This window comes from Ostrinia nubilalis, chromosome W (genome assembly GCF_963855985.1).
Source record: "Ostrinia nubilalis chromosome W, ilOstNubi1.1, whole genome shotgun sequence".
Lineage (NCBI taxonomy): Eukaryota > Metazoa > Arthropoda > Insecta > Lepidoptera > Crambidae > Ostrinia > Ostrinia nubilalis.
Genome location: NC_087118.1, coordinates 5,696,573 through 5,768,661, shown reverse-complemented (window position 1 = coordinate 5,768,661; position 72,089 = coordinate 5,696,573). Strand labels below are relative to the sequence as shown.

General features: G+C 37.6%; 3 long non-coding RNA genes across 3 annotated transcripts; 2 read left to right on the top strand and 1 right to left on the bottom strand.

Annotated features, from left to right (window-relative positions):
* Positions 1 to 31,872: 31,872 nt before the first annotated feature.
* LOC135086330 (uncharacterized) lies at positions 31,873 to 32,665 on the bottom strand. Its single transcript, XR_010260408.1, has 2 exons — positions 32,383 to 32,665; positions 31,873 to 32,046 (listed from the first exon to the last, which is right to left on the bottom strand). It is a non-coding gene; the product is annotated as an uncharacterized LOC135086330 (long non-coding RNA).
* A 13,714-nt stretch (positions 32,666 to 46,379) lies between these two features.
* LOC135086362 (uncharacterized) lies at positions 46,380 to 67,161 on the top strand. Its single transcript, XR_010260440.1, has 3 exons — positions 46,380 to 46,448; positions 46,752 to 46,807; positions 66,818 to 67,161. It is a non-coding gene; the product is annotated as an uncharacterized LOC135086362 (long non-coding RNA).
* A 680-nt stretch (positions 67,162 to 67,841) lies between these two features.
* On the top strand, positions 67,842 to 69,608 carry LOC135086377 (uncharacterized). Its single transcript, XR_010260456.1, has 4 exons — positions 67,842 to 68,011; positions 68,116 to 68,239; positions 68,474 to 68,678; positions 69,434 to 69,608. It is a non-coding gene; the product is annotated as an uncharacterized LOC135086377 (long non-coding RNA).
* Positions 69,609 to 72,089: the final 2,481 nt, after the last annotated feature.

Below are 72,089 nucleotides of genomic sequence, written 5' to 3'. Positions count from 1 at the left end.
TGTTTGTCGTAGTCCAGGTCTAAACGATGAGTAAATACGCGCGCGATATTGTTTTTCTGAGACAGACAAAATTCCACGCGGGCGAAGCCGCGGGCGGAAAGCTAGTTTTAGATATAAGGAGCTTTATTATTCTTCATAAAGACATGATATCGTAATTAGATACTAATTTCTGCAAAAAAATTCAAATATAGCTCATGGCCCTAACCTAGAACTCTGTCAAAACCTGAATTTTGGGGGTAGTAGCATCTTAAAATTGAACATGAGCTTTCGTTTTTAGTAATAACTTATTTTTTTTTTGAATCCCAGATGTCGAGGCTATTATTCAATAACATGGGGTTAGATATTTTCATAAAAGGGATCATTTTGGTTCATCTATTGGTACTAGAATCCTGGTATCTTCTCGATATTTTCACTGGTGGCTGTATTTTCTACAGCGGATTTGTACTATTTGGTGGTTATGTGTGTCGGAGACAATCTTGAGTTTATTCTAGAGTAAATCTGATGTTCAGGCCTTTAAAAGATTCGAAAGGTTTCCATTACTTACATTACCAAAAATTCAAACATCGTCCCGACATGCACGCTCGTGTTGTAGAACTTTAGGAGTACCTGGTACTCGGCTTCATCTAACTTTTTATAAAATTAAAGCGAATTATATTTTTTAAGGATATAATTTAAATTAATACGCACAAAATTCATTGAAATCCACAAAAGAAGTAATTTAAATAAATTAATACTTTTAACGCCTCCCGTAGTCAGGTACACGTCCATCTTTGTCACTCAACACAGCACCGACTGAACGCCATTGAAAGTTTTTGTATGAAAAATAGCAAATATATCGAACCGTACGATCGATCGGAAGCGTCTTGGCGCGGTAAAATTGATTTACCAATTCACTAGATTTTTTCAAAGTCGAACGCACTTTCGTATTATTCTGTGCTGAAAGAGATAAAATGTTTGTTCCAATAATTCCTTAAAAATTTCAAACACAAATGACCACAGTTCAACGTTCCAAAGGCCTGATGTCGTACATAATTATAGTTTATAGGTAAGTTACGAAAATATTTGACTAATTCTAATGGTGGTTTTAAATTACCAAAACTGTCATAATATTCAACGTAATCATATTGCTTTACAAAGGCTACCCAATGTGTACCAGGATTTTTGTTACTATCCAAATTCATGATTGCACATTCTATCTTCTTAGGCTTCGCAGGTAATATATCTCTCATGAATACACCACGAAAGAATGGAATATCACTAGCATGCTCTAATATATCCAGGTTAGTGAGCGCACGTCTAGGTAGCCGCTTAATTAGTTTTTTGTCGGATTGAGATATAAACCAGCTCCTTTTTTATGAGGTTTTATATACAGTCCTTTTCCAAGGGCTACCGCTTCCATCATTCTGTTGTGCCTTTCTGATTCCATTAGACTCTTTTGTGCGGCTTTAGAATCATTAACAGCTTTTGCTATACCAGCTGCACCTCCCGCAAGGGAACCTAAAGCCGATAACCCCGCAAATATAGGAATAAGTGGTAAAAGTCCTCCACATTTTGGAAGAGGAATACATCGAGGTAATCGTATTCCTTTTTTGTTGCTGAAAAGTTTTTTTGCAGCTGCAGCTGCGTATTTTATAGCAGAGTGATTATCTTTAGTTTTAAGTTTTTTTAATCCTAATTTTATTTTCTTAATCCCTTTCTTAAATGATGTTGTGCCTCGACCGGCTCTGATTTTGGCTTTCATCGCATTTTTAACTATCCATGAAGCAATTTTTTCTCCTTTTCCAACATCTTTTGATTTTAGCCTTTTCTTAGCCATATTTAACAATTCTAAGTCAGCCTTTTGTCGAGTACCAGAGTCTTTATTCAAGTAAGCAATATCGTGGTGCATACAAGCCTCGTCCAATTTGTTAATCCCACGGTCGCCTTGAAGTAATCGTTTATGAAGTTTAGTTCCAGGACCACAATATTGATACCCAGGTAAATGTAACTCAAACGGTAAATGATCTATCAAGGTATTAATTATACCACTGCCTTCCGTCATCGATAATCATAAAGTGAGTTTAAGGAGAAATAAGTATGATATTTATATACCTACACCACAATTTCACTTTTGTCAACCCAACTGTTTTCCTTAGCACTTAAACCCAGCCATTTTACAAAAAGTTTGTTGCCGTTCCTTTTTATAACTTTTTCGATAAGATAAAGGTCCGTCAATTTAGTTTTTTGTAATTCATATCCATAAAAAGAACCAAGAATAATTTGATTGTGTTTGTCTTCAATTTGATACGTTTGAGGTACTGTTTGATTGACTTTTACGATACGGAAAATTTCTGTAGACCAATTGGGCGTATAACCTTTATAAAAATCTCCTTTGAATTTACTTATACGAACAAAGTTGCCGACTTGAAAATTTGATCGTTGACGCATTTGTGGCTTGTGGCTTTTAATAATATTAGATCTAACAACAATCTCATTAGAATGGTTGACATCTATTGGTTTGAATTTTGTAACGTGATGCAAAGTGTGGTTATATTGCTTTACAACGGTATCTAAATTATTTTTAAACCATTGATATCGACCGCATAAACTAAATACTTTGTAGAGATGAGATTTTAATGTTCTTATTACTCGTTCCACAATGGCTGCCTTTTTAATCGAGAACGTAGAATAATGATTTATGATAAATCTTTTAGTTAACTGTTTGAAAGAATCGTTATAAAACTCAGTACCCGAATCTGTTTGCAAATTTTTAGGTTTTCGATTTGATTCGATAAATATACTATGTAATGCATTAGTAACATTTTGTTTGGACTTCGACTTCAATGGTTTAACCCATACATATTTTGACAAAGCATCAATTACAACTAAAACATATTTATATCCTTTATTAAATGTCGAGTACTTCTGAAAATCTATGAGGTCAGCTTGCCATAAGTCATCAATTCCTCTAATAATCGTATGTCGACGGATGAAATTTCTTCTTGCTGGTTTGTGAAGCTCATTCACCAGATCTTGTTTACTCATTCTTGATAGATTTTGCAGCAATCATCTGATCAATTTCTTTTTTTGTGTAATAATGTGCAGTTAAATTATTAGTAGTTATTTTTTCCAAATTATTAAGATACTTTTTTATATTACTATGAATGGTTTTCAATTCATTTTTTACATCTTGGACACATTTATCCACATACTCTTTATTAACAGCCTCGTCATCTTTTTCTGGAGTTAGTAGTCCTTTTAGTCTCGATGATTTTAAGTCAAAGTCACCTGCATCTGACTTTACTATCGTGTCAGTAAGAATATTCGCAAATTCAGACAGTCGTAAACGCTTATGAACGTGGTGACCAAATTTATCTATATTCATTGCCGTCTGCTCGGCTTCTGTAGTGTAATGGTACTGCCAAACCCTCCCGTTGGAAGCTTTATATATTTAATATCTTTTATAATACCAGCTTCATGCATTTCCTCTATTATTGCATAAATTTCATTATATACTCCAGTGTTACCAGCTGCCCATGATCCAAGTAGTAATTTTAACCTTTCCACTAATTCATTCGGATCATCCCAATAAACCACATCAGTATTCTGCTTAACTTCTTTTAATATATCAATTCCTTCACCTTGTGCGAGACTTTCTACACTACTTGTATGACTTCTTGAGAACTTAAACAAAGGTTTGATCACGTTCATATATTTAAATCCTTTGTTACTGTTTATAGGTTTAGATGGATCGTAGTTACGTTTGTGTGCATTGGTATCCATAAGTACTAATTTGTAATTTTGTAAGTCCTCATTTGTAATATTTTTTAAATTTGGTGTCTTTTCGTACAATAATTCTTGTAAGCCTTGAGTTTTTTTAAGGTTACGATTTCCAATTTTTAAAATGCGGTCATCATCATAAACACGCGTATTGCCAAGCATCAATTTTCCCTTTACATTTCTAATACCATAAGGCACATCTTTCATCACTTCAGATGACACCGACCAGGATAAAGAATCGTTATTGATACTTGGTGATGATTGAAGTGATTTAAATGAGTTTTCATGAACATCGTGATCCACTGAGGGTGATGTAGTCAAGGTTTTGTCAGATGATTTGTAATTGTCTTTATCGATGTTATATTCATCGTCATCAGGTTCTTCATAATCTTCAGTAGACGTATTTGATGCTTCGGTTTCGCTGTGTTTAGTTCTTTTAGCTTCAGCTATTGGATAATGCTCTGATCCTTCATTTATAGGACGTTTATCACCAGTTTGATTTGTTAACAGTTTTAGTGGGTTAACGATAGGTTTAAATATCGCATTTAGAGTCATGTCATTTGAATTTTGTACATCCTTTATCATTTTTACCTTTCTTTTTACAGCTGCAGCAGATTTTACTATTTGTTCCTTGAGGTTTCGTTCCATTGTTAAGAATTCCGCTCTGTTTGACTTCTCTAATGAAACTGAATGGTTGGTAACGTTACAGCTATATAAAAAGTTTAGTCCATTACTATGAATGTATCAAACTTCATGCGATAACAGCCTTTGTTTCGTTCACAATCCTTATTGATGACCACATAACTATAAGGTTTACTCCACACAGTTGAACACATTTCACGAAACTGCATCCATGACATATCAGACCCAACATGTTCATCGTAAACGTGTCTTAGATTTACATCATCTTGCTTGAACAATATAATAAGATTAGCATTATCTCTTACTAGTTGTTTGGGTATTTTAGTGTAAGTTTGATTCACATAAAAACAATCAATGTTCTTATGTCGACCCATAGCGAAATAATCGCGTATATTGTTTTGGTTTTCACAAGCAACATCGTCAAATATGATAATTGAGTCAGGCAACGCTTCGTGGGGACTTAAAATTTCACTGTTATGATTATACTTGTAATACGATGTGCCGGCAACATTTTCCAATACTTTTTCTAAAAATACGTATTTGGGTTGGTATAGTGACTTTGAGTATACATAAAGATTACGAAAACGTGGTCCATCCTTATGTAACAAAAGACTAATAACTAAATTAGTCTTCCCACAGTTCGATGGACCACACACGATACTGCGTATAGTATTTGGCAATAAATTCCCATGACGCCTAGTTTTATTCGATTCTGCAGGACAGATGCATTCTAATTTGAGTGATTCTTTTTGTTTCAGAAATCTCATTACAGTTTTACTCGACCGTTCTGGTTGATGGATTTAAACGAAATGATGGAAAATCAGACACATCAATAAATTAAAACTAGGTAATGGCTGTCCACCGATATTGTAGGTATTAGTTACCATATTGTATAGAATGAACAGAACATAACAACGAAAGTATGTAGAAACTTATTATGTTAGTTGAAGGAGTGAACGCAAAATCCATGAACGTCTTGTATAATAATGGACAGGATGGATCAGCGGAAGGTTGTGTAGGCAAACGAGTTTTTGAAATAATTAGTGTATGTGTGTACGTGTGTGATATTTTTCAATTGTGCATCGTTTTTATCATCAGTCGTTGAAAGCATTTTATCATGTCATTAACCTAAATTGGGGAGGCTAAATCGCGACGCCGTTTTTAAAGGCGTACGCCGTTTTTAAAGGCGTCGTGAGCTAGCCTTCCCAATTTATTTACTACTCATACCGTAGGCGTTTTTCCTTCGAGGATGACGGAATTGAACAGCTTCTGAAGAGCCTTCAGCCCCTCGGTCAAAAACCCAACTGCGTAAAAATGAACAGAAAAAAGATAGAAACAAGACAACTTAGTGTTCATAAGTGTAGTAGGAGTGGGAGGCATTAAATGCATATCACCACCAAAAAAAGTAATTGATATCCTATATGCATATTAACGTAAGGGCCTAATTATGATAAATCAAAAAGTTTAAAATGAAGTAAGGTTCAATGAGTTCAAAAGTTAAAACCAACAGTTTAGGGTAAGGGCTGAATTGTATTATTAAAAGGAATTTACGTCCTTTAAATCATTTTTTTTCCCAAAAGTCGTATTCAGACGACTAAAAATGTTTAAGGTAAGGGACATTTTTTTAAAGATATCAACATTTCAAGTATACCAATCGATAGAGCCGAAAATTCTGAATGCGTTGGTATATATAACTCATTTTGGCCAAAATGTCCCTTACATTAATTGATACTTCCACCATCGATAAAATGAACCAACACGTGTATCTTATTGTTTTAGCATATCATATTGCAAATCGTAATTTTATTATCTTTGTAGCTGTCATTATTGTTATTCGGGTGACTTCAATGCACAATTATATTCTGTTTTACCATCCTCATTTATCAAACCAAAAAGTTATTAGTACCAATAATAATGGATAACCAAAGTTTATTCGACGAAATAGATAAATCCTGTTCCAATCTATGTAAACTTATCGAAGACCCTAAATTCCTTGAATCAGATATCAATTCTACACCAACAAATGCAAACAAACTTAACATTATTTCCATTAACATAAGGAGTGTAAACAAAAATTTGGATAGCTTTCTTGTATATGTCAACGTGAAATTGTGAACTCTGTCAGTTTATAATATAACGTGTTAGATTGTAAACTAACAGTGGGTTAGGTTAGGTTAGATTGTAATTTAACTACGTCAGATTATAATCTGACAGAATTCACAATTTTACGGTGACATATACATTACTACACTATAAATATCCAAATAATAGTACTTTCTGAATGTTGGTGTGACGGTAACTCAGTTCCTCCAATAATTAATGGTTTCAACATTTACTATAGCCAAAGAACTTTTAATCAGAACGATGGAGTAATCATGTATATCATGAATCTATAAAAGCTACTGTCTATGAACTCGAATTAACCGAGGCTAATTGTCTTGCTGCTCAAATTTTAAACATGACTGTTTTGGGTATTTATCGACCCTTTTGTTTCAAAAATCCAACTGCTTTTCTTGATTCCTTAGATTTCCATCTAACTCATATTAAAACACGTAACGTTGTCATCACAGGCGATATTAATGTGAATACACTTGATACTTCTAATTCTTATGTCAGAGACTATCTTGAGGTAGTGGGGTCACATGGATTGCAAAATACTATTGATATCCCAACTCATGGACGTACATGTCTGGACCATATCATGTGTAAATTGGACGACTCATTTCAATCCTATGTTTTAATGTCAGATATAACTGATCATTACCCCTTGCTGCTATCCATCTTATCACCACCCACTAAAAATTCTAAAGTTCCCACTTTAACTACCAGAACAAGAATAAATTATGAATCGCTTGCTAATGAAATAAAAACAGTAGACTGGAATCCTTTTCTGGCTATTGCGGATCCTGATCTTGCTGCTGTTACATTAGTAGACTCACTCCAGGAATTGGTGGCCCGTCATTCTAATACGTTTAACATAACCAAAAGAAAAAGACCACTGAAACCATGGATTACAATGGGGGTCGTTAAGTGTTTCCAAAGGAGGAACCGTATGCATTTATTGGTGAGAAAAAATCCAGATAATATTAGCCTTAAAAATACTTTTATAAAATATCGTAATGTTTGCAATAAACTAGCAAAAGACCTAAAAGCTAATTATTAAAGGAACAAGCTCAATCTAAATCACAAAAACAATAAACGAACTTGGACAGTAGTTAAGGAGTTGTGCAACATCAGAAGAAAACCTTCGCCGGATACTGCTTTGCTTACTTTGTTGCCATCGCCAAGTGAGTCTCTTGATCTTGTTAACTCCTACTTCACTTCCATTGGTGAAGAGCTCGCAACCGACATTATGACCAAACTAAAGACGAATGAGGCTTCGCTTGTGACGCGCCCCGCGACGCATCGACAGCCCTAGCACCGAGCGCAGAGATTTTGACAACCCTACGGCTGCGCGGCCGCACGCCGCACGGACCGAGCTAATATAAGAGACGGCGGCGACCGCGGGCGCCTAGCTCCCTCTCCTCCCCCCGCCCCATAAGAGCCGGAGTCCCCCAGGGCTCCGTGCTCTCGCCCATCCTCTTTTCATTGTACGTCAATGACATCCCCAAATATCCGAATACGGATTTAGCCCTCTTTGCGGACGACACCGTACTCCACAAGTCCGGACGTAATCGGAATTACGTCATCTTGGCGCTCCAACGCGCAGTCACACAATTAGGCGAATGGTTCAGGAAGTGGCGTATCGAGGTAAATCCCGAAAAAAGTGCAGCAGTGTACTTTTCTAGGGCTTTGTCTGCGAAACGTCCTCCGGTTCGCACTCGTCCTAATGTCCCCACCCATCTCACCTTATTTGACCAAACTATTCCTTGGAAAAGTGAGGCCAAGTATTTAGGTGTCACTCTCGACCAGAGATTATCGTTCGCTCCGCACCTCAGACGCGTCTTGAGCCGTGCGAACCACTACATCCACCGACTCTACCACCTAGTTGGAAGGAAAAGTAAATTGTCACTTAGAAATAAGTTGACAATTTACAAAACCTGCATCCGTCCAGTGTTGACTTACGCCAGTCCGGTGTTTGCTCACACTTCCTGCACAGACCTTAAGAAATTCCAGACCCTCCAAAACAAATTCTTACGCCGAGCCGCGGATGCCCCGTGGTTCGTGCGTAACACGAATCTCCATAGAGATTTCGAGATCCCATCGATTGATCACTTTATGAAAGAAGCCTCTCGCCGCTACTTTGATAAAGCGATCAACCACAAGAACCCTCTTATCGTTAGCGCCGCCACGTATACACCCCAGAAAGATGTCGCTGCCCAATACCGACGACCTAGGCATGTCCTAGACGACCCGGACGATCCTATTACCGAATTTCTGAACACAGACATCACTGCCTTAAGCACGCCAACTACTCCACAACACAGTAGCTCGTTACACCGTACTCGCCGGCGAGTACGAGGCCCTGCTTTCCATTTCGGACGGTACAGACATGTACCGGGCCGGTTCTCCCCTATCCGTCCCCCGGACACGGCCTGAGCCGAGGTCCGAGCCTACCGTGGCGCCCTCAGGCCGCGTCCGTAGTCCCCTCGATCGGGCCCACTAGAGTGAGCCCGCCGTAGGCTGGACTTTGGTCCAACACCGCGGTGGGCAACCCTCTAGTTGGGTTCGCCACTGATCGGGCGCCTTATGCGCTCGATACGGCCCGATCGCGAACGTCGGTCTGCGACCGACGCGGACGAGCCTGGGCTTCGCTACGCGAAGCCCACACTCGGCCTCGTCGGCACGCGCACCGACGATCGCCAAACGGCTAGAGTACCTTCTGTAGGTACTCGCCACTCTGCCCGGTGAAGCTGGAAAAGCTCCTCAAGCTACCAGCGCGCGTCCCTTCAAAAAAAAAAAAAAAAAAGGGCGCCTAGCATTCGCTCGGGAGCCATTGCAACAACCAGACGTTCGCGCGCGCGTCTATTGTTCCCTCGGTTGCATTGCACAGAGTCCCTAGCGAATTGCTACCCACACTGTTCCCACTAACTTGGCTTGACTCGATACCTCGTTTACCTCCGCGGAGCCATAAAGCTTCGTGTTGCTGTTGAAACGTTCTATCGTTGATAGCTACCTATTCTCGTCCTTACCGAGTAGTGCATGTGATACTCATCCCGAACCTGCGGTAGCAATCCTGCTGCCACCCTTCCTGAACTTCACACCCCCTCGCCCCGTAGGTCCAACGCCTTTCCCCAGTGGTCGCGCTCACTATCGAGGCTTCGGTCCCTGGCTCGAGCTAATCGGACCACATCCTACCCCCCTAGTTATAAGTATCCAAACTAACACTCGCTAAACCTCGCACAGGGCGCCGCCCCTCTCGCGGATACGTAAACTAGTTTCGGGACGCGAACCGGGCGCGTCGCTATTCCTCTCATTGCCATTAATTTATAATTGTAAAGTACTCGCTCGTAGTAATAATAAACTTAGAGTCAGTGAAGTTAGAATAAGGAACCATTGTGGAACTAGAAATACAAAGTGTCATTGTGTTATTGATTGTGCGTTTCCTTGGTCGAATATCCCTGTAGGCATCCTGGATAGGTACACATCCCTCATCGCAGAAGGCGAACTGGGACTTAGTACTAAACAGCGGGGTGTCAGACTGAGCTAGCTTAGACGCCCCGTTGCAATGGCGCCCAACTAAATAACCCACGGAACCTACAGGGACCACCAGATCACTAGACACAAGCGAAAGACCAAAAGGAAAGCAAAACTTCGCACCAAATTGATAATCACACATGTCAGAACCGACATCTTGGATATACAAACTGAAGAAGACAGAACTTGAGAACGAGTGCAAAAGAAGAAACATAAAAACAGAGAACAGAACCGTACAAGAACTGAGACAGAACCTCACAGAAGTACTCAGAACCAAGCAGTCCCGTCAACCCGTCCAGTCCGCCAGTAAATCCTCCGAAGAACAGTCAGTCAGAAACCGATTTTGAAGACACAGAGATGCACCAAGAACTAGACAACGACAAACCAACCATGTCGTACATCATGGATCAGACTGAAAGCATAACATCCAGATGGAACCTGAGTTTTGACACATACAACGACCCAGTGGAGTTTTTAGAGCAACTGGACGAACTCATGTCGTCGGGCGAGGCCAAGCCAGATAAAGTGCTCAAAGTGCTCCCCAGATTCCTGAAAGGAAAGGCCGTACTGTGGTATAGAAATAATAAAAACTCGTTCACTACATGGAACGAATTCATAGAACTCTTCACGTTGACATTTGTGAGCCGTGACAATGACCTATTAGCTAAAATAGTGAACTATAGGCAACGTTACCGCCAAAAATTCACAGACTACCTGATTGAAATTCAAACACTCATGCGCAGATACGCAAAAATGTCAAAAGAAGAAGAACTAAATAGAATCTACGAAAACATGAACGCAAAATACAAGTACTATATCAAGAAATCAGAAGTCGACTCGATAAGCAAATTAATTCAACTGGCAAACGACTATGAAAATGTCACAGCAGAACGTCAAACTAGCTTCACAGAACGAGAACCACGAAATAACTACCACGAAACAAGCCCAAATCAAGTACAGAAGGAGACGGCATCATACATACACAATTACAACACAAATACTTGCTGCTGGAGCTGTGGAAAACAAGGTCACTCAATGAAAGATTGCAGAAGTAAGAAAATACTATTTTGTAACGGTTGTGGCAAGATCGGCAAAATGAGTAAACAGTGTTGTAAGAAAACAAGTGAGTACACACAGTCCATGACAATAAACACAAGTCCGCAACTTAAAGATAACCGTCCATTCGTAGATGTATCGATACTAGGCGAAAAATATCAAACACTCGTAGACACCGGCGCCACAAGATCATACATCAACGACCAAGTATACAAGAAATTCGTAAAAATAAACCTGAAACCAAAAACAGTAAGCATAACAGCTAGCATGACAGATGGACACACAACTCGAATAAAAGAAGCACTAGACTTGGAAATAAAGATAAAAGGAAAAACAATTAACCACCAAGTGTTATATCATCCACAAATCACGAGTATACTGATCGGCATGGACATATTAAATAGAATAGGAGCCAAAATTGAATGGCCCAAAGATAGTACCAATCAAGGGGAACAAGTGGGAACAACGTCAAGAAAAACTACAGAAGCCAACATCGTACCTACATACGAAATGGCCGAAACACCGACAAATAAGAAAAAACACAAGATCAAACTCGCACACGAAAAACCAATCAAGAAAAAGGACTGAATAGTCCTTGAATATGGAACCCTAAAAATCAAGAAGTAATAAATAAACACGTAACACGAATAATCCATGAATAGTAACTGAATAGTCCATGAAATATGGAACCCTAAAAATCAAGAAGTAATAAATAAACACGTAACACGCATAACACAAGAAACAAAAGAAGACTGGATCCAAAAGAAAACTCAAGAAATACAAAAAACCGGAAACAAGGACTATAAAATGTCAAACAACAGATTATATAGGAAAATAATAAATCACGCATACGGACCAAGAACAGAAACATCACCAGACTGGAAATTATGCATAAACAATAATGAAAAAGACCAGATCCTGAAAGAAAACCACGATACAACGACCACAGGCCATCTAGGAACAGCAAAAACACTGAACAAAATATCACAGAGATATTATTGGCCCGGTATGTACAGAGATGTGTCAACGTACGTCAAGAACTGCAAAACCTGCCAAGTTAACAACGCACGCAAACCCTGGAGTGCAGTGTCTATATACCCAAATAGACCACTACCCAGATCATCAAACCGGCCCACAGAGTGGACCGAAATCCTCGATGTCGACACCATCGACTACCCACAAGACCTGGACTGGCGCGAGTCCAGCCCTGGAGAGGAGCCGACCCGAGCTGAGGACCAGACCAGGAGGCGGCCGGGGAGAAAGAAGAGGCGCGGCCAAATCCAGGACCAGCTAAACAAGGCCAGTAACATTTACTCGTAGCTTAACTTTATACCTAAGTTAGGTTTCTAATAGATAGATACAAAGTACTTAGTAATTGTCTAGTCAGTTCTCGTTAAAGTAAATTCATCAATATTAAAAACAAGTCAATAATGTATAAGTATTAATTAACATTACATAGTAACCCTGTATAATCTGGGGTGCAGTCCTGTTGTCCCCCCTGCTTGGCCCCCCTGGGGGAGCCAACAGGATTTCGAAATCCTGTTGTCCCCCCTGGCTAGGGGAGACAACAGGACTAGATTTTTAATCAATGATTCGAGGACTGTTGTCCCCCCTGGCAAAAAATATTTTAAAAGCCATACATTTCTATACCATAATATTTATGAAAAACCGAAGTATTTGACTGAATGCCAAATTGCCAAACTGAATACCTAAACGTTTGTCAAGTAGGTAATAATTACAATTTTGATAGGTATTGGTGCCGCCCGGTATTAACTAACACCTACAAACTTGAAATTTGGCCCGGTACTATTTTAGACTATTTCAAAATCTGCTTTACTTGCTTTTAACAGATGGTTTTGAATTATCCCTACTAAATAATATTATAAATGCGAAAGTAACTTTATCTGTCTGTTTGTTACGATTCACGCCTAAATCATTGAACCGATTTTGATATTTAGATAGTTTTGAGTCCTGGGAAAAGTCGTTGGACAGTTTTTATCCCGGTTTTTGAAACAGTGATGCGCTCTTTATTTTTTCTGTGACAGACAAAATTTTACACGGACAAAGCCGTAGGCAAAAGCTAAGTAGGTACCTCTATTATGCTATTCTCATGTATAAAAAATATTATCTACTGTAAAGTTTATCAAGTGTAAGTAAAAATCCGTTTAGTAGTATTTACGTGAAAGAGTATCAAACATCTATACTCACAAACTTCCGTATTTACTTACAACATTAGTAGGTAGGATGCTAAAACTGAATAATTTTAAATTAATCATAATATTCAACAAATTACTTGGTCAGTGACAGTGATTCAACTAGCGGCCGCCCGCGATTTTGTCATATTATTTTCTATCCTTTAATAAATAAATTCCGTTCTTAGTGGATGTCTACACTCTATAAGGAACCTACCTGCCAAATTTCAAGTTTGTAGGTGTTAGTTAATACCGGCCGGCACCAATACCAAATACCTATCAAAATTGTAATTATTACCTACTTGACAAACGTTTAGGTATTCAGTTTGGCAATTTGGCATTCGGTCAAATACTTCAGTTTTTCATAAATATTTTGGTATAGAAATGTATGGCTTTTAAATAATTTTTGCCAGGGGGGACAACAGTCCTCAAATCATTGATTAAAAATCTAGTCCTGTTGTCTCCCCTAGCCAGGGGGGACAACAGGATTTCGAAATCCTGTTGGCTCCCCCAGGGGGGCCAAGCAGGGGGGACAACAGGACTGCACCTAATCTGGATCATTCAGTTCTTGCATTTAATCTCGTTAAATATCATATATCAATAACCTATAAGTATTAATTAACATTACATAGCAACCCTGTGTAATCTAGATAATTCAGTTCTCGAATTTAATCTCGTCAAATATCATTATATCAATAACCTACAAGTATTAATTAACATTACATAACAACCCTGTATGATCTAGATAATTCAGTTCTCGAATTTAATCTCGTTAAATATCACATATCAATAAACTATAAGTGTTAATTATCATTAGATAATAACCCTGTATAATGTAAATCATTCAATTGTTCTATTTAATCTCGTTAAATAACTATTGACGCAAACCTCACTATTAATTACTCGTAACTCACAACCTAAACTCACATAAATAACAAACCGGTTTGCTACGCGTCAATAGTACTACCAGTTTCTCGATAACTTTTAAATACTCGTAGTAAACAAACATTGTAAGAACGATTCACCGAGCGAACTCATTTGCATATTATCAGTGGAACGCATTTTTTCTATACGCCACGGGCGATCAACAGCACTCGCTTACTAAATGAATCATAACTAGATTTTACCTGCCTAATGTTTGCGCGCCGCGCCAGGCTGCATTCCATTTACGTTAAGAAATAATATTATTGTAATTAAAACTTAACCCCTTAACTGCCATTGTCTCGTATAACTTTTAATAATTATAGAAATTATTAACATTAACCAGATGCCTATTCTGAGTATGGTAATTTAAATAATTAAACTAGTAAACTAGAAATAATAATAACAAGTGCCATGCATACTATTATTGTATTAAATAAATATTTTAAGTAATAATTGAATACTCGTAATAACAAAGTAAACAACAGACTCGTTTAACCCTCGCTGTACGAGGTGGGGTGTGACACACCCCAGTCCTTTAAAAATAGCCACAATTTTTAAAATTTGCAAGAGCTGAATTTGAAATTCTCAGTAGCTGGAATTATGACACTGCTGCTTCGATCAGCGTTACAAAATCAGTCCAGCGGTGACTACCAACTGAGTTACATGCCTTTAAAGTGCGTGTGGGTGTCACACACCCCACCTGGTACGGGAAGTTGTTAAAAAGTTTAAAAAAAAATCTAACAGTTTTGGTGCAATTTATATATTTTTAGTTTTGTCAATTGAATAAAATTCAATACAAATATTATTTTTCGTGATTTTTACGGTATCTGAAATTTTCAAGCACTTTTAGTCAAATGAGACGACTTTTAGTGCGAATCTGGAAGTTTAGTACTGAGATCCGAAGATGTATGTGAACATACACTTATGGGCTACAATTTATACTTGGTGATACAATGTATGGGCTACTGAAATGGAATAACATATTTTATAAATAAATAAAATTGTTACGCTCCCATTTTATGCATTGAGCATACTCATTTTCTTTCATCAGAATTGTGGTAAATTGAAAACCGATGATCAAAACAAATTTATATCCTTCCAGTTTTAAATTTACTTTTAAATTATAAGTAAATACTTGTACCTTGTTAAATAAAAACGGTTGTCATAATTAAAGGCACTAATTAAAAATTATACATAGGAAACTGATTCCTAAATTACAAGAATAACGGAAATTGTGTCTTTTTGTTTTTTTATGATAAAAATGTTATAATACATATTTTCAGCTCAGAGCATTTCTTAAACCTAATTAGCATACGTAAATAATAAATATTAAATATTCGATTCGGTCGAGCATACTCGGAGTGGAAGGACCTTGCTACCGGCGTACCTCAAGGGGGCATACTCTCACCTATCCTTTTTTCCGTCTTCATCAACATTCTTACTTCTCACCTTTCTTCATCCTTTCATCTCTACGCTGACGACCTCCAACTCTACGTGCAGGCTGACCCTTCTGAGATATCTGATGCGGTTTCGCGGCTAAATGCTGATCTACACAATATCGCCGATTGGTCCGGGAAGTTCGGTGTGAAGGTCAATCCTGGCAAGTGTCAGGCGATAGTGCTGGGGAGCTCCAGGCAACTGGCTAAACTGGATCTGGGATCGGTCCCTAGTGTTGTCTTTGACGGAGTTGTCGTTAACTTCTCTCCATACGTAAAAAATCTCGGACTCTTCATTGACAGCACTCTGAGTTGGTCCCAGCATGTCAGGGAAGTCAGTAGGAAGGTGATCGGCTCAATGCGGGCACTCTACCGCTTTAAAAATTTCCTCCCTTCCAGCACTAAGACCTTACTTGCTCAGTCTCTGATCCTGCCTATCCTCGACTATGGTGATGTATGCTGTACGGACATCTCACAGGAACTTTTAAACAAGCTGGACCGCCTCTTGAACAACTGCATCAGATTTATCTTCGGTCTCCGCAAGTTTGACCACATCTCACCTTTTCGCTCGCAGCTTGGTTGGCTTCCCATCAGACAGCGTAGATATCTTCGTTCACTTTGTATGCTTCATTCAATTCTTTTCAATCCTGACTCTCCATCTTATTTAAAAGATAAATTTCAGTACCTCCACTCCACTCACAATAGAAATCTTCGCTCTAGTCAGTCTCTTCAGCTTGCCACCCCTCATCATAGCACTGGCTTCATGTCCAACTCTTTCTTAGTCTCCGCTGTACGGCTCTGGAACGGCCTTCCGGCCAAATTACGCAAACCTTCTTCCAAATTTACTTTCAAAAAGGCTCTGCGCAAACATTTCAAGGAATGACCTTTTTTTCTCAATTTTCTCGCTATCTCAGACATGAGTGATGTGTACATCTATAATATTATTATGTTTATGTATTTATGTGTATGTCTATTATATTTATTTGTATTATTTGTATTATTTTATTTATTTTATTTAATCTTATGTAAGTAGGTTTATTATCAAAAATGTAAATTTTTTGCACCGCCTTACTCTTTCTGCATGACCCGTGGTTGACTGGCAGAGAATGCCATCCGGCATTAAGTCCGCCACAGTGCATTTGTTACTTTGTGTGCTGAAGTATAAATAAATAAATAAATATTAAATTCCACCTAAAAAAATTTTGAATGAAAATTTTATCACTTTGTATATTGGGGTGTGTCATACCCCACCTGGTACGGGACGTAACTTTTAGTCACCTCGTACACGGAGGGTTAATTAGTTCATTGTAAGCAAAACAAAAATTAAAGGTATCTTAATAACATTGTTTCAAAACTAAGTTAGCTAAAATTAGCGGTTAATTAGTTCATTGTAAGCAAAAAAAAATTAAATGTATCTTAATAACATTGTTTCAAAACTAAGTTAGCTAAAATTAGCGTTTAATTAGTTCATTGTAAGCAAAAAAATTAAGGGTACCTTAATAGCATTGTTTCAAGACCAAGTTTATAGCTAATATTGTTATAAGTAAATAAATGTACTGTCATGTTTTAAATAAAGAGTTATTATTGGGCTAATGATCAAGTACAAGTTCAGTCATGTTTTATATTTTAATTCTTACTCGTTATGAAGTTACCCAAGAATAACTTATTATGAACATGAATTGTAGTTGTTCTTATAGAACCTTTATGTACCAGACTTGTGATTTTTCCAGGTAAAAATCTCCAAAACAAGGGAGGATGTGATGCGCCCCGCGACGCATCGACAGCCCTAGCACCGAGCGCAGAGATTTTGACAACCCTACGGCTGCGCGGCCGCACGCCGCACGGACCGAGCTAATATAAGAGACGGCGGCGACCGCGGGCGCCTACCCACCCATCTCACCTTATTTGACCAAACTATTCCTTGGAAAAGTGAGGCCAAGTACTTAGGTGTCACCCTTATCGTTCGCTCCGCACCTCAGACGCGTCTTGAGCCGTGCGATCCTAACCTAACCTAACCTAACCTAACCTAGTTGGAAGGAAAAGTAAATTGTCACTTAGAAATAAGTTGACAATTTACAAAACCTGCATCCGTCCAGTGTTGACTTACGCCAGTCCGGTGTTTGCTCACACTTCCTGCACAGACCTTAAGAAATTCCAGACCCTCCAAAACAAATTCTTACGCCGAGCCGCGGATGCCCCGTGGTTCGTGCGTAACACGAATCTCCATAGAGATTTCGAGATCCCATCGATTGATCACTTTATGAAAGAAGCCTCTCGCCGCTACTTTGATAAAGCGATCAACCACAAGAACCCTCTTATCGTTAGCGCCGCCACGTATACACCCCAGAAAGATGTCGCTGCCCAATACCGACGACCTAGGCATGTCCTAGACGACCCGGACGATCCTATTACCGAATTTCTTAACACAGACATCACTGCCTTAAGCACGCCAACTACTCCACAACACAGTAGCTCGTTACACCGTACTCGCCGGCGAGTACGAGGCCCTGCTTTCCATTTCGGACGGTACAGACATGTACCGGGCCGGTTCTCCCCTATCCGTCCCCCGGACACGGCCTGAGCCGAGGTCCGAGCCTACCGTGGCGCCCTCAGGCCGCGTCCGTAGTCCCCTCGATCGGGCCCACTTAGAGTGAGCCCGCCGTAGGCTGGACTTTGGTCCAACACCGCGGTGGGCAACCCTCTAATTGGGTTCGCCACTGATCGGGCGCCTTATGCGCTCGATACGGCCCGATCGCGAACGTCGGTCTGCGACCGACGATCGCCAAACGGCTAGAGTACCTTCTGTACTCGCCACTCTGTCCGGTGAAGCTGGAAAAGCTCCTCAAGCTACCAGCGCTTAAAAAAAAAAAAAAAAGCGGGTGCCTAGCATTCGCTCGGGAGCCATTGCAACAACCAGACGTTCGCGCGCGCGTCTATTGTTCCCTCGGTTGCATTGCACAGAGTCCCTAGCGAATTGCTACCCACACTGTTCCCACTAACTTGGCTTGACTCGATACCTCGTTTACCTCCGCGGAGCCATAAAGCTTCGTGTTGCTGTTGAAACGTTCTATCGTTGATAGCTACCTATTCTCGTCCTTACCGAGTAGTGCATGTGATACTCATCCCGAACCTGCGGTAGCAATCCTGCTGCCACCCTTCCTGAACTTCACACCCCCTCGCCCCGTAGGTCCAACGCCTTTCCCCAGTGGTCGCGCTCACTATCGAGGCTTCGGTCCCTGGCTCGAGCTAATCGGACCACATCCTACCCCCCTAGTTATAAGTATCCAAACTAACACTCGCTAAACCTCGCACAGGGCGCCGCCCCTCTCGCGGATACTTATTTATTTTATTTTATTTTTTATTTTATTTGTTTAACAATGTTTCAACAGCATTAAATTGTACATAAATGTGCAGGAAGATACAACTTGAACATAAGCCAATTAAAGAAACACATTCTATTACTAAAACATTTTTAAATAAGTTAACGTGGGTAGGTAGGTGAACACTAAAACAATTCAAAACTAAGTAAGCAAATTACATGTGAACTGGGTGTGAAATTCCGAGTCACTAATCAAATAATAATTATGTATTTACATAAACTTTATAAATGTGAAAAGAAATATTATAAATTAAATTAGACTAAATTAGATTAAAGTAAATTAAACAAGCATTATCGCATGGTCAGTGTATTGCAAGTGTGTAGTGTATGGTAAAGTGTCATAGTGTGTGTGATGAGGTGTTACGGTTGGTTTACATGGACGCTCGTAATGGTGGTAAAAAGATGCTAAGTTTAACACGATAAGTTTTATGACTTTTTCATTATTTATTTATTACTATCGGCATTTTAGAGCTTGTTCGTAAGCTGCTTCTTATACGTAGGCTGGAGAGTATCGGATTCCGTGGATCTGCTCTTTCCCTTCTCAGCAGTTATCTTCAAAACAGAAAGCAGGGTGTAAAAATCGTCAACTTTCTGAGTGACGAAGAGAATGTTACGTTTGGTGTCCCTCAGGGCAGTGTTCTCGGCCCGACGCTCTTTTTGATATACAGGGTGGAAACGATAAGTGATCTCATTCGATTATTTCTAAACTATACAAGATATCGAAAAACTGATTACTGATCCTGAAAGTACTTCACGAGCTCTTTCAAACGATATCAGTAATAGGTTACTGAATTAACTGGATCTATCCGAAAATTCAATGTTTTCAGCCTCCATACTAAATGTATGCCACTTTGCCCGGCACACAATATAAGAAGTGTTATTTTTTTATTTTAAATCATAAACACTTTAAAATTAACTCCTAAATTGCATTCTTATTTAAAATTATTCACTGATCAGGGGTATTTTTGGGGTGTTTAGAGGGGAGAGGGGTAAAATTGTTAGTGTTTGTTTTTAACTAGATTTTTTGACTGACAGCTTTACCACATTTTTTGAACCAAAAAACAAAATGGCGGCACTTTTTGAAACACAAACTTTTCTGTCTTTGGTCCTGATTTTTTTCTTTTTTAGTGGTTTGTTGGGGTTGCCAAGGTGTGCTAAAAAATGTGAGAAAAAAATGGAAAAACAAAATGGCCGCGCCGCCATCTTGGATTGAAAACGCGATTTCAGGGGTGTTTTTGGGGAGTCGTAACTTTTTGATGCGCAATTGTTTTTGAAAATTTCTTTTGAGTTTTTGTGACATGTATAGTCTTCTTAAGAGACCCATTCACAGATTATCGAAAAACAAGATGGCGGCTGAGCCGTCGGCCATTTTGTTGCGATAAAAAAATTCCCAAATTTTGGTAGCAATTTTCCGGCAGATGGCGACACCGGAGTGGGGTACAATGTTCCGGGCGATTGTTGGTCTGTTATTCGAGTGTTGCCATGAATCGGAAAAAACTACCATTTTGTTAGAAAATTTTCCACCACGGCCCCGGATAGTAGAAAATGGAAATTTCCAAATATTCCAAAAACTTGGTATGCAGTTTGGTGACGTTTGGGGACCCGAATGACATTTCACCATTTTTATGAAAAAATTCTGGCAACACTGAAAGTTATGGGGAAAAGTTTTTTTTGCGACATGGGTGACTTTAAAGTTAAGGACAGACAGAAGGAGTCATGGCAGAAAAAAAATAAAAATGACGTTTGGTTGGATATACGACCCAGATTATGGGAAAAATCCGAAATGTCAAAAAATCAAGATGGCGGCGGCGTGGGCGGCCATTTTGTAAAAAGTTGAAAATTTCGAAATTTTGGAATTCATTTTTCGAGTAGTTGGCAACATTTTGGAAAGTCGAGTTGTATGAGGCGGTTATGTATCCTGTCGAGAGGTTTCACTTGGGTGAAGAAATTTCTCCAGTGTTGCCACACTTTGGGAGATTTGGTCCAAAAATGTCGAAAGTAGAAATAACGACTTCCGGTCAAAAATTTGGATGACGCCTCCTGCAAAGGGGTCGTGCAAATGACATTTGACCATTTTCATCTCGATCACCTGGCAACACTGGGAGCTACGGGGAAAAGTATTTTTTTCGACATGGGTGTCTTTAAAGTTAAGGACGGACAGAAGGAGATATGGCAGAAAAAATCTAAAAATGGGGTTTGGTCGGTTATACGACCCAGATTATGGGAAAAATCCGAAATGTCAGAAAATCAAGATGGCGACCGAGTGAGCGGCCATTTTGTAAAAAGTTTCAGATTTCTGATTTTTCAAATGCATTTTTCGGGCAGTTGGCAACATTTGGGAAAGTCGAGTTGTATGGGGCGATTACGTAGTTTGTCAAGGAGTATCGTTTGGGAAAACAAAAATTTCCAGTGTTGCCGTACTTTGGAAGATTTGGTCCAAAAATGTAAAAAATGGAAATAACGACTTCCGGTCAGAAATTTGGATGACGCCTCCTGCAAATAGGTCAAACTAATGACATTTGACCATTTTCAACTCGATCACCTGGCAACACTGAGAGTTACAGGATTTCAAAATTTCAGGACATGGCTGGTTAGAAGGAATTGTAGAAACAAATGAATTCGGGATTGGGTGAAGTTAGAAAAAAAGTAAAAATGGGGTTCGGCGCGGAAAATAGTCCAGATTAAGGCAAAAATGCAAAATTTTGGAAATCCAAGATGGCCGCCAAGCGTTCACCCGTTTTCCTAAAGGAACTAAATTCTCCATACAAATTGTATGCAGGGGGGCTCAGCTAACGTAGAAAAAGGCGAGGCCGAAGGCCGAGCGATATTTTAAAGCCTGTGAGTCGCCACAGATCTATTTTTAATGCGTCAAAAAAGGGCTAGAGCCCAGTGACAGACAGAAAGGCGAGGCCGAAGGCCGAGCGATGGTTCAAATCCCGACAGTCGCCATAGATTTACTCGTGTTCCGTCAAAAAAGCACAAGAGCACCGCGACAGACAATAAACGCCCCCTGTAATTTTTGCGAGGCCGAAGGCCGAGCTCCGAATGCGAGGCCGCAGGCCGAGCGCCGCGTAGGGCGAAGCCCGGAGCGGCCAGCATCGCAGATCTAGCTTTTGTAGCCCGCGTAGCGGGCGACCAAAGCTAGTCTATCTATCTATCTATCTATCTATCTATCTATCTATCTATCTATATATCTATATTATCTATATATATCTATAATATATATATATATATATTATATAAAGCTCGATTCCTACTCACTGACTCACTGACTGACTGATCAGGGGTATTTTTGGGGTATTTAGGAGGGAGGGGGGTAAAATTGTTAGTGTTTGTTTTAAACTAGATTTTTCGACTGCCAGCTTTACTAGATTTTTTGAACCAAAAAACAAAATGGCGGCACTTTTTGAAACTCCAACTTTTTTGTTTTTCATCCTGAATTTTTTCCTTTTTGGGAGTTTCTTAGGGTTGCCAAGGTGTGTTCAAAAATGTGAGAAAAAAATGGAAAAACAAAATGGCCGCGCCGCCATCTTGGATTGAAAACGCGATTTCAGGGGTGTTTTTGGGGAGGTGTCATTCAGAGATGCGCCATTTTTTTTGGAAAATTCTTTTGAGTTTTTTTGACGTATATAGTCTGCTTTCGAGCCTCATTGACAGATTATCAAAAAACAAGATGGCGGCTGGGCCGTCGGCCATTTTGTTGCGAGCATAAAAATTGTCAAAGTTTGACAGCAATTTTCCGGTAGATGGCGACACCGGAGTGGGGTACAATGTTCCGGGCGATTGTTGGTCTGTTATTCGAGTGTTGCCATGAATCGGAAAAAACTACCATTTTGGTAGAAAATTTTCCACCACGGCCCCCGATAGTAGAAAATGGAAATTTCCAAAAATTCCAAAAACTTGGTATGCAGTTTGGTGACTTTTGGGGACCCAAATGACATTTCACCATTTTTATGAAAAAAGTCTGGCAACACTGAAAGTTATGGGGAAAAGTTTTTTTTGCGACATGGGTGACTTTAAAGTTAGTGACAGACAGAAAGAATTATGGCAGAAAAAAAATAAAAATGACGTTTGGTTGGATATACGACCCAGACTATGGGAAAAATCCGAAATGTCAAAAAATCAAGATGGCGGCGGCGTGGGCGGCCATTTTGTAAAAAGTTGAAAATTTCGAAATTTTGGAATTCATTTTTCGAGTAGTTGGCAACATTTGGGAAAGTCGACTTGTATGAGGCGGTTGTGTGTCTTGTCGAGAGGTTTCACTTGGGTGAAGAAATTTCTCCAGTGTTGCCATACTTTAGGAGATTTGGTCCAAAAATGTCGAAAGTAGAAATAACGACTTCCGGTCAGAAATTTAGATGACACCTCCTGCAAAGGGGTCGTGCAAATGACATTTGACCATTTCCGTATCGATCACCTGGCAACACTGGGAGCTACGGGGAAAAGTATTTTTTTCGACATGGGTGTCTTTAAAGTTAAGGACGGACAGAAGGAGATATGGCAGAAAAAATCCAAAAATGTGGTTTGGTCGGTTATACGATCCAGATTATGGGAAAAATCCGAAATCATGGAAAATCAAGATGGCGGCTGAGCGGGCGGCCATTTTGTAAAAAGTTTCAGTTTTCTGATTTTTCAAATGCATTTTTCAGGTAGTTGGCAACATTTGGGAAAGTCGGGATGTATGGGGCGATTATGTAGTTTGTCAAGGAGTATCGTTTGGGAAAACTAAAATTTCCAGTGTTGCCATACTTTGAGAGTTTTGGTCCAAAAATGTAAAAAATGGAAATAACGACTTCCGGTCAAAAATTTGGATGACGCCTCCTGCAAATAGGTCAAACTAATGACATTTGACCATTTTCATCTCGATCACCTGGCAACACTGGGAATTACGGGAACACAAAATTTTGTGACATGGGTGTATTTAAGGCGTTGCTCCTCGGGACTGGGTGAGGATAGAAAAAAAGTAAAAATGGGGTTCGGCGCGGAAAATGGTCCAGATGAAGGAAAAAATGCAAAATTTTAGAAATCCAAGATGGCCGCCATATTTTCAGCCGATTTCGTAATTGAACCAATCTCTCCATACAAATTGTATGCTTAGCACGATTACCACTCAATGACTGACTCACTGATCATGGCCATTTTTGGGGGGTTTAGAGAGGAGGAGGGACGAGTAACAGCACTTGTTTCGAACTAGATTTTTCAACACGCAGCTTATCAGATTTTTTGTACTAAAAAACAAAATGGCGGCCTTTTTTGACACACCAACTTTTTCGTTTTTCGTCCTGATTTTTTTATTTTTTGGGGGCCGGTTGAAGTTGTCATTTGGTGTTCGAAAATGTGAGAAAAAAACGGAAAAACAAAATGGCCGCGCCGCCATCTTGGATTGAAAATTAGATTTCAGGGGTGTGTTTAGGGAGTTGTCATTCTGAGTTGCGCAATGGTTTTTGAAAATTTCTTTTGAATATTTGTGACATGTATAGTCTTCTTAAGAGCCACATTCACAGATTATCAAAAAACAAGATGGCGGCTGAGCCGTCGGCCATTTTGTTGCGATTATGAAATTCCCTAAAGTTTGACACCAATTTTCCGGTAGATGGCGACACCGGAGTAGGGTACAATGTTCCGAGCGATTGTTGGTCTGTGCCTCGAGTGTTGCTATGAATCAGAAAAAACTACCATTTTGGTAGAAATTTTTCCACCACGGCCTCGGATAGTAGAAAATGGAAATTTCTAGAAATTCCAAAAAGTTGGTATGCAGTTTGGTGACGATTGGGGACCTGAATGACATTTCACTATTTTTATCAAAAAAGTCTGGCAACACTGAAAGTTACGGGGAAAACAAATTTTCGCGACATGTCTGACTTTAAAGTTAAGGACAGACAGAAGGAGTTGTGGCAGAAAAAAACTAAAAATGAGGTTTTGTCGGATATATGATCTAAATTATGGGAAAAACCCGCAATGTCAAAAAATCAAGATGGCGGCTGAGCGGGCGGCCATTTTGTAAAAAAGTTGAAAATTTCGAAATTTTGGAATTAATTTTTCGAGTAGTTGGCAACATTTTGGAAAGCCGAGTTGTATGAGGCGGTTGTGTGTCTTGTCAAGAGGTGTCGCTTGGGTGACAAAATTTCCCCAGTGTGTTGTCATACTTTGAGAGATTTGGTCCAAAAAACTGGTAGAAATAACGACTTCCGGTCAAAAATTTGGATGACGCCTCCTGCAAAGGGGTCGTGCAAATGACATTTGACCATTTTCATCTCGATCACCTGGCAACACTGGAAGTTATGGGGAAAAGTATTTTTTGCGACATGGGTGTCTTTAAAGTTAAGGACGGACAGAAGGAGTTATGGCAGAAAAAGTCTGAAAATGGAGTTTAGTCGGTTATACGACCCACATTATAGGAAAAATCCGAAATGTCAGAAAATCAAAATGGCGACCGAGTGCGCGGCCATTTTGTAAAAAGTTTCAGATTTTTTATTTTTCCAATGCTTTTTTCGGGTAGTTGGTAACATCTGGGAAAGTCGAATTGTATGTGTGTTTTGTCAAGAGGTGTCGCTTGGGTAAAGAAGTTTCACCAGTGTTGCCATATTTTGGGAGATTTGGTCAAAAAAAATTAAAAAATGTAAATAATGAGTTCCGGTCAAAAATTTGAATGTGAACTCGTGCAAAGTAATCCTAAAAAGGTTATTTGACCATTTTCGTCTCGATCACCTGGCAACACTGGAAGCTATGAGAAAGAGTATTTTTTGCGACATGGGTAGGTATCTTTATAGTTAAGGAACGGACAGATGGAGATATGGCAGAAAAAATCTAAAAATGGTGTTTGGTCAGTTATATGACCCTAATTATAAGAAAAATAAAAAATCATGGCAAATCAAGATGGCGGCGGAGCAAGCGGCCAAGTGGTAAAAAGTTTCATTTTTCTGATTTTTAAAATGCATTATTAGGGTAGTTGGCAATATTCGCGAACATTGGGTTGTATGAGGCGTTCATGTGTCTTGTCAAGAGGTATCGTTTGGGTAAAGAAATTTTTGCAATGTTGCCATATTGTTGGAGATTTGGTCCTTATATTTTATGAAAGAAATGGAAATAATGACTTCCGGTGATGATTTTTTTTACTGAAACGTGTGCAAATAAGTGAAACTAATGACATTTGACCATTTTTATCTCGATGACCTGGCAACACTTGGAGTTACAGGATTACACCATTTTTGGACATGAGGTTTTTAAGGCATTGCTGTTCGGAACTCGGTAAACTTAGAGAAAAAGTAAAAATGGGGTTCGGTGCGGAAAGTAGTCCAGATCAAAGAAAAAATACAAAATTTTGAAAATCCAAGATGGCCGCCAAGCTGTCAATCGCTTTCGTAACCGAACTAAATTCTCGATACAAATTGTATACAGGAACTTACTAAGGCGAGACCCAAGGCCGAACGATAGTTCAAAGAACGAAAATCGCCACACTGAAAACCAGCGTCGTGGCCTCCCTCACCGGGGGCCACGGCATATGCTGAGTGGGGTCCCATTGCGATAGACATTCCTATACTTTTTGCAGATGACGTATCAATCTTAATTAAGTGCGAACAAAACTCGAACCCCGACATCCTTATAAGTGACACATTAGCAAATATTACACATTGGCTGGAACTACATAACTTAGAAATTAATCTTAAAAAAACAAAAGTAATACAATTCCGACCATATACAAAAGCCCCCTTAGACATCAATATAACACTTGGAAAAAATGTACAATTAGAATCAGTAGAAACTTTTAATTTACTAGGACTACACATAGACGCAAACATTAATTGGAAAACGCACATAGATCAAATAAGAACCAAAATATCAAAATTTACATACGCCCTATTTGAAATAAAACACAGCACAAACACAGAAACAGCACTAACAGCGTATTACGCCTATGCATACTCCTGGCTTAAATATGGAATAATGCTATGGGGCAACAGCGTTAATGCCAATGATTTATTTCTATTGCAGAAAAAGTGTATAAGAATCATAGCCCAAATAGATAACACACAGAGTTGCAAACCTTATTTCATAAAATACAAAATAATGACCCTAACAGCAATATACAGTCGTGGTCAACTAATTAGGGACGTTATATGACTAAAACACAAGACCGTCTCTCCAGTCCGAAAAAAAAATCTTCACGAGGCTTTGTAGCTTGTGCCTATTAATAACAAGTAATTTGGCTAGTATTCTAAATATTTAAAGGCCAGAAAAGAAACTAGCTAGTTGCGATCAATATTTTTAAAATAAATAAATCATTGCCACCTACACACTTATTGACCTAGGGATGGATAACTAATTAGGGACACGTAACACTTTCACTGTAAATGTAAATAAATTGGAAATTATTTAAGTGTTTCTTACATAAAAAGTTTTCATTAATAAATATAGAATACAAAACAAAATCATCAAACGTATTTTTATAACCAATATGGTTGGTTTTGTTGGTTATAACCATTTGACATCGGCGCGGCATGGATGCAATCAAATCATTACAGGTTTCTAAAGAAATATTATTCCAAACACCATGAAATGCCACGAAAAGCTGATTTTTAGTGCCAGTACGTTGAGCTGCAACTTTTTCCTTCGTTTCATACCATAAGTTCTATAGGGCTTAAGTCTGAGTTGTTTTCGGGTCAATCTAGTACCGTCACTGACTGTTGCGCTAGGAACGATTAAACAGAGTACGCGGTATGTTTTGGGTCGTTATCGTGTTGAAATGTTCATAAGACTGGTAAGACTTCTTCAGCATACGATAGCATCGTTTTCTCCAATATTTGTTTGTATTGGAATTGCTCAAGTTTAACTTCAGTTCTTTTTATAGGTTACACTCTATGTCCAAAAAAATATCCCCAGATTTTTATATTGCCGCCTGTATGTTTCACCTGCTTCTTCGTTTACTTTGGTATCATTTCGGACTTTACAGGTCGTCGCACGTATTGTCTGTCATCGGATGAAATAAGATTTATCTTGATCTCATCAGAAAACAGCACATTTATCCATTGAGCAAAAGCCTAATGTCCATACTTTCTTGCAAACGCCAATCTTGCTTCTTTGTGTTCCATCTTCAGTAGTGGAACTTTTCGAGGAACTCTTCCTACAAGCTTTGCCTCCACCAGTCGCCATCTGACGGTCTCGCAGATACTCCAGCAGTCGGTTCTGGTCCAAAAATCTCGCTCTTGATCAGAACGAAACCCTTAAAGGGGTCTCTCTTTGCGAGAGTGACCATTCTGCGATCATCTTGTGGGGTTGTTTTTATTGGCCTCTTCCTTCTAGGCATACTTTCTATGGTTTCATGATTTTGAAATAAGCCACTGCATCGTAGATTCATGTTTTTGAACATTTCAGATGATCTGCAATTTACCGGTATGGCCATCCACACTGATAAAGATTGATTATAACTTAGCGCATTGTTGCTTTTCTTTCAGCCCATTACCTTTAATAATTTGATGAGTTTTTAACTCGCAAGATAAGAATATCGCTTTTCAAATTGACGCCGAAATTACAAATAAACAGAATAAAAGTTATTACTTTTTATTTTTTTTAATTTAGAAGGAAAAACTTAAGCGTCCCTAATTAGGTGGCCAGACCGTCCGTACCATAATTACCGATTCATGTGATTTGATTTAGATTTTTTATTAAGTTAGTAAGATTTTTTTGTTGTTATTGTATTCTGTTAAATAGAGTACTTGATAGTCAATATGTTTACAAAGTAACAGCCAGTAATATCGAATGAAGCTCACAATAATAGGATATGAACACTTAGTATTGCTTAGTATTCTATCTGTCCCAAATTAGTTGACCACGACTGTATATCCATGACCTATGCTCATTTGTTTATAGAAATACACATTTATTCAAAAAAATGCAAGACACACATAACGTTAATACTCGACACAAAGAAAAACTATGCCTCCCATACTCCAGAATAAAAATGTTAAATACCAGCCCATATTACATGGCCATCAAGTTATTTAATAAACTACCACAAGAAATAAAAAATGAAGAAAAGTACACAACATTCAATAAAAAGTTGAAACAATACTTAATGAATAAATGTTACTATAAATTAGATGAATATTTAAATAATAAATAAAATAATAATACAGGACTAATTTTGTGATACAACTAATACACTAACGTAAACTGAATAACTTTTAATAAATAAATACTTAGAATATAATATTATACTTACCTACAAAATAAATAATTATATAGCATGCATGCAGCCCTCAAAAAAATTTGCAATACCTAAACTAGGTTACTAAGTTGTTTTAAGCACTGTATTTAGTTATAAGACCTTATGTACCTACACTTAGTGAGCAAATAAATGAATATGAATATGAATATGACATCGCTGTGCGACAGGGTGGCACTGCTCAGTTTACTTTCACTTTCATTGTATGTTTTATGTCACCTATGTCTTATTTACTTTTTTTTCTATTATTTACATCTTTTGTCTTCTGTGATGTCCATGGCAATAAATGTTTCTTTCTTTCCATAAATTTAATTTTAATATTTAAGACAGGACTGCAGCCCAGTGTTATAAGAATATTACTTGCGCATATAGCAGATATTTCCACAAAGTTTTATTGCTATCTAAAAAGAAATATCAGTTAGGAGAAAAATTTCGAATGGAAAATGTCCACAGGAAATTAAATCGATTTCTTAAAAAATTGTAGTATTGTTAGTTAGGAGGTATTGCCACTTTACCATTGGTATGTATTCTAATCATGCCGACAAAGTAATAAAACAAAATTTAAAAAAATATTTTTTAGGGTAGCTTCCCTATATAAAGTGGGGTTTTTTTTTTATCTTCTACCCCATCTGTGGGGTATCGTTGGATAGGTCTTTTATAATGGCTTAGGGGTTTCTAAGACTATTTTTTTATTTAAACGGATCCCGTTTGCAAAATATTAAAGTAGCACTTTATTGAAGCCAATTTTTGTTCGAGTAACTTAGGGCGTCCCCCCATTAAAAGTGTTAAGATGAAGTACTAATTGCTTGCTTCAGAAATATATTGCGGTAACGACGGGCAACTACGAAACCCTACACTGCGCGTGGCACGACACTGACGACACGCACTTGGTTAACTGGTTTATATCTATAGATTAGAGGGCAGTGCGTTTAATTACACTAAGGGTAGTTTCACAGGACGGCTCCGGAGGTACCAGTGGCGAGTGGTGGAGGCTGTCTAGGCATAGTGACTGCGACATTGGGTAGCATGGTCATTTGCCAACCGGATGACACTAGCATTGACGGGCTACGGGTCATAATACCGCTCCAGAAAGCCCACTTAGGTAGGTAACGACCATTTTCTGCCGGCTGTAGTCTTCCACATGACCAAATGTCCCGCGTTCTCAACTCATATAGTCCTACCCATCTGGCAGGGTGATAAGCCCCACCACATGGGAGCAGCCCTTGTGGGTAGTTATATTCTACACATTTTTATAGATTTTAATTCTTATTATTTCTAAAGCAATAATCAGTAACTTGTACATAGGTTATATAGGTACTTGTGCGAGGCAACGAGCGCGCATTATGAAATAACTAGCGGCCTCCCGCGACTTCGTACGCGTGGATCCCGTTTTACCCCCTTTACCGAAATTTCTTTCAGTCATCTCACTAACTTTTGTGTGTTATAAATTGTAGTTATTAATTAAATAAATAAAAATTATTGGATATACAGGGTGGAATTTTGTAATGCCACCTAGAGGGAAAGTTTTTTTTTATGCTAGACAAGGCAGGTATTTGACCGCAATCGCACCTGGTGTTAAGTGAGATGCAGTCTAGGATGGTACATATCAGTAAGTACTCATAATACTATAGATAGAAAATTTTACTGAAAGAAAACATTTCTTCGTTTTTGAAAAGAAAGAGAACTGCATTGAAAGATTTTCGAAAATTGTCTACCATACCATACAATGTATTCTGTACATAAATAAAATAATTTAAGATTTCATGGTTTTCATTTCATTTGATTTATCAAGTTTGTTAAAGAGATTTCATCCTTATACTTAACCCTAACAATTGATGCAATAAAAATACAGGTTGTAATTTTTAATAGATTTCAGTTGGTTTGATTCTGGGTGTGGCAAGAAAATGTTTGTAAATCTTTGAATGTAGTTCTATTTCTTTTCAAAAATAAAGGAATGTTTTCTTTGAGAAAAAAGTTCTATCTACAATATTAAAAGTACTTTCCCTCCAGGTGGCATTATAAAATTCCACCCTGTATTGCGCCATCCAGTCCCAAAATAATTTTTAAAAATATAAAGAACAGGACTTACTGAAGTACTTACTCGTATTATTATGACATTTGTTGAAACTAAATGTGGTAAGTATTGCCTACTTACTACTAAATGAAGTTAGTGTTATAGTACTTCATTACACAAAGAAAACATCTCTAAGAATAAATCTGGATATGAAAAACAAAATTCTAACAGTAAGAAGGATAAAAGTATTTACTTAATAATTTATTTGATGCATTTAGCTGCATACCATGCCTGTAAAAGTAAGATTTTATGCACAAGAGCCAAACAAACAAGTTTAAGCTTGTAAAGAACTTCCAAACCTATTATTATGTAGAATAAGTTCTTAAAAGTGACATAGTATTTAAAAGTTTTCATCTATTTTTATTTATGAAAATAGCCTTGTCTCCGTCTGTATCATTACCATAAAAATATTACTATTATCTTGAACTCCATTAACATTGATGATTGATTGATACACTTTATTATATATTTACTTAGTTCAGTTGATAACATTCCTATATCATTTTTATCTCAACTTATTAGATATTTAATATTAATTAAAACCCAATGAATTTTAAAACACTCATTTATTAAGAAGGCTTATTTAAAGATAATAATCAATTTATGTTCAATTAAATATTTTGGAATTATGAACAGTTTACTTTGGTTTGTTAAGATTTTATTAATTTTCATTAAATATTGGTTTTCCGGGACAAGTTGTACATCATTATTGATCACTTTAACATCTGAAAAGTAAAATATATAACTTTAATTAAATTGATAGATATTGTGCTTACATTTTGTTGTAAACATTAAGGCTCAGTTGCATTACCTAACTTTGACTGTAACTTTAACGATAACTGGTGTTTTCTGAATGAAGTTTGATAGATTTTTGATGTTTGTTAAAGTAAGATGGTGCAACCCAGCCTTATAGTTAAACAATTTCATCAAAACTGTACAATACTTTTAGAGTGCAAGAGTAAAAAACATTCATCCTCAAAAACTTTGACCTCTTAAATATTATTGAATAATTAATAGTGCCATCAATTATCAAACGTTTCATAGTTATCATCAAGCATTACCTTACGCTGCAATCACCATTCTCTTTATTTTACACAGGCAAAATATGTATAGAGTTAACGTAACAGTATCACATTGAAAACTCAGATATTGTTGCAATATTGTACAAGGCTTCTGTTACTATTATTTTTAAGATCACTTGTTTCAGCTATAGATTATTTCTTTGAGATATGTATGTAAGTAACTATTCTTATTAATTTCATTCGAACAAAACAACACCAACCAAATCAAAACAAACTTTTGTTTGACAGTTTGTCAAGAGGGGGGGTGTAGGGACCATAGATTAGAGAGTGATAGGATGTTTCGTTCGGAAATTTAATCAAAAGATTTTGAAACGTCAAAGGACAAAAATGTGAAACCCGTGTAGCGCCCTTTTTAACCGACTTCAAAAAAGGAGGAGGTTATATGTTCGACTGTATGTATGTTTTTTTTTTTTCTATGTATGTTCACCGATTACTCCGTCAATTGTGGACCGATTTTCAAAATTATTTTTTTGTTTGATAGGGTACACTTCTGAGGTGGTCCCATTGTCACCAAGTCAGGATCTGATTATGGGATCCTAGGGAAATCGAGGGCAACTCCCAAATTTTATAGGGACGTATATCGTTTTTCAAACGTTTTCTTAAGTTATTCAAGTATTTGCTCCTGGAAATCATCATATCATATTGATGAGCTGATGATAGAAGGTAAAACTCTTTAATGTTTAGGAGTTGGAGGATAATTCTTTTAATTTTATAGATAAGTATAGTTTCTAAAGTTATTCAAATGTTAGCATTAGATAGTCATCATCTCATCATGATGAACTGGTCATGGTACGTACAACTCCTTAACGCTTAGGAGTTGGAGGATAATTCTTTAAATATTATAGGTACAAATAGACCAATAGTTGTATTTTTTCATGTTTTTAAGGTGGGCTGACGGTTTAAGGTCTTTTTAGGTTGCCGATATGGTAACCTGTATTTTGTAGGGAATATTATTTTACACTTGACATGAAGAATATAGTCTCAATGTACTGCTTACCTTCAGTGGTAATACGTGGTATAATAATAAGTTAACTAAAAAGCAAGAAATAAGTTAATTTTTATAAAAAAAAAAACCGACTCCAAAAAACATACACTAAAAAGTAGAAAAATAATTACTAATTACTTATTTATTAGGACGAATTAATATTTATGTATACCATGATTGATACTTTTGGAGTCGGTGCAGGCAAACTTCACACGTTTCATAATCTTGGCACCGACTCCAAAAGTATCAATCATGGTATAACGGGTGTAAAAAAACCTATCCCGAAGCCGAAGACTACTTATTCTCCACATCATGGGGATCATTTTTTTCTTTGGGACCATACCTGGGAAACTTGTGGTTTAGGAGATATTGAAGGTCAAAGTCAGAATATTTTTTTCAAGATTTTTACATTATCAATTTCAATTCGTTGTTTAAAATTTTTTTTTCTAAGAAACCTTATTAAAATTTTGAGTATTTTCGTCACAATAAGGCTTTTGTCTTTACAATAAGAAATGGACAGCAGCGCGCGCACACACGCTCAAGCGCTGCCCCCACGCCCCGAACCGCAACCCGCGCTCGCCCATGAGTCATTCAACTCTACTGTGAGTTCAACGACTACGACTGGACCAACTGAACTGAGCTTAATCCAAATCTACCTAGTTTGTAAAAATGAAATGAGTACTTAAATTAGTTACTTACACCTTAATATCACCTTACCAGTTTAGTTTTTATTCTAAAAAATAATAAATTACATTTTAATTAATAAAAACCCTTTACACGAATTTGTTTCTTTCCGCAAATTAAATAATCTTACAGAACCTAGGTTGTTAACTAAACCGTGCTTTTACGCATAACCGTTATTCTATCACAATGTAGTATCACAGGTCTTATTAGCTACGCAAGTGTGATAAGCGTAAGTAGGTATCATTAAAAAGTACCGTAAACAGATGAATAATGATCTTTTGAATGAGGCCTGTCATTCTTTACATTAATAACTCTCTACTTCAATAACTTAAGTCTTTACGATAGTAATAAAATTCATAAAGTAAAACTCAAATTATTGCTTACACCACACCGCTCTAAACGCCTAGAGTAAACACCTGGCAATGTTACTCCTATCGTTGATTAAGGCATTCACTTTCGATAGGAGTGATGATTGTGTGTTCTTAAACTTAATTGATTTCAGCAACTAAATAAAAAGGTCTCTTTTTTCAGTCTTCCTTCCATACTCATTACTTCCTTTCTTCATAATTTACTTGAAATAAATAATGGTTATGCACGTGATTCTAAATAAACGTAATTTTAATCGTTAATCACAGGCAGTAAGCAGATGTGATAAACTTGTATCATTAAAAAGTACTGTAAACAAATGACAAATGCTCTTACACACAGGTTCATTATTTCTAGCTCTCTAACTTAATAAATTTTACGTCTTTACGATAGTAATTAATAAAATAAAACTTAACTTACTTATTACTGCAATCTGAACGCCTAGAAATAACACACTGGCAAACTCTTGCTCCTTCACTTTCGATGGGAGATTAAAAGATAAGATTTTATTTTTAAACTCGATTGATTTTAGAAAATAAACAAAATTTCATATCTTTTAGCACTTCTTTCATACCAATTACTTCCATTCTTCAACATAAAAAGATTCATCGTCTTGTTCGTGATTATTTTAAATGAACGTAACTTTATTACACGGAATAACTATCAAAATGTATTGATATTCTTATTGTTTTATTAATAACGATTGCGCATCTACAATTCATTCAAATTTGAGTATTTTGGAAGCTTGCTTAAAGCATTAATCTATACTTATAATAAATCTGTAGAGAGGTCAATTCTGTACATGAAATATATTTTCAAAATAACTATCAGGGGGTGATTAGTGATCGATACTGATGCCAAAAATGCAATCAGTAAAATTTTTGTCTGTCTGTCTGTCTGTCTGTCTGTCTGTATGTTCCTTATAGAAACAAAAACTACTGGACGGATTTTAACGAAACTTGGTACAATTATTCTTCATACTCCTGGGCAGGTTATAGGATACTTAGGAATTCCCACGGGAACGGGCATTAGCGGGAAAATCCTTTTGTATGAAAAATCTAAACCGCTTAAGTTAGACGCTTGAAATTTGGCAAGCAGGTACCTTAGTAAACTTAAAGCTTAGTTATAACAGGATATTGCAAAATTCCTACGGGAACGGGAATTAGCGAGAAAAAACATTAATATGAAAAAATCTAAGCCACGTAAGATAGACGCTTGAAATTTGGCATGCAGGTACCTTAGTAAATTTAAAGCTTAGTTACAACAGGATATTGCAAAATTCTCACGGGAACGGGAGTTAGCGGGAAAAAACATTTGTATGAAAAAATCTAAACCGCGTAAGTTAGACGCTTAAAATTTGGCATGCAGGTACCTTAGTAAACTTAAAGCTTAGTTACAACAGGATATTGCAAAATTCCCACGGGAACTGGAATTAGCGGGAAATTCCTTTTGTATGACTGACTCACTGACATACCCACGCACAGCCTAAACGGCTAAACGTAGGCACTTGAAATTTAAGCTTAGGTACCGTAGAGGTGCACTAAGAAAGGAATTCCCGAAATTCCCACAGGAACAGGAATTACCGGGAAAATCCTTTGTTATGAAAAATCTAAACCGATTAAGTTAGACGCTTGAAATTTGGCATGCAGGTCCTTTAGTAAACTTAAAGCTTAGTTACAACAGGATATTGCGAAATTCCAACGGAAACGGGAGTTAGCGGGAAAAAACATTTGTATGAAAAAATCTAAACCGCGTAAGATAGATGAAGGGGGTAAAACGGGATCCACGCGTACGAAGTCGCGGGCGGCCGCTAGTTATTATTAAGCATGCTAGGACGGATCTTTAGTTAACAAAGATTAATCAAAGTATTTTTGACGACGCTTTTACAATCTCATTCGTTGATAGACTTGCCTGTACTAAAGTGATGAAATTACATTTTTGTTAAGTTAAAAATTACGTAAATTTGTAGTTGAAAATAGCAGCGTTTTACCTGAAATAAAACGTATATTAAAATACTTACCTAATTCGAGGCTTATAAATTGAGATAGGCATATCCGTTTCCCGTAGTCTTTACCAATTTTAGTACTCTTTTTACACTATAGAGGGCGTGTTTCCGGTCTCACTAGGCAGTGGCGCCACCTATCTAAAGTTTCGTTAGTTTTAACCGCGCCATTTTTACTCATTGGCTTCGAATAAATGCACCAGGCAGAGTTAAAAACTAAGCCTCGAATTAGGTAAGTATTTTAATATACGTTTTATTTCAGGTAAAACGCTGCTATTAAAAGTACTTGACCGTAATTCGAGGCTTATAAATTGAGAAGTGTCTGTTATCGCCTGGTGAGACATGGAAACACCTGAATTATACGCCAATGTGACCTAAGATTTTATAATAAAACAATTAATATTCTGTTTACATTTATTTATTAACATAATGTATAATTTATACAAACATAATATAAGATTCTAATCCGAGTGTAAATCATGTTAGCAATTGCACTTTAATTATTAATTATTATTGTATAATTGTATATCGATCAAGTTCTAATTTATTTAATCAATAGGATGAAATAAACGAGATACTTGTGTATTTGTTGGGTTCCTATTAGGAATAACTTCGCGCCTATAATACTTTTGAAAGGTATTAGCGGACCTCCAATTCCCGCGCGCTAAAATTTCATCTAGAGGATAACTTAACAAATTTTTTGAGGCCACCGCTGACCGCACACTACCAGGGGAAAACTGAATATTTGCTTCTTTAAATAAATGTTTTATCCAACCTGCTATAACAGTTCGAGATGCTGGTTTAGCAGGACCCCTAACAGTCATAAACAAATTAAATTTCTTAGCTGTATCCCGTCTAGGTTGCAACAGTGATATAGTGTGCTCAATCCAGAAAACTGGGTTAAGATTAACGTTGTCATTATTTGTCATTAATTTCCAACCGGATTGCCTATAGTCCATATTATCCGTTTTGGATCCAAATTCTGGCCGAAATATAACATAATTATCTGATTTTATAAAATGATCAGAATCAACTCTAAGCAACGTTAAGTCATGAATCCGCCGCCCTGAACATAATAGCAAGAGAATAGCTGTGTGTCGTGAAGTCTGGTAAGCGTTGTTTTTGTCTATCGAACAATTGGACAAGTATTGAGCTAAAATATCAACATCCCAAATATTTGATTTTACTACTTTTGGATTCTTTAGAGATATTGATTTAAGAATATGCTTGACCAGGACGTGGGAACTTAACTGACTGGACATATCCGCGTTACACAAGGTGGATACCACCGATTTATGCAGCAGTATGGTATTATATGACAAGCCATGAATTAGATGAAGATCAGCTAAAAACTGTGCAAGTTGAGAGCCTGTGGGTTTTTTAGGGTTTACCTTATTCGATCTTGCCCATCCTAACCAGCGCTCCCATGCTACTTTATATGTTTTGAGAGTAGATTGTCTCCAAGAATGTTTTAGTAGGGATACCTGACTATCATTCCAGTCCGTTATTTCGTCGGTCCACCCCCACATTTCCAGACTTCGAGTGTCAGGTCCTCTATATTCGGAGGAGGAAGGCCTGTTGATGTGTCCACTAGGTTCATTGACAGGTTCTTCAGAACAACCGGAGCTGCAAGGGCTCTTGCTTTGAGGTCTGCCCTCCAAAATACCTTCTGCCACCGAGGCACAACTATTAGGAACACACCTGTCGATTGGTTCAGATGTGCCAGAACTTTGGGCACTAGGAATGGCGGAGGGAATATCCACGCTAGAGGATAATTCCACAACATGCTGAACGCGTCGTAGCACAGTGCTTTGGGGTCTGTCTGGTCTAGTGATACATAATTGCATACTACGTGAGCTCTCTCCGACGCAAACAGGTCTATCACAGGGGTCCCCATTTTTGTGAATATCCTTTCTAGACATTTTGGCAACAGGTGCCATTCTGGTGGACGTCGGTGTCTCGATAGGTGATCGGCATGGTTGTTGTATCGCCCGGGAATGTAGTGGATAGTAAAAAATATTTGGTGTTGGTCCAGTAATGTCAATAACTCTTGAGTTAAGTTCATCAGTGGTAACGATTTCGTCCCCCCCTCTTTTCGAAGGTGAGCTACTACCGTTCTGTTGTCGCATTGTATTAAGAGAGAACTGTGACTCAACTTGTGCGCATATAGCCGAATGACGTGTAATATAGCCAACATCTCTTTCATGTTGCAATGGAGATTTTGTTCCTCGGGTAACCAAGAGCCTGTCAGAGGTACATTGTCCAGTTGTGCACCCCACGCGAGATCCGACGCGTCCGTCGTGAGGAAATGCGACGGGGGAGGGAAATGTAGTAATGACGAGTTGTGGCAATTTTGAATCCACCACTTTAACTCGGTTTGGACTTCTAGGGGTAATGCAAATCTGGCCTTTGGTTGTTTTATTAAGGCATTCATGAATCTCAGGAGATGACGATGATGAAGTCGGCCTCGTGGCACTGCAAAGCTGGCAAAGTTTAAAAGTCCTACGAGACTTTGTATTTCGCTCAGTACTACATGTCCCTGATTTAGAATTTGACGAACCTTTTCTATGATTGTGATGATCTTTTCTATTGGCAACGACTTGAGGTTGTCCCAAGTTCTCCACAATACGCCTAGGTAAGTTATGCTCTTTTGAGGAGTTGTTATTGACTTCTCGAAGTTGACACACCAACCGAGAGTCTTTAGAAGTGCTAGGGTTATTTTTACATGTTTCTGGAGCATAACAGGACTTTGATGAGCGATAAGGAAGTCGTCTAGATAGACTAATATTCGTACTCCCTTTTGACGCAACGTCTGGGCTATCCAGTTGGTGAGTATGGAGAAGGTCTTTGGAGCCGTACTCAAGCCGAACGGTAGGCAGGTCATTTCTAGTAGTTGACCGTTGTAAATTAGCCTCAGAAAGCGCCGATGCGTTTCCGTGACCTTCAGGTGAAAATATGCTTGGCTCAGGTCTATTTTGCAAAGCCAGTCGCTTGGCTGGAGGAACTCTGGAATCCGGTACATGTTTATGAGTCGAAATGGCTCTGCTTTTACATATTCGTTGAGTTTCTTTAAATTGAAAATCGGACGATGCGATCCGTCTGGTTTGGGTATTAGAAACAGGTGTGATACGAAACTGGGTGTCACAACATGTACTGGATTTAGAATGCCTTGAGCTTTCATTTTTTCGACAATTATTGTCATTTCTTCTGATACTTGAGTGTGAAACAAGTTGTTTGCATTTGGCATGGACAGAGGAGGCTTCGAAATGAACGGTATGCGATAACCTTGTATTAATTTTATTATTATTTCGGAAGCGCCCATTTTTTGTAAAAGTGGACTAATTGCCCGGCTTGGAATGACCTCGAGTCATTGATCATTACGTTTGAATTGACCTCTAGAGGCATGAGAAGATGCTCGTCCTCTTCCTCCTCTTTGTGAACCACGAGACCTCGAGCCTCGGTATTGAAATGAACCCCTTACATTTTCGTAAGCCATGGTGTTGTGGCAGTTGTGTTGATTCATATTGTTGTACGCAACCCTCGAGGTTGGTACTGTATTGTGTGATTGACAAGAGGTGCCAGAAACACAACAAGGAATTTGAGGACCACTCGATGGTCCCGTAAATTTCTTGACGCCTGTTCCCCTCGAGGGATGGCGTTGATTTTTATTAATTCCCCTTTGTGAGGAATCGGATTTAAGTGGCCAAAAGGCCTTACGTACCCCCCCGGCTTTTTCTAATGCGGACGCAAAGGCATCAGCCTCAAAAATGTGTGTATTCGAAGGAGGGATCTTATTGAGAGATACTTTAACCACAGGATCCTTAACATGTTTTAGAATCGCATCTCTTTTAATTTCTATAGTCTCAGATCTATGGCCGCATACTAATTGTATCAGGTCGCTTGAGATTTTATGAAAATCCCCTTTTAGAAATAAATCTTCGATTTTGGCATTTAGGTTATTTAAATTACCTGAATCGGATTTAGCCCAAGTTAGTAAGCTTCGAATATTCTCTTGTAAACATTATTTTTGTTTGAGGGCACAAAAAGTTATTGCGGCATAAGCCTTATCGGCTTTGGACAAATGAGTAAGGGAATCGTAAGATCGTATTTCACCATTAGTTTCGAGTTCCACGAAACCCGGGGTATGGTTGTAAAGTTTTTGTGTGTCCGCATACCTAACTTCAGACCAAGTTGAATTACCGAAACGTTGAACATCGGCTAACATTTTAACATAATTATCGGGGGCCTTGGGAACAGAAGGTTCCTTTAGTTTAGTTTCTAAATCAAAAATAAAGTGTGGTTCCGGACCATCAACAATCGTATTAAGTTCATTACTGCCCACTTCATCCTCATAGAGATCCCCACTGACCCGCGAATAAATTGACACTTGATCATCTAAATCACAATTATGTTGAGTAGGAGGCTTTGAAATCAAATTGCGCAACTCACTAATATCTTTTGTTATCTGACGCCATTTCGAATGACGGGTTTTATTTTTCTTATGGCGGTGTCGCCGAGATCGCTTACGTTTTCCCGATGAGGAAGAACTCGAGCTGGAGCTACTGGAGGTGCTGGTAGTATCGGTGCTACTGCTGCGAGCCCGCTTCCGACGCACACCACTTGGCCCAGGCCTCGGTTCCTCTTCAACCAGTGGAGACTTTGCATCACTCATTCTGAAATTTGCTTTATGTTACAAACCATCCAAGGAATTCAGGCCGAAAAATTGCTATAAGTTTGTATTTTGAAAAAGTCGAACGGAAAATCCGTTAAAATAATTTGTTAATAATTATTTCGTTCATTTAACGTAAAATTTAAACACTATTTTGTAATTAGATAAAAGAATAATTTACGTAAGAAAATTATTTCACTTTGAGGGTAGTAAATTATTTTATAAAAAAAAAAGGTTAATTTCTTAAGAAATAACACACTAAATATTCAATTCTAAATACATATTTTATAATTCACTATGAGGGTGAATATTCGTACGTAATAATTTGAAATTTAATATACCAATAAACATTAAAAACGAATAATCCTTGCAAAAATGTTACTTTGTAGGTACTTACATTTTTTCCTGTTAGATGTTCCAACACTTCGCACACCTAGATCTAAACTGAGACAACTCAAAAATTGTCAATTTTGACTTATACTTGTATTCAAATACTCGGTTATCATACGCATCTTTCCAACATAACAGGTTTAATAAAGCCTTAATCCATTTGCCGCTAGATGGCGATAACTTACTTTTGTTGAATCAACGCTTGTCAACCCCTTCCACCTAAACAAGCGTTTTGTCAGTTGACCTTCGCTAGTATCAGAGAGTGCACGTATTAAAATAAACGAAAACGCGGATATTTAGATTTGTTACAGTTAATCAGAAAATATATAATGAGTTAATTTGAGTAGTAACAGTATTGATGAATTGTTCTGCAATAGTTAACCAAAACATTTTGACTTGTTCCAGTTTTGTTTGATAAAGCAACTTATATTTTGTTACTATTTTGAGTTGAGTTGGTTTTGATGAATCAACTTGTGAATTTCTAGTTGGCGTAGTTTTGTTGGAACTAATTTCATTTCAATGTTTTTCTATACACAACGTGTAGTTTTGCATATTTCACCTAAAATCAGGTACAGTATGATAATCCCTGTTTCTCAATAGTGTTAGTTTTATTCAAACTATCTCCTGTTTTGTTTGAGAAGAGTGTTTTGAGTTAACTTATTATTGTTGGATAAGCAAAACTTACAGTGGATATTATTTTTATTTTCCGAAAAAAATTATGATGGGTCGTTTTCTTGTAAATATTTTAAGAGAACAGTGTAAAGATAATTAAAAGGCAATGTACAGACGACGGCACTTCAAGTTAAACACTGTAGTAACTTATGTAGTTGTAATACAAGTGTATAGTCTGATATTCTGTTGTCTGCACAAGAGATAAAACCTTCTTTATAATGTAGAAATATAAAATAATGTAGTAAAAAGGTCTATAATAAGTAAATAAATTAATAAATAAACATATCGATCGGTTGATGCTAAGAAAAAGTGGCTGAAGAAACTCAAACACCTATCATGTTCACCATGTCATGAAATCTTCATTTTTATCTCTTATGATGATCCAGATCGTATTCAAAATGAACTGTTTTCTCAAACAATTCCTAAATGGATCATTTAGGATATCGAAACATTCAATGAAAACCACTTTAATAGTGCAGGAAGAGGACTCAATCACATCTTGAAATTTTGAAATACAGAGGACCAAAGAACGTGTAGAGATGACATTTGAAAAGTTTTATGACACTAAAATCTTGCAAAAAATGTGGGCAACTAATTTGGTTTTAGACGAAAATTGGAATCAAGTTAAATGGCATGATATACAAATTTTAAGAGTGGAAAAGGAGAACTCAAATCTTAAAATGTCCAAAAAAAACTGATTCAAGTCTAAATGTACTTTATTATTTATACAAAGTCATTCTCCTAAAATGTAACAACTAAAAAAACTGCGATTAAAGGTAAAAAGGATAGATTTTTTGACCCAGTTTATATACAGGATTCTTTCACAGCCTATCAATAATCCAAAATAAAACTGAGTTTCATAACTTCCCTAACAAAAAATGTAGTAATACGTTTTTTTCGCCTCCTGAAAAATGCCCTTTTTTGAGTTGTCTCAGTTTAGATCTAGGTGTGCGACTTATAATTTTAACACTTTATTTTTCCGTAGGTAATGCACTAGGTAACTCACAATTTTTTAAGAAACGTTTGTACGCTTTTTAGCGAACAACTTTCTGCTACGGGAACAAGAACGCCAATGAGTAAAAATGGCGCGGTTAAAACTAACGAAACTTTAGATAGGTGGCGCCACTGCCTAGTGAGACCGGAAACACGCCCTCTATAGTGTAAAAAGAGTACTAAAATTGGTAAAGACTACGGGAAACGGATATGCCTATCTCAATTTATAAGCCTCGAATTACGGTCAAGTACTTTTAATGAAGAGTTACCGAGCGCTACCGATTCACGACGACACATTCGATAGACGTATTGCTTGACTGTTATTGGTCAGTCAGTCTCGCCGCGCGGGGCAGTACCTTTGTTGCGAGGGGCCGCTCGCGTCTCGCGTTGCTCGCACGGCCAGTTCGGTTTCTTCGGCCGTCGAATGCGCTTGCGACTTTTGATTGTTTTCTCGTGCGGATAGTTAGTGTGTGAACGTGTGATAGTGAGTGTGGTAATAGTGAATGTGTGTTAGAAAGATGCCTAACCATACGTACAGTGCTCGTGAGTACGTAAACATGGTTTACTGTTATGGGAGGGCACGTGGAAACGCATCTGAAGCCCTGCAGGCTGTAGGTATCGGGCTGAACATCCTACAGCGCACCACCGTACTGATGCACGTATTATTGTTCTGGCTGTACAACGTCTGTTGGACAATCAGCCGATTGTGCCTTCGTCCGCCTCGTCTAGGCGTGTATTGTGTCGGATTTGAGGAACTTAAATACCGGTCTGTACGTGAAGGAATAATACTGGAGCGCGCATCAAAACACGATTTACCTGGCACGCGTTTGCTTGCACGTGGAAGGCCGTCAGTTCGAGCCACAACTTGTCCGGTTGGAGCGGCCGATTCCAGACGACGTCGAAGGGGATTAGTCGGTAAGTACTTAGTTCTAAACCTAAACAAATGCTAAAGGAATGTGTTTTTTAAATGTAGGAAGTGAATAATCTGGTAATTTTGTGTACAAAATACTTCTGCGGTCGCGGTAGGTAGTGGCGGGAAAGCGCGTACGCTCCAATACACTCACACACACATAGGCACGGTCATTGCGTTGCGTGGCGCGCTGTACATTGCGGGCTGCGGAATATTGTATTTTTTTTAATCATAAAAATAAAAAATATTTCCCACCAATAATATTTTGTAATATTACTTGGTTGGGTGTACAGAATGCGTAGTTTCAGTCTTCGTGATAGGTTTTTTTACACCCTGTACATAAATATTAATTCGTCCTAATAAATAAGTAATTAGTAATTATTTTTCTACTTTTTAGTGTATGTTTTTTTGTCAAATTTTGTTTTGTACGACTGAAAAATTAAGGTCCCTCGAAAGTAGGTAAAAGTGGAGCAGGCATAATTTACTTTTATCTTTATGAGATAAAAATAATATTTTTTTAACGTTGTCATGTCATCATCATGTTTAAAAAAAAAAAAACTTCTATTATGGATCGATCGAAAAGCGAAATTTTGGACAGCGTTTTTTTTTCACAACTTCTATTTTTTAAATTCATATCGATAGGTTACGTCACACTATGGATCGAAATTGCGATTTATGGACATAGCGATATTTTTCATAATTTCTATTTGAAAAAAAATCCTATCGATACGTTACGTTATTCTGATGAATATATGTCGTTAGATTTTCTTTAAAACCAATAGTTTGGTTGGAAAAAAATATTTTCCATTTTCGTTGTATGGAATGAAATGGCTTGTTGACACTATAATCCTACACTATCAGCGCGCGCCTAAAGTTGCCCGTTCACAAGTTATGTGGTTCTGAAAAATGAAAAAAAAGTTAGTAAAAGTGACTTTTTTTGTAATATCTTTAAAGATTCAACGAAAATATAAAGATTCCATACGTTAACAATTTAAATTAACCTTAAATTACTGACAAACATTTAACTCATATTTTGGAACCTTGTAACTTCTGAACGGGCAACTTTGGGCGCGCGCTGATAGTTTAGGATTATAGTCAACAAGCCATAGGCTTAGTCGAAATCGACCACTTTAAGTTTCATTCCATACAACGAAAATGGAAAATATTTTTTTCCAGCCAAACTATTGATTTTAGAGAAAAACTTTTAACGACATTTATTCATCAGAATAACGTAAGTTACGTTCGATAAGTATTTTTTTCAAATAGAAATTGTGAAAGAAACAAATCAATATGTCCATAAATCGCTATTTCGATCCATAGTACGTCTTACTGATTAATTAATGTCATTATCCCCTCAAGGATCAATAAGACCGGCGGCGGCTGCGCTGTTCATTACTTATAGTCATATAGATCAACTAATTTAAACTGAACCGTGTCGCCAAACACATTGACAGGGGGGCGCCACCATCATTTCAACTATATAGTTTCCAACGTGGCAAAAATCGGAACCAGCGATTCGGTATTGACGGTGGTGGCGCCCCCCTGTCACTGTCACGGGTGGGACAGTTCGTTTTAATTTATGTATATTATGTTACTTACCAGTTATTAATAATAATTACCGACAGTCGAGGTAAAAGTAAGAAAGTAATCACATTATTTTATCACTTACAAATATCTTAAAAGAGAACACCGGCTCGTGTACAGCGTGTACAGCAACACATTTTGAACGTTTTGATATCTTAATATATTAATATAAATTAGTATAATGAGATTGGAATGTTTAAAATTTAAACGAACTGTTTAAAATTTAATAAATAGGTTTAGATGCGGCGGGGGTGGATCTTGGGCCAACCCTAAGCAGTTTATTTAATTTTATACATACGTGAATGATTTCTTTAATCACATTTACCAAATTATTCATAATAACCGATTGTTATTAATAATTCTTTTTCTATTCTTTTTCTATCATAATTAATCATCATAATCAAATCAGATTAAATAAAATCTGAGTTGCGTTCTATATCCTTTAGAGCGCCATGGTCTTTTTTAAAATACAAAACGTTTAACATTTCCGTGCAATATTTCTTTGATAAAAATACTTATAGAAATGCTTTAGTTATTTTATGCGTATTTTTGCGATTGCCTAAAACCCTAAATCTTTATTTTCAAAACAGAAATATATTTTTTTACTGTTCCAGGCGAAATAGGTTGGTGACCAATAGGTTAAACACCACCAAACAAAAGTTGTCTATGGTCATATGTTTTGTAGGCAAAAAAAGTTTGCCTCTTCCTCCTTGAGAGTTTGAGACATTTCGCGCTCATTCACTTCCGCCTCCCTCTCGGTCGCAACTGTTTTGCATCTTGTTTCATCGCGGTAAGTTATGTGTAAATATTATTAAAATTATTATCCATAGGTTTGTCAAATAATAAAATACTATTGTACAAATCAATTTTGATGATATATCAACTTAATTGTTTCTTTTCATCGTTCCGTTAGTGTAAGCATCATTTTTGTTGAAGGGGACGCCATTGTAAAACAAATGAAATAATGTTAAACAAACAACTTTTTATGGTTTAAAACTTTTTAAAGTGTAATGATCGAAGTTTTAAGTGTATTTTAGGTTCTTCAGTGCCATAATTTGTGGTTCTTTAGTTCATTAAATGTGTATAATTGCAGTTTCACGATGCCCCGCTTCAACTACGATTCCACCACGGCCGTCTGCATCGCCACGGGTAAGTCTTATAAAGTCTTATTTGTTCTTCTTTCCATTATTTTCTGTGTTTAGGTCCTTTGGTTCGTTAAAAATATACTATGTTTGGCTTTGATGAATAGTTATGGACCGCCATTTTTCTTCTTTTATAATTGACATGGCAATGGTGTTGTAGATAGTTCATAACTGCATAAGATCTAGCTTTTTCCAGTCAATAACTTCACACATTTTCTAAATATGGTTGACAAGGGCGTAGCCCCTTATTCTATTTGCCAAGTTATTTAAATTACCTACACCTACCTACAATCATGGACCTATAAAAAAAGTTCCATGCCTAACAGTAAATAGTTAATAACACGTAAGACATCTTTATATTTTGAAACATGTCAATTCCACACAAGGTACTTGTATTAATAATGTCCTAATAGGCAAGTTATCATTTCATTGTTGATGAACATAAATTCACATTATCTATCAATAAAAGTTATTTAGATCTTCTTACTCTGAGATGGTTTTCATATGAATAGTTATGTAAAATAATTTTACATGTAGGATTATTTACTGTTGAAATTGGTGTTACATTAGGTATTTAAAATACACAAGTAAGCATAACTTTAGTTCTTATTATAAACAAAGCATTTATTGAATCACATCTAATTTAATTAATGTTTCAGTGTAGTTAAAATAATTGATTTGCTCTGAAATCAAATCAATAATAAGAACTTGATTGAATCCTTCTCAAATATTGGTAGGTAATATCAATGCAGTTTAAATATTATTTGAAAACCTTCAGATTTGCAATAGGATTATTTGCATTTGATACTACTTAAATATATCCTGCGCTTGTTATATTTGTATTTATTTATCAATATTTTCAATTTAGTGCGTTGAATTCTGATTTGACATTCATCTTACTAGGTATAGGTACTTTTTTTTGAACTTGTATATGTCTGGATCTGACCATAATATCTAGCCTTTTATAAATCAAGATTAATAATTATACTAATTATAATTTACCTACTTGAATAGTGGTATTAATAACATTTAATTTTTATCTCTTGTCATAAATTAATTAAATTCTAATAGATGTGCACCAATTGATTGAAGTTATCAATATTCATCATGTTTGAAATTGGTCCTATATCTACTTAGATTATTAATCTAAGGTCCTATAATATTTTTCATTTTTACAGAAACATAAATTCTAAATTTCTTTTGATTCATATTATTACTAATTTAATTTAGGTATGTTTGATAAGCAGAAATTAGGTAGGTAGGTACCTACTTATTGTCTCAATGGGGTTAGGTAAGCCTGTTATTTGAATTTGCATTAGTTTTATTTTAGGAAATATTGTATCAATGCAATGCATTGTTTAGGTAGGATTAGCCTAATAAAATTACTTGTTGTAATATGAACTTACTGCAAAATGGTACAGTTACAGTAAAATAGGTTAGTACTAATTTGTATAATCATTGATTTCCATCATTAGGTACATACCTTAACTGGTAGGCATTTGTTTTTAATACAATTTACTGTTTTCTTTAGTGATTTGGATACATTACCTACCTACTTAAGTAGGTAATGTTGTTGTTCAGTTATAATAAAATTTCAAACTTTTGTTTACATTAAACTTCTTATTACTATTAGCACTAGCTGCTATTAATTGTATGAGTTTGGATTTTCGGTTTAGGTAGGTCTCTATAGGTAGGTAGGTATATCTACTTTTAAATTTAATTTAATTTCTTTTATTTATTAGTAAAAAACAAACTTAATTTCAATTACCAAAACAATAAAAGTAATTAATCAGGTAGGCATTGTAAAATTTATCACTTGTTCATTGCATAACCATTTATAACTGAATATGAATTTATTGACGATTTATTTTCAGAAAATTTGTTGGCACTATAGTTTGTCATTTTGCTTTCTGTGTGTACCTCAAAATTAGCATGATTGATATTGCTTTAAGGTGATGTTCTAAGGCCTTGTCAAAATGCTTTAGATATTTTAGCGGAGAGTGTTAGAAGATAATGAAAGTATTTTTATAATATTACATAACTGAGTTGAAAATTAGCATTAATTATGTGACCAATCTTTTAATTATCTTCCCTGTGTCATATAAATCTATAACACTTTTTATCATTCAATTTAGATACTGAAGTTGCATTCTTTACACGTTTATATTTTATGACAATAATTTTAAGAGAAGATTGACTTGAATCTTTTTAGAGTTTTCGTTATTTTTGTCTTGATAAGGTATCAGCATATTATCTGAAAATAAAGAAACCACCTGCATTTTGTATTTCGAAGCAAATTACTTTCTTTTAAATTATGTATTCGTAATGCATAATAAGCGCGACTTCATTGTCAATCAGACTATTATTAATTATTAATTTCTGGTAAAGGATTGTCCCATCAAGGCGATGCACGGTATAAAGGTAATAATGCACAGTGTGTAGCCATGTCAGCATGTGCATCCGCTTTGTCAGTTATTAAAAATCGGGCCGTGTTTGATGTTGCGGATATCAATACTATTCTTCAGTACGGTGATTTACTTTACTTGCAGTGTAAACCTCGGGACCACGTTTTCTTATTACCAGACGAATTGCCAAATGATTATCGAGTAGGGAACTTCGCGGTTAAAATTAATGCAATGGAACCCAACTGGATTGAAAACGGGCTTTTTCCAGCTTCACTGCGCGATGTTGATGTTGCAACATTGCAGTTAGTTCATATTTTGCGCGACCGTGTATTCACTCGCGAACGTAACGAGACTCGGGATAGTTACTTGTTCACCGGGAACAATTATACGGTTTCTTTTTGGAAATTTGGCAACAAATTTTATTTATTTAATAGCCACGCGGTTGGCATCAATAATAAATTTAATCATCGGGACGAAACTCAAAATAAGGCGCGTTTGTTTTGTTGCCAAAATTTAGAAGATCTCGCAAAATTACTGTTCATAGGACATGCGTATACCTCGGCGCAATATTCTATACATAAATTAACTGTAGTAAATTTTGCGCTAAACTTAGATCCCGTCGTCCCACTCGAGCCACGCGACGCGAAATTAACAACGTTGAAACCTGTCGTAGTCCTTGAAAAAGTTGAGTTAGAATCAATAGACATTGCACCGGTGCAATCAACCAAACGAGGTCGACCCAAAAAAAAGAGATCATCTAAATGTAAAGTAGATTCTTCCGCACCGAAAAAATCTAAATTAATTTATGAAAAATTAAAACCAGTTGTGGTTCTTGAAAGAGTAAATTTAACTGCGTTAAAAATTGCCCATGATGCGAAACCTTTGTCCGTCAGTACTACACATTCTGATGTCAAATTGAAATTAAAGCCAGTCGTTGTAATTGATAGAGTTGATTTAAATAGCGGTCGGGTTAGTAACGTAACGTCAACCAAAATTCTTAGACACCGAGAGGCTGTAAAACGTTATGCTACCCAGAACCCAACTATCCATAGGGACTCGGTAAAACGGTACTCACAAAAAAAACCCTCGGTTAATAGGACGCGGTTCAACGGTACGTTCAAAAAAATCCCTCCGTTCACAGGGACGCGGTTAAACGGTACACGCAAAATAATCCCTCGGTTAATAGGGAAGCGGTAAAACGGTATTCGCAACAAAATCCGGAAGTTAATAAAGAAGCGTCACAACAATATAATGTAGTAAACAGAAATTTAGAACCCGCGTTGCGTAATTCCAATATTTTGATCGGGCAAAAACAAAACGATGACCTAGATTCACTTCAGACTCATTCTCTTAAAAAATTGTCTTTAAATGACAGTCACAGATGTCCTCAATGTCAGGCGCGAATTTTTGTTGAGGAAAAGGGTAGAGTCAAATGGTGTTGTGGTTCTGGAGCATATAATGTTCAAAATTTACCGCCGTTAACCGAAGAGTTCTATTCCCACCCAGCTTTCCTTCTAAGACCGCGAGCTTTCAATAATTTGTTTTCGTTTAGCGCATTAGGCGTTTCTCATGGTTTTCATCAACCAAATTCCGGTGTGTCTTTCTTAAAAATTCAGGGCCGAACTTACCATCGCGTTTTTGATTTAGCTTACACCGACACATATAATCCTATCGGTATGTACATTTACGACGAAAGGGAAAGGACAGCTGTAAGCCAAAATTTAGACATGGAGGTAGTTCGCTGCATTACCAATTTTATGCATAATGTTAGTCCGTACATAGATTGTTTTAAACGTTTAAGTCAGGAGCCTTCCGAGGAGGCACATTTGATATTTGAACCCACGTCGCGACGCTCCCATGGTAATATTTTAGGAGACATGCCAATCGGTTCGGAAATAGCCGCAATTCTGAGCACAGAACGCGAACGCTATATTCCTAAAGCTATAGTCATATGGCGCATAGGTGCTCGAAAACCGCACACTGTAGACATTTTACATCCGCTGTATGAAACTTTCCAATATCCTTTGCTGTATCCACACGGTAATCCCGGTTGGTTACCGAATAGACTCGATAACAACGGCGTAAAACTAACACAAAATAAATACGTCCGTTGTTTGTTGCTATCTGAGCCGCGGTTTTCAGAGTTGAGCAGACTTTCTGAGGAATGGATAGTAGATATGTTCTGTAGAATTTCAGAGGAACGACTTAGGTACATTTTTAATATGCAGAATCATTCCTCAGATGCTGCTCTTAGATCTGCTCCCCTTCAGAAAGTAGAAAACTCGGTAGAAATTAGTAACCAGATAGCAGCAGATGAAACCATACGGGGAGAGGGCGGTGTTGTGCCGGGACGTGTCTATCTGCCCAATACATTTACTGGAGGTCCACGGTATATGAAAACTAAATATATGGATGCCATTGCACTGGTCAATAGACTGGGCACTCCATCATACTTTTTAACGATGACATGCAATCCAAAGTGGCCCGAGATCCAACAATCTACTCCACAAGGACAAAGGCCTAATCCTTTAATTTGTGCGAGAGTTTTTAACTTGAAACTCGCACAACTTTTAAAAGACCTTAGAACTGGTGCTTGGTTCGGTAGATGTATGTATATTATGCATGTCATAGAGTTTCAAAAACGAGGACTGCCCCATGCCCACATTTGTTTTAGAATCGAAGGGGGTGGTCCCATACAAAATTTTGAAATCGATCAATTTGTAAGGGCAGATATCCCTCCTCCTTCTGAGGCAGGTGGTAGATTACGCAAGGCCGTGCTTGATCACATGATACACGGCCCATGTGGACCTCCACATAGAACAGATTTGCCATGTTGGGATACTGAAAAAATGAAATGCACAAAGTATTTCCCTAAATCTGAAACGGCTGTAACTTACTGCGATGACAAAGGTTTTGTTCATTTACGCCGTGATAGTAAAAACCAAGCCACCATTAAATTTAGAAATAGAGACATAACGGTTAGTGATTTGTGGGTCGTTCCGTACAATGCCGCTCTTCTCCTCAAGTATGACTGTCACATAAATTTATTAGCATATTCCGCACGCGCGATCGTCAAATATCTATTCAAATACATGACCAAAGGTCCTGACGAATCGCGCGTTACTGTCGTTCCCGATTCAGATAAAAACAATGAAATCGAGCAGTATGTCACCAAACGTTACCTTGGTTCTTGCGAAGCGACGTGGCGCATTTTAGAGTTTGACGTAACAGCTCGCGAACCGAACGTAAAGCAGCTCGCCGTACACCTTGAGGGCCAACAATCCATCTTTTTCAAGCCGGGAACCGAAGCAGATGCCGCGCGCCGCGCTCATTCGGACTTAATAACTTATTTTAAAAGGCCTCTCGGTGAACAGTTTGATAACATAACGTATTTAGATTTTTACGAGCGGTTTATTGTACATTCACGACGTCCCACCACAAAAAATGTAGAAATCTTTGAATTGAGCAATAATAAATTTTTGACAAGACGGCAAAGGGGCGAATTAGTATCGCGTTTATTCTGGGTCGCGCCAAACAGAGGTGAATTATTTTACTTGCGTCTTCTTTTAGCGTCTCAGCCGTGTCGTAGTTACGACGATTTATATAAACTTGGTGGTCCATTGTGCAAAACTTTCCAGGAAGCTGCGAAAGCTCTCGGGATCGCGGACGATGAAGCGGAGTATGAGATTGCTATGCAGGAAGCATCTACATTTTTGACTGGACCACGGCTGTGTAGCTTTTTCGTACTCTTAGCTGTGAACGGGATTAGGGTCGTTTCTTTGTGGGATAAGTACAAACATTTAATTGGTCAGGATTTTTTGCAGCGTTTATCCGATGACGCAGAAAAAGCGTACAAACTTTGTCTCGTCCAAATCGACCGGTTATTGCGTAAACATGGGACATCCCTTGTCGAGCAAGGGTTACCGGGCGTTATAGACGATTCGACCGAAGTAGGCCGCGAGCGCGTCGAATATAATCGCGACGAGTTAAACACGTTCGTGAGTAGCTGGCTACCAAAATTATCCCCCGACCAAAACCTCGTGTTTAGTTATATTCACACTCTCCTGAGTGACAGCGAGTTCCGAAACTCTAACAATACTGCCATTTTCATTGACGGGCCTGCCGGAACAGGTAAAACTTTGCTTTTAAATGTAATTACTGCACACGCACGCGGAAATTCAGGAATTGTCTTGTGTACGGCGAGTTCAGGTATCGCGGCGCAAAATTACGTAGGCGGCATTACGGCACATAGCATGTTTAAATTCCCCCTCAACCCCGTAGATGATCTTGGTTACTGGAGCATTACCAATGGTTCGCAGCGCGCTGAGCTTGTTCGACAAGCTGACGTTATTATTTACGACGAAGCCCCTATGGCTCACAAATATTTAATTCACCTGCTTGATAGGTCTCTCCGCGATTTGATGAAGTGTAACAGGCTTTTTGGTGGGAAAATCGTAATTTTCGCAGGAGATTTCCGTCAGATACCTCCTGTCGTAGTAAAAGCTAAAAGTAACTCTGACGTAATCAATTGTTCAGTCAAGTCCTCACCGATTTGGGAACAAATTAAAATTTTCAACTTGAGCACTTCCCAACGTAACAGAGACGACCCAGAGTATTCTGACTTTTTATTAAAACTGGGATCGAATCAATTGCCGGTTCAAACAGTAAAGGTAAATCGTTCAATTTTAAATTTAGTAGATTTAACTTCCCACCTTTCTTATGTTACAGATTTGAACGATTTAATAGATTTTGTTTTTTCACATGTTGTCATTGTTGAACCGGACACGTGCGCTGGTCGAGCAATACTCACCACACACAATCAAAACGTTAGGGAAATTAATTCCATAGTATTAGATAGAGTAGAGTCGGAACCGTTACACTTTTATTCAATCGATAAAGTCCTTTCCGATAACGCGGACGATATATTTTTAGGCGCGGACGCGTTAAATAAACTGCAGCCAAAGGGTGTTCCAGAACATGATCTAACACTAAAAGTAGGATGCGTGTGCATGATAATCCGCAATCTTAGTTTTTCAGACCGACTGGTCAATGGCACAAAAGTTATCGTCGTGAAAACTACGCCGCGCATAATAACCGTTCGCAAGCCAGGCGAAACAAACGAATTTTTGATTCCGCGTATCTTGTTTAAAGCTCCAATCGAACCGGACAGCCCCATCGAAATGACGCGACGGCAATTCCCCTTAGCTCTGTGTTATGCCATGACTGTTCATAAGAGTCAGGGGCAGACTATAAATCGGGTAGGCGTAGACTTGCGGTCGGACGTGTTCAGTCATGGCCAATTGTACGTAGCGTTAGGTCGGGTCCAAGAAAAATCGGATATCAAAATTTTAGTTTCGCGCGATAAATTAGTCGACGATAAACTTTTGCTTAATAATGTAGTGTACCCGCAGCTTCTTTAGATTACTTTTTTTATATATTTTTTTTATTTTTACGCAGTTTCTCGGAAAGTGTAAATATAATTCACCTCATCAATCAATTGACAATTCTTTTGTGTAAATATATTTTAAAATCAATTAAAATCAAGCTGACACGCCTATACACGTGCATTATTTATTTATTTTTGCTTTTTTATACTCATTTCGCATGAATTCAAAATTTGGTGGTTTTTGTTTGGGCATGTTGGTTTTGTGTATATGAGTTATGCGTGTGTGGTGGTGTGAGTGGAGATAGTGAAGTATCGGGGGAATGGGCTATGTTAAAATATCATCTCTACACTGTAGGGGTGGATCGGTATAGCGTCGTCACTTGGAGTATAAATCCATTTACATTGGTGTTTGATTTTAGAATAGGAGCTTTCTCGGTCAACCAAATTGAAGAAGAGATGTTATGATATCGCTGAAGGGCGAACTGAAGGATAGACGTGGACGACTGTTGGGGGGACACGCCAGCCTGTGGGCTGATGTTGCTGATGCTGTGGGAAACACCGGCGGACGTCTTGGGGAAGGTAACGACATCGAAGCGAAGAGTGTGGAGTTCGACAGCCGCATAGCTGCGGGCGTGAAGTTGAGGGGGAAGAGACCGGAGAGAAGATGCAGGGGTGACGAATCAAGGTAAGGTTAATAACCGCTTGATAATGTCCCACTTGTGCCAATTGAATGCCTCAGCGTCGACGGAATGTCAGGAAGTCTAGGTACAAGTACGAGTATGCCAATATACCAAACATATGCATGGTTCCGGAGGCAACGAGCAATGGGTGTGTTGATTTTTTGTTAGTTATATGCCGTTTTAAGCGTAACTGAACGGAATTGTTCTTACCAGCATATAATGGATATCGTATAATTGTCATTTTGTAAAAGTAAGCTTCAACCAAACCAACGCGTGCAAATCACCATCGCCGACGCGATCATAGGCGAATGACAGGTCGCACGACCAGTCATTGGCCTATGATCGCGCCGGCGATGGCAATCTGCACGCGTTGGTTTGGTTGAAGCTGAAATAATGTACAGGGGTAGCCTTTTTTTTCGCATTACTTGAATAAGCAATGCACGCTGCGTCGTAGGTTACACTGAAGAACATAGGTACTTTTATAGATATATAAAGTGCTTTAAACGGTTATGTGGAGAGTAGGTTTTCGAGGGAGCACATATAATATTTGAACCCATGCAATGACCGTGACGTAATGAATATGTCCGTTTGTTTCTTGCTATCTAAACCGCGGTTTTCCGATTTTTTTTATATTGTATGTAAAAAAATACAGTTGGCTTTAGGGATGGTCAATGGGGCCACTCCCGCCGCAACTTGACCTATTTTTAATACTATGTTGCATAAATTAGTAATAAAACATAATGACAATAAAGTGATCCCCTCCATTGTCAAGATTATCTTCAGTCTGAATTGTTATTTTTATTAAATTAAAAAGAAAGATCTTGAATTTGTCATTCTCACTAAAATGTCTCTAAAATATGATCGAGTGAAGCGATGGCTGGCTCATCCGTCATGTCTGTAAACAGGCGCTGCCTTCGGGGACTGGTCAAACCAAGTTGTCCAGATTTTTACGCTTTTAATTTTGAATGGGGTGATGTTATAGCATTACTTTGCCACAGTTCCCATAGATAGTCAAAAATATTTTTGGTTACTTTAGTGTCAAAACAGTCACATTATTGGTAATAAAACATTACACGATTGGAAGGGATCCTCTTCAATCTTATTGTGTTTAAGTTTTTTCAGTCTGAATTATTACTATCATTAGAATATGAAAAAAGATATCTTGGATTTGTCATTCTCACTAAAATGTCTCTGGGGTGGTGGCGTGGTGAGGCGGGTCGTTACATTCTCTAAAATATGATCGAGTGAAGCGATGGCTGGCTCATCCGTCATGTCTGTGAACAGGCGCTGCCTTCGGGGACTGGTCAAACCAAGTTGTCCAGATTCCTATGCTTTTAATTTTTAATAGGGTGATGTTATAATATTACTTTGCCACAGTTCCCATAGATAGTCAAAAATATTTTTGGTTACTTTAGTGTCAAAACAGTTACATTATTGGTAATAAAACATTACACGATTGGAAGGGATCCTCTTCAATCTTATTGTGTTTAAGTTTTTTCAGTCTGAATTATTACTATCATTAGAATATGAAAAAAGATATCTTGGATTTGTCATTCTCACTAAAATGTCTCTGGGGTGGTGGCGTGGTGAGGCGGGTCGTTACATTCTCTAAAATATGATCGAGTGAAGCGATGGCTGGCTCATCCGTCATGTCTGTGAACAGGCGCTGCCTTCGGGGACTGGTCAAACCAAGTTGTCCAGATTTTTACGCTTTTAATTTTGGATGGGGTGATGTTATAGCATTACTTTGCCACAGTCCCCATAGATAGTCAAAAATATTTTTGGTTACTTTAGTGTCAAAACAGTCACATTATTGGTAATAACACATTACACGATTGAAAGGGATCCTTTTCAATCTTATTGTGTTTAAGTTTTTTCAGTCTAGAATATGAAAAAAGATATCTTGGATTTGTCATTCTCACTAAAATGTCTCTGGGGTGGTGGCGTGGTGAGGCGGGTCGTTACATTCTCTAAAATATGATCGAGTGAAGCGATGGCTGGCTCATCCGTCATGTCTGTGAACAGGCGCTGCCTTCGGGGACTGGTCAAACCAAGTTGTTCAGATTTTTACGCTTTTATTTTTGAATGGGGTGATGTTATAGCATTACTTTGCCACAGTTCCCATAGATAGTCAAAAATATTTTTGGTTACTTAAGTGTCAAAACAGTCACATTATTGGTAATAACACATTACACGATTGAAAGGGATCCTCTTCAATCTTATTGTGTTTAAGTTTTTTCAGTCTGAATTATTACTATCATTAGAATATGAAAAAAGATATCTTGGATTTGTCATTCTCACTAAAATGTCTCTGGGGTGGTGGCGTGGTGAGGCGGGTCGTTACATTCTCTAAAATATGATCGAGTGAAGCGATGGCTGGCTCATCCGTCATGTCTGTGAACAGGCGCTGCCTTCGGGGACTGGTCAAACCAAGTTGTCCAGATTTTAACGCTTTTAATTTTGAATGGGTTGATGTTATAGTATTACTTTGCCACAGTTTCCATAGATAGTCAAAAATATTTTTGGTTACTTTAGTGTCAAAACAGTTACATTATTGGTAATAAAACATTACACGATTGGAAGGGATCCTCTTCAATCTTATTGTGTTTAAGTTTTTTCAGTCTGAATTATTACTATCATTAGAGTATGAAAAAAGATATCTTGGATTTGTCATTCTCACTAAAATGTCTCTGGGGTGGTGGCGTGGTGAGGCGGGTCGTTACATTCTCTAAAATATGATCGAGTGAAGCGATGGCTGGCTCATCCGTCATGTCTGTGAACAGGCGCTGCCTTCGGGGACTGGTCAAACCAAGTTGTCCAGATTTTTACGCTTTTAATTTTGGATGGGGTGATGTTATAGCATTACTTTGCCACAGTCCCCATAGATAGTCAAAAATATTTTTGGTTACTTTAGTGTCAAAACAGTCACATTATTGGTAATAACACATTACACGATTGAAAGGGATCCTTTTCAATCTTATTGTGTTTAAGTTTTTTCAGTCTAGAATATGAAAAAAGATATCTTGGATTTGTCATTCTCACTAAAATGTCTCTGGGGTGGTGGCGTGGTGAGGCGGGTCGTTACATTCTCTAAAATATGATCGAGTGAAGCGATGGCTGGCTCATCCGTCATGTCTGTGAACAGGCGCTGCCTTCGGGGACTGGTCAAACCAAGTTGTCCAGATTTTTACGCTTTTAATTTTGGATGGGGTGATGTTATAGCATTACTTTGCCACAGTCCCCATAGATAGTCAAAAATATTTTTGGTTACTTTAGTGTCAAAACAGTCACATTATTGGTAATAACACATTACACGATTGAAAGGGATCCTTTTCAATCTTATTGTGTTTAAGTTTTTTCAGTCTAGAATATGAAAAAAGATATCTTGGATTTGTCATTCTCACTAAAATGTCTCTGGGGTGGTGGCGTGGTGAGGCGGGTCGTTACATTCTCTAAAATATGATCGAGTGAAGCGATGGCTGGCTCATCCGTCATGTCTGTGAACAGGCGCTGCCTTCGGGGACTGGTCAAACCAAGTTGTCCAGATTTTGACGCTTTTAATTTTGAATGGGTTGATGTTATAGTATTACTTTGCCACAGTTTCCATAGATAGTCAAAAATATTTTTGGTTACTTTAGTGTCAAAACAGTTACATTATTGGTAATAAAACATTACACGATTGGAAGGGATCCTCTTCAATCTTATTGTGTTTAAGTTTTTTCAGTCTGATTATTACTATCATTAGAATATGAAAAAAGATATCTTGGATTTGTCATTCTCACTAAAATGTCTCTGGGGTGGTGGCGTGGTGAGGCGGGTCGTTACATTCTCTAAAATATGATCGAGTGAAGCGATGGCTGGCTCATCCGTCATGTCTGTGAACAGGCGCTGCCTTCGGGGACTGGTCAAACCAAGTTGTCCAGATTTTTACGCTTTTAATTTTGGATGGGGTGATGTTATAGCATTACTTTGCCACAGTCCCCATAGATAGTCAAAAATATTTTTGGTTACTTTAGTGTCAAAACAGTCACATTATTGGTAATAACACATTACACGATTGAAAGGGATCCTTTTCAATCTTATTGTGTTTAAGTTTTTTCAGTCTAGAATATGAAAAAAGATATCTTGGATTTGTCATTCTCACTAAAATGTCTCTGGGGTGGTGGCGTGGTGAGGCGGGTCGTTAAATTCTCTAAAATATGATCGAGTGAAGCGATGGCTGGCTCATCCGTCATGTCTGTGAACAGGCGCTGCCTTCGGGGACTGGTCAAACCAAGTTGTCCAGATTTTTACGCTTTTAATTTTGGATGGGGTGATGTTATAGCATTACTTTGCCACAGTCCCCATAGATAGTCAAAAATATTTTTGGTTACTTTAGTGTCAAAACAGTCCTATTATTGGTAATGAAACATTACACGATTGGAAGGGATCCTCTTCAATCTTATTGTGTTTAAGTTTTTTCAGTCTGAATTATTACTATCATTAGAGTATGAAAAAAGATATCTTGGATTTGTCATTCTCACTAAAATGTCTCTGGGGTGGTGGCGTGGTGAGGCGGGTCGTTACATTCTCTAAAATATGATCGAGTGAAGCGATGGCTGGCTCATCCGTCATGTCTGTGAACAGGCGCTGCCTTCGGGGACTGGTCAAACCAAGTTGTCCAGATTTTTACGCTTTTAATTTTGGATGGGGTGATGTTATAGCATTACTTTGCCACAGTCCCCATAGATAGTCAAAAATATTTTTGGTTACTTTAGTGTCAAAACAGTCACATTATTGGTAATAACACATTACACGATTGAAAGGGATCCTTTTCAATCTTATTGTGTTTAAGTTTTTTCAGTCTAGAATATGAAAAAAGATATCTTGGATTTGTCATTCTCACTAAAATGTCTCTGGGGTGGTGGCGTGGTGAGGCGGGTCGTTACATTCTCTAAAATATGATCGAGTGAAGCGATGGCTGGCTCATCCGTCATGTCTGTGAACAGGCGCTGCCTTCGGGGACTGGTCAAACCAAGTTGTCCAGATTTTAACGCTTTTAATTTTGAATGGGTTGATGTTATAGTATTACTTTGCCACAGTTTCCATAGATAGTCAAAAATATTTTTGGTTACTTTAGTGTCAAAACAGTTACATTATTGGTAATAAAACATTACACGATTGGAAGGGATCCTCTTCAATCTTATTGTGTTTAAGTTTTTTCAGTCTGAATTATTACTATCATTAGAATATGAAAAAAGATATCTTGGATTTGTCATTCTCACTAAAATGTCTCTGGGGTGGTGGCGTGGTGAGGCGGGTCGTTACATTCTCTAAAATATGATCGAGTGAAGCGATGGCTGGCTCATCCGTCATGTCTGTGAACAGGCGCTGCCTTCGGGGACTGGTCAAACCAAGTTGTCCAGATTTTAACGCTTTTAATTTTGAATGGGTTGATGTTATAGTATTACTTTGCCACAGTTTCCATAGATAGTCAAAAATATTTTTGGTTACTTTAGTGTCAAAACAGTCACATTATTGGTAATAAAACATTACACGATTGGAAGGGATCCTCTTCAATCTTATTGTGTTTAAGTTTTTTCAGTCTGAATTATTACTATCATTAGAATATGAAAAAAGATATCTTGGATTTGTCATTCTCACTAAAATGTCTCTGGGGTGGTGGCGTGGTGAGGCGGGTCGTTACATTCTCTAAAATATGATCGAGTGAAGCGATGGCTGGCTCATCCGTCATGTCTGTGAACAGGCGCTGCCTTCGGGGACTGGTCAAACCAAGTTGTCCAGATTTTTACGCTTTTAATTTTGGATGGGGTGATGTTATAGCATTACTTTGCCACAGTTCCCATAGATAGTCAACAATATTTTTGGTTACTTCAGTGTCAAAACAGTCACATTATTGGTAATAACACATTACACGATTGAAAGGGATCCTCTTCAATCTTATTGTGTTTAAGTTTTTTCAGTCTGAATTATTACTATCATTAGAATATGAAAAAAGATATCTTGGATTTGTCATTCTCACTAAAATGTCTCTGGGGTGGTGGCATGGTTAACTAATATTAGTAATTTACCAGTATAATTTAAGTTAATGCAGTGTAATAAATAGGTTAAGGTGCGGCGAGGCTGGCGCTCGGGCCCCTATGCCACCTTTTTTTTCAACCGACTTCAAAAAAAGGAGGAGGTTCTCAATTCGACTCGTATGTTTTTTTTTCTATGTTTGTTACGCGATAACTTCGCCAATTATGAATCGATTTGAACAAATCTTTTTTCGGCGTATAGGTAATACCTCAAGGGTGGTCCCATTTAAATTTAATATTAAAAAAAATAACCCCCAAGGGTGGAAAATTGGGGATGAACTTTTTTATTCGCAATATCTCCGCCGATTTTAAACCAATTTGAACGATAATTTTTTTGTTGAATAGGTATTATCAAAAGGGTGGTTTCATGCAAATTTAAAGAAAATATTTCACCTCCAAGGGTGGAAAATTGGGGATGAACTTTTTTATACGCAATATCTCCGCCGATTATGAACCAATTTGAACGATTATTTTTTTGTTGAATAGGTATTATTTGTGTTCACGCATTTGAAGTCGGTTTTTTTTTTAAAGTTATATTGATATTATTACATTTAGAAATAAACATTTCATAAACTTATTTGTTACGATTTAATAGTAATCGCGTTCGGTATCCTTCCGTTTGGCCAAATTACTTTTCGCCAAATTTCGCTTCGCAAACAACTTATCGCCAATGTTTCATTTCCCAAATAAACTTTTAGCAACTGTTACTTTTCAACCGACTTCAAAAAAGGAGGAGGTTCTCAATTCGACCCGTATGTTTTTTTTCTATGTTTGTTACGCGATAACTCCGTCAATTATGAACCGATTTTAACAAATCTTTTTTCGGCGTATAGGTAATACCTCAAGGGTGGTCCCATTTAAATTTAATAATAGAAAAAACAACCCCTAAGGGTGGAAAATTGGGGATGAACTTTTTTATACGCAATATCTCCGCCGATTATAAATCAATTTGAACGATTATTTTTTTGTTGAATAGGTATTATCAAAAGGGTGGTTTCATGCAAATTTAAAGAAAATATTTCACCCCCAAGGGTGGAAAATTGGGGATGAACTTTTTTATACGCAATATTTTTAATTTTTAGTTTTTTTTTTTGTGTTCACGCATTTGAAGTCGGTTTTATTTTTTTTTAAAGTTATTATCGCACCACCTTTGCTGAAGGTTCTTTTACAGACATCTGCAAGGTAGGTAGACTATTGGTCCTCCCGAAGGGAAACGGTAAGCCTCTCTCTGACCCGAAGGCCTATAGGCCTATTACTCTTTTGCCAATCCTGGGTAAGATCCTGGAGCGCGTCATCATCTCCTGCGCTCCCTGCTTGCACCGACATATATCTGACGCTCAGCACGGTTTCACCCGTGGCCGGTCTACGGTCACGGCGCTCAAGTTCATTAACTCGATCACCGAGAACAGTACTGCGTCATACGTGCAGCTGATCTTCCTGGACATCTCCGGTGCTTTTGACAACGCGTGGTGGCCGATGATTTTGTTGAAGGCCAAACAGACCGGAGCTCCACCTAATATCTTCAGGTCATTGGTTAGTTACTTTACAGACCGGCGTGTGGGCCTCTATGTAGGGGCTCAAACGTCGTGGAAGCGCAGTACCATGGGATGTCCTTAGGGATCAATGTTGGGCCCGACACTTTGGAACCTCCTGCTCAACGACCTCCTGATGCTGCCGTGTCCTGAGTGGGTACACGTAATAGCGTCCGCAGACGATGTGACGATCGCAATCGCTTGGTGTGACCCTCGACGAGGCTAGGTCCTATGTGCCGCATGCGAAATTGATTGATTTACAAGCTGCCAATGGTTTTGGCAAGACGTCATGGGGCGTGAGATACCCCGCCCTAAGTGTGCTGTACGCAGGCATTTATGTGGCCACGATGACATACGCTGCGGCCGTATGGTACCGATGCTCGTCGATTTTTGTGATGACAAAGGTGGTTGGAGGGAGTACTCAGCGACCGGCGCTCATTTTACTCACGAAGGCTTACAGGTCGTGCAGCACGGCAGCGTTACCTGTAAGTCTCTCGTGCAGGACGACTTGCGGAGGAGGGAATCCAACTGGCCCCCAGGGAGCGCCGGGAATTGAAGCGCACCATTAGAGAGGATGCCGTGGCCTTTTGGCAGGAGCGGTGGGATGCGATAATTCATTTGGTCAAATTATCATTTGGCAAAATTTTACTTGTTCAAGTTTTTTTATGGCAAATTTTTGTATAGCAAATGTTTTTTGCCAAATATCCAAATAATTTGATTGATCAAATTAACACTTCATATACTTACCCACAAATCAAAGCATAAGGCACATGATCATAGTTTTCTTAAACAATAATTTTAATAATAAAATTGTATGTTTGCAAAAAGTAGGTATTGCAGAAAATAGTGGGTTAGGTTAGGTTAGAACAGTGACCATTAACGCGCGAAGGCGAGCGCAGCGTGCCGCGGTAGCGGCCGCCGAGCGCCAGAATCACCTCTTGTTAATGAACATTTCGATAAAAAGAATGAAATAAGTTGTTTGCGATGTGATAATTTGGGAAACGTTTTTGGCCAAACATTAGTAATCCAATCACGTCATATTATTAGTTACTGCACGCTATGGCTGCAGAAGATTTAAACAAGATTTTTGGCGAGAAAATCAATTTTCGCAGGACATATCCGGTTAAATATCCGTGTTGTAGTTAAAGCTAGAACTAACTCTGACATTAAACTGTTAATAATTAAAATCCTAAACACTTCTTAACGTATTTTGTTGCATGGAGTATTCAGTTTTTTTATGAATACTGGGTTTTAATCAATATTTAACGAATACATAATAGTCCAAAACCAAATGATATAAAGATTTTTTAACAATTTTACAAGAAATTGTTTTTTTTTTATAACTAAAAACATTTAAAACATAACGTTACTTTTCTTGTTATACATTTAGGACATACTTTTTTAATTCGAATCGACACTATACGAATAGTTAAAAGGAATTCATATTTTTAATCACATTTAAGTCATAAATGTTGCTACACAACAAATAATATTTTTTATTAATTAGTACCTGTCTTTGTTAAAAATATTAAAATGTGCAATAACTTAATATAGAACCAAAAACTTTTTTCTCTTAATGTGTACATATTAACTATAAATTAATAATGAATATTGACTACCACCTACCTATAATGTTTTTATTGTAATTCAGTTATGTTTGTTAGCTTATTCACATATTACAGAACTGCTGTCTGTTCCCTCGCTAAATATTATCCTAATTACCTCTTGTCTTTGAAGTTAAAATTAATCATTTATCAGTTTCAACTACTCTGTTCAATATTTTCCTCCTTCTTCTCTCGTTGATGAGATAGATGTGCGACGGATCTCGAGCACTGTAGGTCGTAGGTGTTAAAACATCCTATCGCTTGTCTTGCTGAAGACAAGTGAGCATTGGATATCGATTACACCGTTTGTTTTTATTTGGGCTTTCACTTCTTTTGTACCTAATGTTTACTATATTTTCAGTTTAGAATTTTCTTATGGTATTGTTATTTTATTACCATTATTCTTTCACATTCTTAATATTAAAGTTACTCCTTTTATTTACAAGTTTGTTGTTGCTATCATGCATGAGGTAATTTTATTGTTGAGAGGGTTTTCATAATGGACGTGACATTTTCTTTCTTTGCCAGGAATTGCTACTTGATCAATTTCATAAAATTAACAATAACTAAAAGTTTTTTTACTAAACATTTTATGAAAATTACCTAATGGTTGTTAAAATTTGAGTATTCTTGAAATAAATAACTAATTAAATAAGTAACGTTATTGTTTATTCTTGTTAATTAATATTTAAGTACTATTTAAAATTACAAATAAATAAATTTTGACTTTGTTTTTGTAACCGTTTATAGCACTTTATATACCTTTAAAAGTACCTGTTTTTTAGTGAGACCTATGATGTATTTGCAATGTTTATTTAAGAAATGCGAAAAAAGGCGACGGTTACATTATTAATTTTACAAAATGACAATTATACGACGATCCTTATTATGCTGGTGAGAACAATTTCGTTCAGTTTCGCTTATGACGGCATTAACTAACTTCATTTGAACACATCCATTGCTCATTGCTTTCTGAACCACGTGTTGTTTGTTATATTGACATACTCGTACTTGTACCTGGACACCCTGATATTCCGTCGACGCTGAGGTGTTTGATTGACACCCGGGACATTATCGACCGGTTATTTTCTCTGCCCTGATTCGTTAACCCTGCATCTTCCCTCCGCTCGACCTCTTCAACTTTATGCTCGTGCTGTGTTGGCTGTCGCCTTCACACTCTTCGCTTCGATGGCGTCACCCTCTCTGAGGCGTCTGCCTGTGTCACCCACGTGGATCAGTGACGTCCCCTGCAGGCTGGGGGTGTCGTCCTAACAGTCTTCCCCTGTCAATCAGTTCGTTCAGTCAGCGGTATCATTCTCTCTTCCTTCGTTTGGTTGGCTGAGGAGGCTCCTGTTCCGAATCAGGCGCTAATGTCATGGTGATTCCAAAGTGATTACGTTATATTCCGATATACCACTCTTACAGTAATGGGGTGATATTTTTCATATTCCATTTCACTTTGCTTTCCCATCTTCTCTTACATTACTGCACACGTAAACACTCATCATATACAATATCGGCTTACCCGGGCAAATCTATCAAATTTTGGATTCATTTCAGTAGCTGCTTTGCAATTGCTTGCTGCTTTAAAATGCTTGCGCTGCTTGGGCTTAGAATTCATTCATATTCATATTATTTATTTGCTAACTAATTGTAGCTAGAAGATCGAATTCGCCCAGTAGGGCGATCTAACTACATGAAATGGTTTTTATTCAAAATAGAAAGACCCGTGTCTTTCTATGTGTCTAGGTATGTCTTGACGCGATATTTATGAATGAGTTACATTATGTACTCACTGCTTGACGTTTAGTTATAATGGGTGGGACGCGAATGATTAAAATCTGTTTTTAATGTTATACATTTCATGTAGGTAGATGGGGAGTAGAAGGGAGAGTGCATAACAAAACTAATCTTACTAACCATTGGCTTGCCTTTAATTATAAGATCAAATTAATGTTATGGTACTATCCCATGTGCCAACCTCACCTGCTCGCGCCAACAGCCGGCTGTTGGCGGCAGCGGCGTGGCTCACCGCGAGAGTGAGACGCTCCGCTGCGGTGCTCCCTGCTGTCTTACTGACGAGGCTCTGGCTTTAACTAATATTTATGGCTGTCTTTTACTAACATTGTATGTCATGTTATAGAGCTTGCAGATGGACTAACCAGGCTGGCAGTGTGTGGCAGCTAACTTGTTTAAAATGTGGAAACATCTCATTCACACAAAACACAGATGAGCCGTGCAATGCTTTGATGTGTCTCTAATTATACATCGATGCAAACTCTAACAATGCATAGCCAAATATAAATCTAATTTTAATATGTTTTATATTACAGATGACAAACGATTTATTAGTAATATCACTGTTTATATCTTATCTGAATAAGATACTCAATTAGACATCAAGATGACTGTCACTCGTACACTCAAAAGATACTAAGAGTAAGTATTAAAAATATTAATAAAATTATTATTTAATTTATAAAAAGACTAGCTTTTGCCCACGGCTTCACCGGCGTGAAATTTTGTTTGTCACAGATCGTCATAAATTATAGCCTATGTGTTATTCTGGGTTATAAACAATAATACTGTAAAGTTTCGTCAAAATCCGTTCAGTAGTTTTTGCGTGAAAAAGTAACAGACATCCAAATTTTCGCATTTCTAATATGTATTAGTATTTTAATCTGTACTACATATAGATATCGCATATTGCCCTTCCAGCTTTTCTGTCTTCTGCGTATGGTACAGCCGAACTCTTTAATAAATTACTAGCCCCTTCTTTAGGGGTAGTGGAGTTGGCTCACCTCGCAGAGGCCAGAAACGCTTGGACTAGGGCATGCCCGGGAGCCGATCCACCTACCTCTCTATCGTCTCAGAGGCAGTGGGACGAGCCGCTCTGCTTGCGTTTTCAGAGTGATCTATTGGCTTCCTCCGAAAATGCTGCAGAGCGTGCTCGCCTACTAGCGGTCTTTCAGGCAGAGTCCGGTTATTGGCTACATGCTCTTCCTTCGGCCAATATCGGGACTCTGCTTGACAGGAGTACACTGTCCCTTGCCATTTCCCTTAGACTTGGCGTCAAGACAAACCATCCCCATCGCTGTCGTTGCGGTACTCGCGTCGGTGAGTTAGGACACCATGGCCTCTCATGCCAAATGAGCGCTGGTCGAGTCTCCCGACACGCCTGCATCAATGACGTCATCCGCAGAGCTCTTGTCGCCGTCAATGTGCCAGCAGTTTTAGAGCCTAACGGCATACTCCGTGACGACGGCAAGAGACCTGACGGCATGACGCTCATTCCCTGGAAGCAGGGACGTCCTCTTGCTGTACTACATATTTTATATTAATTATTTCAGATATAGAAGCCAAAAGAGAAACTTGAGTGATGCAAAAGTTAAAATTGCTACGATGGTGCTCACCACATCTACTCGCAAGTCAAGTTCCTCAAGATGAAGCATTAATAACGCAGCCCTGACAAAATAATGCAAATTTGAAGAATTCATAAACATAAAAAGAACTAACTACTAATTAAGGTAAACGCAACTTCAATCTTCAGATTTATATTTATATAAATTATACAATTATAATTGTCTTATATATTTCACTATTAATAATATTAATATGCCATCTATTTCAGGTATAGACTAGAAGAAATAATAAAAATTAAAATGTAATATAATACTTAGCTACCTACGTTTCGCTACTTCATACTGAACTGAACCGGAGTCTGACAATGCACCACACGACCTTTTTCTGATTATGTAAGTAAAACAATTTTACAACTCAATCGCAATAATCAATAGTAAGTGTTAAGATACCATAAACATTAAGCTTGGACATATCTTTGGAGTACTCAGCCAGTGTTCTTTTTTCTTTTCACCAACTGTCGTTAGGTCATATAACCTCTCTACTGGCAGGTGTTCACGCGCGCCTACTGCCTTTGTTTAAAGGCTTTTTTTTTATAAAAAATACTTTTAACAAAATTTTACCAACAGGTAAAACGCCATGAATAGAATAAAATTGATCACATCTCACAAGGAAGGAGGAGTGATATGGCGATATCATATTTTCTTGGCGAAGAAGAAATTACTGTCTCAATGCGTAAAATATTACTCTACGAAGCAAGAAGGCTAAGAATGAAGAAAGAAAAGAAGGCAAAACATAAACGCAAAACGCAAATAGTAGTTCACGACACGACAAGTAAGTGTACCTACCTAACATTATTACGTTAAACGACCAAGAAATATGAGATAAGTAATAGGCTAGATGACAAAATTTCAATTATTTGTCCGTCAGACAGATAATTAGAAAACATTAGACTCATATTTTTTATTTTCTTTTATAATTAAATAATAACAGTGCTACATCGAGTTGAAATGGCGCGATACGTCACGCTTGAGTAGAATTTTTACTCAAAAGTGACGTCACGCGACATTTCAACTCAATTTAATACTGTATATATTCGATTATAGAAAAAAAAATACGAGTCTAATATTTTCTATCTGTCTGACGGACTAAATATAATTTTGATTTCATTACCCAGTCATCATCCCTATTGTATATTATTGCAAATCCATTTCCGAGACATGTTCAATATTATTCTTATAAAATGAATTCTATGCATAATTTCATACCCATAACACAAGCATATTAATTGCTTACTTTGGGGCTAGATGGCGCTGTGTGAGATTGTCCAAAGATATTTATTTATTTAAAGATATTTATACTTAATTTGAAATCTTATTTTAAACGCAAATGTCACACAATAAATGCTTGCCGCATTTTATTTAGATGCCACTTTAACTAATAATTAGGTATTATGTGATAATACTACCACGCATCCACTCACCTCTATGTTGTCATTTCTTAATTACCTATAGTCCTTTTTTGCGAATAAAATATAAGAGAATGAAATCATTAAAACGAAATAATTACAACTGTCTTTTTATTTCCAGGTTCATCAGTATCATGGAATTATCGACATTGGACTTGAAATCTCAGTTGAAGTTCCGGTATTGGATTGACGACAGCAGTCAACTATCGATGAACACTGATTTGAAGATGCTTGACGTTCTACAAAGGAAGCAAGAAAATAATAATTAGACATATTTACAGATTAAAACATAGTAGTTATGCATAGTAAAACATAGTACAAATTAATATTGTTTACTGATCAGTAATAATACCATAACCCAATACTTGTAGCGGCTTATGCTGAACCTCATCATGGCTCTTTTGTTTTTTCTTCTTTATTTTTCATTTTCTAATATTAATTTAGTGAACATAAAATGCCAGCTACTCGGATATGTAGGTGACTTAGGACTGATTTTTTAATCGTTGAATATCTGCTGAAGAATAAACATTTTGACATATACTATTCTTCAGTTAAAAGTTATACGAAGATTGAGAAATCAGCCCACAAGTTTTTTTTAAAACTGAGGTGGAATTGTGTAAAGCAATCGTTATCATTTGACAGTTAACGTACGTAACATAACGTACGATTATTCTGTCAAACGCTTTAACTGATTTTATCGTACCTACGTTATGAACTGTCAAATGATTACGATTGCTTTACACAATTCCATCTCTGATCCAGATTCTTTTTTATATTTTCATTTGTATAGGAAAATGTAACATAATCATTTATCCAATGTCAATTTGCATTCATATTATAAATATTGCACTTGAAATGATGATTATTATGATTACATAATATTTTGGAATTAAACATGTCTTAGCTAAGTAAAACTACTCGAATTTCACTATCATTGGAATTTAATATTTTTCGCTTATATTAAAATCGCAGCTTGATCCAGTCATTCTAGATAACTTAGATTTTTAAATCCGACTGTCAGCACTGAAGCTACATGTAGCACTTTTTTCACTTATAAGCTTATGTCTTTTTATTTAATGTACTAAATGATAGATCAATTACGAAAGTAGATTGCTCCTTTACAAAAACATAGTAATATTACAGTCAAATGTATGCTTTCAAAAGTTGTAGAATAATTGTTTAATCATTATAAATATACTATTTAAACCAATTTTTTGTTTTTTCTTCATTAATTAATTAATAAGCACAATGTAGGTTGAGTTATAATAACACACAGGCTTAAATATCTCACACACAGGCTTAACTATCTCGCACACAGATTTAAATATCTAACACAGGCTTAACTATCTCGCACACAGTCACACATATTGCTTGGAAATAAAATCGATAGGTGGCGCATTGTTAAATAGTGATCAATGGTGATAGCTCTACGATGCGCCTCCTGTCGGTATTATTCCTAAAGCATTCTGTAATTTCAGCACATCATGATAGACTACATTCATTCTTAATGACAATAAAATTAATAAACAAGTACACTAGCTATTACTTTTATTATTATGAATGCATAAGTTTTACAATATAGTTGATTATTATAAAATAATTCGTTAGGATAATCTCATAGGTACCTACTTCCGTAATATAGCCAACAAACAACTAAGGTAGATAAGCTAATTGAATCAAGAAATATCGACAACTGAAATCTTGCATAATTTATTGCCTTCTATGCATAATCAGTCAGAAAATCAAGATGGCGGCTGAGTTGGCGGCCATTTAGTAAAAAGTTTCAGATTTTCGATTTTTCAAATGCGTTTTTCGGGTAGTTGGCAACATTTGGGAAAGTCGGGTTGTATGTGGCGATTATGTAGTTCGTCAAGGAGTATCGTTTGAAAAAACAATGATTCCCAGTGTTGCCATACTTTAAGAGTTTTGGTCAAAAAATGTAAAAAAAGGAAATAACGACTTTCGGTCAAAAATTTGGATGACGCCTCCTGCAAATAGGTCAAACTAATGACATTTGACCATTTTTAGCTCGATGACCTGGCAACACTGGGAGTTACGGAAACTCAAAATTTTGGGACATGGGTGGTTTTAAGGAATTGTTTTACGGGATTGGGTTAAGTTAGAAAAAAAGTAAAAATGGGGTTCGGCGCGGAAAATGGTCCAGATTAAGGCAAAAATGCAAAATTTTGGAAATCCAAGATGGCCGCCAAGCGTTCACCCGTTTTCCTAAAGGGACTAAATTCTCCATACAAATTGTATGCAGGGGGGCTCAGTTAACGTAGAAAAAGGCGAGGCCGAAGGCCGAGCGATAGCTTAAAGCCTGTGAATCGCCATAGATTAATTTTGATGCGTCAAAAAAGGACTAGAGTCCAGTGACAGACAGAAAGGCGAGGCCAAAGGCCGAGCGATGGTTCAAATCCCCACAGTCGCCATAGATTTACTTGTGTTGCGTCAAAAAAGCACAAGAGCACCGTGACAAACGAGAACGCCCCCTGTAATTTTTGCGAGGCCGAAGGCCGAGCTCCGAATGCGAGGCCGCAGGCCGAGCGCCGCGTAGGGCGAAGCCCGGAGCGGCCAGCATCGCAGATCTAGCTTTTGTAGCCCGCGTAGCGGGCGACCAAAGCTAGTCTATAATATATAAAGCTCGATTACCACTGACTGACTGACTCACTGATCAGGGGTATTCAAATTCAAATTCAAATTCAAATATTTATTTGCACAATTTTGGGTAAACATAGTGGTCTTAAAACTAGTATAAGTAGATCGCCAAAACTGTA